Below are 72089 nucleotides of genomic sequence, written 5' to 3'. Positions count from 1 at the left end.
GTCTATCATAGATATCTATCAGTGTGTACAACCAAAATCTATCATAGATATCTATCAGTGTGTACACCCAATGTCTATCATATATATCTATCAGTGTGTACACCCAATATCTATCATATATATCTATCAGTGTGTACACCCAATGTCTATCATAGATATCTATCAGTGTGTACAACCAATGTCTATCATATATATCTATCAGTGTGTACAACCAAAATCTATCATATATATCTATCAGTGTGCACACCCAATGTCTATCATAGATATCTATCAGTGTGTACAACCAATGTCTATCATATATATCTATCAGTGTGCACAACCAAAATCTATCATAGATATCTATCAGTGTGCACAACCAAAATCTATCATAGATATCTATCAGTGTGTGCAACCAAAATCTATCATAGATATCTATCAGTGTGCGCAACCAAAATTTATCATAGATATCTATCAGTGTGCACACCCAAAATCTATCATAGATATCTATCAGTGTGCACACCCAATGTCTATCATAGATATCTATCAGTGTGTACAACCAATGTCTATCATATATATCTATCAGTGTGTACAACCAAAATCTATCATATATATCTATCAGTGTGTACACCCAATGTCTATCATATATATCTATCAGTGTTTACACCCAATGTCTATCATAGATATCTATCAGTGTGTACACCCAATGTCTATCATAGATATCTATCAGTGTGTACAACCAAAATCTATCATATATATCTATCAGTGTGTACACCCAATGTCTATCAGATATATCTATCAGTGTGTACAACCAAAATCTTATCTTATATATCTATCAGTGTGTACACCCAATGTCTATCATAGATATCTATAAGTGTGTACACCCAATGTCTATCATATATATCTATCAGTGTGTACACCCAATGTCTATCATAGATATCTATCAGTGTGTACAACCAAAATCTATCATAGATATCTATCAGTGTGTACAAACGATGTCCATCATATATATCTATCAGTGTGTACACCCGATGTCTATCATATATATCTATCAGTGTGTACACCCAATGTCTATCATATATATCTATCAGTGTGTACACCCAATGTCTATCATATATATCTATCAGTGTGTACACCCCATGTCTATCATATATATCTATCAGTGTGTACAACCAATGTCTATCATAGATATCTATCAGTGTGTACACCCAATGTCTATCATATATATCTATCAATGTTTTATACCCAATGTCTATCATAGATATCTATCAGTGTGTACAACCAAAATCTATCATATATATCTATCAGTGTGTACACCCAATGTCTATCATAGATATCTATCAGTGTGTACAACCAAAATCTATCATAGATATCTATCAGTGTGTACACCCAATGTCTATCATCGATATCTATCAGTGTGTACACCCGATGTCTCTCATATATATCTATCACTGTGTACAACCAAAATCTATCAAAGATATCTATCAGTGTGCACACCCAATGTCTATCATAGATATCTTATCTATCAGTGTGTACACCCAATGTCTATCATATATATCTATCAGTGTGTACACCCAATGTCTATCATATATATCTATCAGTGTGTACACCCAATGTCTATCATATATATCTATCAGTGTGTACAACCAAAATCTATCATAGATATCTATCAGTATGTACACCCAATGTCTATCAGATATATCTATCAGTGTGTACAACCAAAATCTATCATAGATATCTATCAGTGTGTACAACCAAAATCTATCATATCTATCAGTGTGTACAACCAAAATCTATCATAGATATCTATCAGTGTGTACAACCAAAATCTATCAGATATCTATCAGTGTGCACAACCAAAATCTATCATATCTATCTATCAGTGTGTACACCCAATGTCTATCATATATATCTATCAGTGTGTACAACCAAAATCTATCATAGATATCTATCAGTGTGTACAACCAAAATCTATCATATCTATCAGTGTGTACAACCAAAATCTATCATAGATATCTATCAGTGTGTACAACCAAAATCTATCATAGATATCTATCAGTGTGCACAACCAAAATCTATCATAGATATCTATCAGTGTGTACAACCAATGTCTATCATAGATATCTATCAGTGTGTATAACCAAAATCCATCATATATATCTATCAGTGTGTACACCCAATGTCTATTATATATCTATCAGTGTGTACAACCAAAATCTATCATAGATATCTATCAGTGTGTACAACCAAAATCTATCTTATATATCTATCAGTGTGTACACCCAATGTCTATCATATATATCTATCAGTGTGTACACCCAATATCTTTCATATATATCTATCAGTGTGCACAACCAAAATCTATCATATATATCTATCAGTGTGTACACCCAATGTCTATCATATATATCTATCAGTGTGTACACCCAATATCTATCATATATATCTATCAGTGTGTACACCCAATGTCTATCATAGATATCTATCAGTGTGTACAACCAATGTCTATCATATATATCTATCAGTGTGTACAACCAAAATCTATCATATATATCTATCAGTGTGCACACCCAATGTCTATCATAGATATCTATCAGTGTGTACAACCAATGTCTATCATATATATCTATCAGTGTGCACAACCAAAATCTATCATAGATATCTATCAGTGTGTACAACCAAAATCTATCATAGATATCTATCAGTGTGCACAACCAAAATCTATCATAGATATCTATCAGTGTGCAAACCAAAACTTATCATAGATATCTATCAGTGTGCACAACCAAAATCTATCATAGATATCTATCAGTGTGCACACCCAATGTCTATCATATATATCTATCAGTGTGTACAACCAATGTCTATCATAGATATCTATCAGTGTGTACAACCAAAATCTATCATATATATCTATCAGTGTGTACTCCCAATGTCTATCATATATATCTATCAGTGTTTACACCCAATGTCTATCATAGATATCTATCAGTGTGTATAACCAAAATCTATCTTATATATCTATCAGTGTGTACAAACAAAATCTATCATATATATCTATCAGTGTGTACACCCAATGTCTATCATATATATCTATCAGTGTGTACACCCATGTCTATCATATATATCTATCAGTGTGTACAACCAAAATCTATCATATATATCTATCAGTGTGTACACCCAATATCTATCATATATATCTATCAGTGTGCACAACCAAAATCTATCATATCTATCTGTGTGTACACTCAATGTCTATCATATATATCTATCAGTGTGTACAACCAAAATCTATCATAGATATCTATCAGTGTGTACAACCAAAATCTATCATATCTATCAGTGTGTACAACCAAAATCTATCATAGATATCTATCAGTGTGTACAACCAAAATCTATCATAGATATCTATCAGTGTGCACAACCAAAATCTATCATATCTATCTATCAGTGTGTACACCCAATGTCTATCATATATATCTATCAGTGTGTACAACCAAAATCTATCATAGATATCTATCAGTGTGTACAACCAAAATCTATCATATCTATCAGTGTGTACAACCAAAATCTATCATAGATATCTATCAGTGTGTACAACCAAAATCTATCATAGATATCTATCAGTGTGCACAACCAAAATCTATCATAGATATCTATCAGTGTGTACAACCAATGTCTATCATAGATATCTATCAGTGTGTATAACCAAAATCCATCATATATATCTATCAGTGTGTACACCCAATGTCTATCATATATATCTATCAGTGTGTACAACCAAAATCTATCATAGATATCTATCAGTGTGTACAACCAAAATCTATCATATATCTATCAGTGTGTACACCCAATGTCTATCATATATATCTATCAATTGTGTACACCCAATATCTTTCATATATATCTATCACTGTGTACAACCAAAATCTATCATAGATATCTATCAGTGTGCACACCCAATGTCTATCATAGATATCTTATCTATCAGTGTGTACACCCAATGTCTATCATATATATCTATCAGTGTGTACACCCAATGTCTATCATATATATCTATCAGTGTGTACACCCAATGTCTATCATATATATCTATCAGTGTGTACAACCAAAATCTATCATATATATCTATCAGTGTGCACACCCAATGTCTATCATAGATATCTATCAGTGTGTACAACCAATGTCTATCAGATATATCTATCAGTGTGCACAACCAAAATCTATCATAGATATCTATCAGTGTGCACAACCAAAATCTATCATAGATATCTATCAGTGTGTGCAACCAAAATCTATCATAGATATCTATCAGTGTGCGCAACCAAAATTTATCATAGATATCTATCAGTGTGCACACCCAAAATCTATCATAGATATCTATCAGTGTGCACACCCAATGTCTATCATAGATATCTATCAGTGTGTACAACCAATGTCTATCATATATATCTATCAGTGTGTACAACCAAAATCTATCATATATATCTATCAGTGTGTACACCCAATGTCTATCATATATATCTATCAGTGTTTACACCCAATGTCTATCATAGATATCTATCAGTGTGTACACCCAATGTCTATCATAGATATCTATCAGTGTGTACAACCAAAATCTATCATATATATCTATCAGTGTGTACACCCAATGTCTATCAGATATATCTATCAGTGTGTACAACCAAAATCTTATCTTATATATCTATCAGTGTGTACACCCAATGTCTATCATAGATATCTATAAGTGTGTACACCCAATGTCTATCATATATATCTATCGTTGTGTACACCCAATGTCTATCATAGATATCTATCAGTGTGTACAACCAAAATCTATCATAGATATCTATCAGTGTGTACAAACGATGTCCATCATATATATCTATCAGTGTGTACACCCGATGTCTATCATATATATCTATCAGTGTGTACACCCAATGTCTATCATATATATCTATCAGTGTGTACACCCAATGTCTATCATATATATCTATCAGTGTGTACACCCCATGTCTATCATATATATCTATCAGTGTGTACAACCAATGTCTATCATAGATATCTATCAGTGTGTACACCCAATGTCTATCATATATATCTATCAATGTTTTATACCCAATGTCTATCATAGATATCTATCAGTGTGTACAACCAAAATCTATCATATATATCTATCAGTGTGTACACCCAATGTCTATCATAGATATCTATCAGTGTGTACAACCAAAATCTATCATAGATATCTATCAGTGTGTACACCCAATGTCTATCATCGATATCTATCAGTGTGTACACCCGATGTCTCTCATATATATCTATCACTGTGTACAACCAAAATCTATCAAAGATATCTATCAGTGTGCACACCCAATGTCTATCATAGATATCTTATCTATCAGTGTGTACACCCAATGTCTATCATATATATCTATCAGTGTGTACACCCAATGTCTATCATATATATCTATCAGTGTGTACACCCAATGTCTATCATATATATCTATCAGTGTGTACAACCAAAATCTATCATAGATATCTATCAGTATGTACACCCAATGTCTATCAGATATATCTATCAGTGTGTACACCCAATGTCTATCAGATATATCTATCAGTGTGTACAACCAAAATCTATCATATATATCTATCAGTGTGTACACCCAATGTCTATCATATATATCTATCAGTGTGTACAACCAAAATCTATCATAGATATCTATCAGTGTGTACACCCAATGTCTATCATATATATCTATCAGTGTGTACAACCAAAATCTATCATAGATATCTATCAGTGTGTACACCCAAAATCTATCATATCTATCTATCAGTGTGTACACTCAATGTCTATCATATATATCTATCAGTGTGTACAACCAAAATCTATCATAGATATCTATCAGTGTGTACAACCAAAATCTATCATATCTATCAGTGTGTACAACCAAAATCTATCATAGATATCTATCAGTGTGTACAACCAAAATCTATCATAGATATCTATCAGTGTGCACAACCAAAATCTATCATATCTATCTATCAGTGTGTACACCCAATGTCTATCATATATATCTATCAGTGTGTACAACCAAAATCTATCATAGATATCTATCAGTGTGTACAACCAAAATCTATCATATCTATCAGTGTGTACAACCAAAATCTATCATAGATATCTATCAGTGTGTACAACCAAAATCTATCATAGATATCTATCAGTGTGCACAACCAAAATCTATCATAGATATCTATCAGTGTGTACAACCAATGTCTATCATAGATATCTATCAGTGTGTATAACCAAAATCCATCATATATATCTATCAGTGTGTACACCCAATGTCTATCATATATATCTATCAGTGTGTACAACCAAAATCTATCATAGATATCTATCAGTGTGTACAACCAAAATCTATCTTATATATCTATCAGTGTGTACACCCAATGTCTATCATATATATCTATCAATTGTGTACACCCAATATCTTTCATATATATCTATCACTGTGTACAACCAAAATCTATCTTAGATATCTATCAGTGTGCACACCCAATGTCTATCATAGATATCTTATCTATCAGTGTGTACACCCAATGTCTATCATATATATCTATCAGTGTGTACACCCAATGTCTATCATATATATCTATCAGTGTGTACACCCAATGTCTATCATATATATCTATCAGTGTGTACAACCAAAGTCTATCATAGATATCTATCAGTGTGTACACCCAATGTCTATCAGATATATCTATCAGTGTGTACACCCAATGTCTATCAGATATATCTATCAGTGTGTACAACCAAAATCTATCATATATATCTATCAGTGTGTACACCCAATGTCTATCATATATATCTATCAGTGTGTACAACCAAAATCTATCATAGATATCTATCAGTGTGTACACCCAATGTCTATCATATATATCTATCAGTGTGTACAACCAAAATCTATCATAGATATCTATCAGTGTGTACACCCAAAATCTATCATATCTATCTATCAGTGTGTACACTCAATGTCTATCATATATATCTATCAGTGTGTACAACCAAAATCTATCATAGATATCTATCAGTGTGTACAACCAAAATCTATCATATCTATCAGTGTGTACAACCAAAATCTATCATAGATATCTATCAGTGTGTACAACCAAAATCTATCAGATATCTATCAGTGTGCACAACCAAAATCTATCATATCTATCTATCAGTGTGTACACCCAATGTCTATCATATATATCTATCAGTGTGTACAACCAAAATCTATCATAGATATCTATCAGTGTGTACAACCAAAATCTATCATATCTATCAGTGTGTACAACCAAAATCTATCATAGATATCTATCAGTGTGTACAACCAAAATCTATCATAGATATCTATCAGTGTGCACAACCAAAATCTATCATAGATATCTATCAGTGTGTACAACCAATGTCTATCATAGATATCTATCAGTGTGTATAACCAAAATCCATCATATATATCTATCAGTGTGTACACCCAATGTCTATTATATATCTATCAGTGTGTACAACCAAAATCTATCATAGATATCTATCAGTGTGTACAACCAAAATCTATCTTATATATCTATCAGTGTGTACACCCAATGTCTATCATATATATCTATCAGTGTGTACACCCAATATCTTTCATATATATCTATCAGTGTGCACAACCAAAATCTATCATATATATCTATCAGTGTGTACACCCAATGTCTATCATATATATCTATCAGTGTGTACACCCAATATCTATCATATATATCTATCAGTGTGTACACCCAATGTCTATCATAGATATCTATCAGTGTGTACAACCAATGTCTATCATATATATCTATCAGTGTGTACAACCAAAATCTATCATATATATCTATCAGTGTGCACACCCAATGTCTATCATAGATATCTATCAGTGTGTACAACCAATGTCTATCATATATATCTATCAGTGTGCACAACCAAAATCTATCATAGATATCTATCAGTGTGTACAACCAAAATCTATCATAGATATCTATCAGTGTGCACAACCAAAATCTATCATAGATATCTATCAGTGTGCAAACCAAAACTTATCATAGATATCTATCAGTGTGCACAACCAAAATCTATCATAGATATCTATCAGTGTGCACACCCAATGTCTATCATATATATCTATCAGTGTGTACAACCAATGTCTATCATAGATATCTATCAGTGTGTACAACCAAAATCTATCATATATATCTATCAGTGTGTACTCCCAATGTCTATCATATATATCTATCAGTGTTTACACCCAATGTCTATCATAGATATCTATCAGTGTGTATAACCAAAATCTATCTTATATATCTATCAGTGTGTACAAACAAAATCTATCATATATATCTATCAGTGTGTACACCCAATGTCTATCATATATATCTATCAGTGTGTACACCCATGTCTATCATATATATCTATCAGTGTGTACAACCAAAATCTATCATATATATCTATCAGTGTGTACACCCAATATCTATCATATATATCTATCAGTGTGCACAACCAAAATCTATCATATCTATCTATCAGTGTGTACACTCAATGTCTATCATATATATCTATCAGTGTGTACAACCAAAATCTATCATAGATATCTATCAGTGTGTACAACCAAAATCTATCATATCTATCAGTGTGTACAACCAAAATCTATCATAGATATCTATCAGTGTGTACAACCAAAATCTATCATAGATATCTATCAGTGTGCACAACCAAAATCTATCATATCTATCTATCAGTGTGTACACCCAATGTCTATCATATATATCTATCAGTGTGTACAACCAAAATCTATCATAGATATCTATCAGTGTGTACAACCAAAATCTATCATATCTATCAGTGTGTACAACCAAAATCTATCATAGATATCTATCAGTGTGTACAACCAAAATCTATCATAGATATCTATCAGTGTGCACAACCAAAATCTATCATAGATATCTATCAGTGTGTACAACCAATGTCTATCATAGATATCTATCAGTGTGTATAACCAAAATCCATCATATATATCTATCAGTGTGTACACCCAATGTCTATCATATATATCTATCAGTGTGTACAACCAAAATCTATCATAGATATCTATCAGTGTGTACAACCAAAATCTATCTTATATATCTATCAGTGTGTACACCCAATGTCTATCATATATATCTATCAATTGTGTACACCCAATATCTTTCATATATATCTATCACTGTGTACAACCAAAATCTATCATAGATATCTATCAGTGTGCACACCCAATGTCTATCATAGATATCTTATCTATCAGTGTGTACACCCAATGTCTATCATATATATCTATCAGTGTGTACACCCAATGTCTATCATATATATCTATCAGTGTGTACACCCAATGTCTATCATATATATCTATCAGTGTGTACAACCAAAATCTATCATAGATATCTATCAGTGTGTACACCCAATGTCTATCAGATATATCTATCAGTGTGTACACCCAATGTCTATCAGATATATCTATCAGTGTGTACAACCAAAATCTATCATATATATCTATCAGTGTGTACACCCAATGTCTATCATATATATCTATCAGTGTGTACAACCAAAATCTATCATAGATATCTATCAGTGTGTACACCCAATGTCTATCATATATATCTATCAGTGTGTACAACCAAAATCTATCATAGATATCTATCAGTGTGTACACCCAAAATCTATCATATCTATCTATCAGTGTGTACACTCAATGTCTATCATATATATCTATCAGTGTGTACAACCAAAATCTATCATAGATATCTATCAGTGTGTACAACCAAAATCTATCATATCTATCAGTGTGTACAACCAAAATCTATCATAGATATCTATCAGTGTGTACAACCAAAATCTATCATAGATATCTATCAGTGTGCACAACCAAAATCTATCATATCTATCTATCAGTGTGTACACCCAATGTCTATCATATATATCTATCAGTGTGTACAACCAAAATCTATCATAGATATCTATCAGTGTGTACAACCAAAATCTATCATATCTATCAGTGTGTACAACCAAAATCTATCATAGATATCTATCAGTGTGTACAACCAAAATCTATCATAGATATCTATCAGTGTGCACAACCAAAATCTATCATAGATATCTATCAGTGTGTACAACCAATGTCTATCATAGATATCTATAAGTGTGTATAACCAAAATCCATCATATATATCTATCAGTGTGTACACCCAATGTCTATCATATATATCTATCAGTGTGTACAACCAAAATCTATCATAGATATCTATCAGTGTGTACAACCAAAATCTATCTTATATATCTATCAGTGTGTACACCCAATGTCTATCATATATATCTATCAGTGTGTACACCCAATATCTTTCATATATATCTATCAGTGTGCACAACCAAAATCTATCATATATATCTATCAGTGTGTACACCCAATGTCTATCATATATATCTATCAGTGTGTACACCCAATATCTATCATATATATCTATCAGTGTGTACACCCAATGTCTATCATAGATATCTATCAGTGTGTACAACCAATGTCTATCATATATATCTATCAGTGTGTACAACCAAAATCTATCATATATATCTATCAGTGTGCACACCCAATGTCTATCATAGATATCTATCAGTGTGTACAACCAATGTCTATCATATATATCTATCAGTGTGCACAACCAAAATCTATCATAGATATCTATCAGTGTGTACAACCAAAATCTATCATAGATATCTATCAGTGTGCACAACCAAAATCTATCATAGATATCTATCAGTGTGCAAACCAAAACTTATCATAGATATCTATCAGTGTGCACAACCAAAATCTATCATAGATATCTATCAGTGTGCACACCCAATGTCTATCATATATATCTATCAGTGTGTACAACCAATGTCTATCATAGATATCTATCAGTGTGTACAACCAAAATCTATCATATATATCTATCAGTGTGTACTCCCAATGTCTATCATATATATCTATCAGTGTTTACACCCAATGTCTATCATAGATATCTATCAGTGTGTACAACCAAAATCTATCTTATATATCTATCAGTGTGTACAAACAAAATCTATCATATATATCTATCAGTGTGTACACCCAATGTCTATCATAGATATCTATCAGTGTGTACACCCATGTCTATCATATATATCTATCAGTGTGTACAACCAAAATCTATCATATATATCTATCAGTGTGTACACCCAATATCTATCATATATATCTATCAGTGTGCACAACCAAAATCTATCTTATATATCTATCAGTGTGCACACCCAATGTCTATCATAGATATCTATCAGTGTGTACAACCAATGTCTATCATATATATCTATCAGTGTGCACAACCAAAATCTATCATAGATATCTATCAGTGTGCACAACGAAAATCTATCATATATATCTATCAGTGTGTACACCCAATGTCTATCATAGCTATCTATCAGTGTGTACACCCAATGTCTATCATAGCTATCTATCAGTGTGTACACCCAATGTCTATCATATATATCTATCAGTGTGTACACCCAATGTCTATCATATATATCTATCAGTGTGCACAACCAAAATCTATCATATATATCTATCAGTGTGTACACCCAATGTCTATCATATATATCTATCAGTGTGTACACCCAATGTCTATCATATATATCTATCAGTGTGTACAAGCAAAATCTATCATATATATCTATCAGTGTGCACAACCAAAATCCATTATATATATCTATCAGTGTGCACAACCAAAATCTATCATATATATCTATCAGTGTGTACACCCAATGTCTATCATATATATCTATCAGTGTGTACACCCAATGTCTATCATAGCTATCTATCAGTGTGTACACCCAATGTCTATCATAGCTATCTATCAGTGTGTACACCCAATGTCTATCATATATATCTATCAGTGTGTACACCCAATGTCTATCATATATATCTATCAGTGTGTACACCCAATGTCTATCATAGATATCTATCAGTGTGTACACCCAATGTCTATCATAGATATCTATCAGTGTGTACAACCAAAGTCTATCATATATATCTATCAGTGTGTACAACCAAAATCTATCATATATATCTATCAGTGTGTACACCCAATGTCTATCATATATATCTATCAGTGTGTACACCCAATGTCTATCATAGATATCTATCAGTGTGTACACCCAATGTCTATCATATATATCTATCAGTGTGCACAACCAAAATCTATCATATATATCTATCAGTGTGCACAACCAAAATCTATTATATATATCTATCAGTGTGCACACCCAATGTCTATCATATATATCTATCAGTGTGCACAACCAAAATCTATTATATATATCTATCTATCAGTGTGTACACTCAATGTCTATCATATATATCTATCAGTGTGTACACTCAATGTCTATCATAGATATCTATCAGTGTGTACACCCAATGTCTATCATATATATCTATCAGTGTGCACACCCAATGTCTATCATAGATATCTATCAGTGTGCACACCCAATGTCTATCATAGATATCTATCAGTGTGTACACCTAATGCCTATCATAGATCTCTATCAGTGTGTACACCCAATGTCTATCATATATATCTATCAGTGTGTACACCCAATGTCTATCATATATATCTATCAGTGTGTACACCCAATGTCTATCATAGATATCTATCAGTGTGTACACCCAATGTCTATCATAGATATCTATCAGTGTGCACAACCAAAATCTATTATATATATCTATCAGTGTGTACACTCAATGTCTATCATATATATCTATCAGTGTGTACACTCAATGTCTATCATAGATATCTATCAGTGTGTACACCCAATGTCTTTCATATATATCTATCAGTGTGTACACCCAATGTCTATCATATATATCTATCAGTGTGTACACTCAATGTCTATCATAGATATCTATCAGTGTTTACACCCAATGTCTATCATAGATATCTATCAGTGTGCACAACCAAAATCTATTATATATATCTATCAGTGTGTACACTCAATGTCTATCATATATATCTATCAGTGTGTACACTCAATGTCTATCATAGATATCTATCAGTGTGTACACCCAATGTCTATCATATATATCTATCAGTGTGCACAACCAAAATCTATTATATATATCTATCAGTGTGCACACTTAATGTCTATCATATATATCTATCAGTGTGCACAACCAAAATCTATTATATATATCTATCAGTGTGCACACCCAATGTCTATCATATATATCTATCAGTGTGTACACCCAATGTCTATCATAGATATCTATCAGTGTGCACACCCAATGTCTATCATATATATCTATCAGTGTGTACACCTAATGCCTATCATAGATCTCTATCAGTGTGTACACCCAATGTCTATCATATATATCTATCAGTGTGTACACCCAATGTCTATCATATATATCTATCAGTGTGCACAACCAAAATCTATTATATATATCTATCAGTGTGTACACTCAATGTCTATCATATATATCTATCAGTGTGTACACTCAATGTCTATCATAGATATCTATCAGTGTGTACACCCAATGTCTATCATATATATCTATCAGTGTGCACAACCAAAATCTATTATATATATCTATCAGTGTGCACACCCAATGTCTATCATATATATCTATCAGTGTGTACACCCGATGTCTATCATAGATATCTATCAGTGTGTACACCCAATGTCTATCATATATATCTATCAGTGTGTACACCTAATGCCTATCATAGATCTCTATCAGTGTGTACACCCAATGTCTATCATATATATCTATCAGTGTGTACACCCAATGTCTATCATATATATCTATCAGTGTGAACACTCAATGTCTATCATAGATATCTATCAGTGTGTACACCCAATGTCTATCATATATATCTATCAGTGTGCACAACCAAAATCTATTATATATATCTATCAGTGTGTACACTCAATGTCTATCATATATATCTATCAGTGTGTACACTCAATGTCTATCATAGATATCTATCAGTGTGTACACCCAATGTCTATCATATATATCTATCAGTGTGCACAACCAAAATCTATTATATATATCTATCAGTGTGAACACCCAATGTCTATCATATATATCTATCAGTGTGTACACCCAATGTCTATCATATATATCTATCAGTGTGTACACTCAATGTCTATCATAGATATCTATCAGTGTGTACACCCAATGTCTATCATATATATCTATCAGTGTGCACAACCAAAATCTATCATATATATCTATCAGTGTGTACACTCAATGTCTATCATATATATCTATCAGTGTGTACACTCAATGTCTATCATATATATCTATCAGTGTGTACACTCAATGTCTATCATAGATATCTATCAGTGTGCACACCCAATGTCTATCATATATATCTATCAGTGTGCACAACCAAAATCTATTATATATATCTATCAGTGTGCACACCCAATGTCTATCATATATATCTATCAGTGTGTACACCCAATGTCTATCATAGATATCTATCAGTGTGTACACCTAATGCCGATCATAGATCTCTATCAGTGTGTACACCCAATGTCTATCATATATATCTATCAGTGTGTACACCCAATGTCTATCATATATATCTATCAGTGTGTACACTCAATGTCTATCATAGATATCTATCAGTGTGTACACCCAATGTCTATCATATATATCTATCAGTGTGCACAACCAAAATCTATTATATATATCTATCAGTGTGCACACCCAATGTCTATCATATATATCTATCAGTGTGTACACCCAATGTCTATCATATATATCTATCAGTGTGTACACTCAATGTCTATCATAGATATCTATCAGTGTGTACACCCAATGTCTATCATATATATCTATCAGTGTGCACAACCAAAATCTATTATATATATCTATCAGTGTGTACACTCAATGTCTATCATATATATCTATCAGTGTGTACACTCAATGTCTATCATAGATATCTATCAGTGTGTACACCCAATGTCTATCATATATATCTATCAGTGTGCACAACCAAAATCTATTATATCTATCTATCAGTGTGCACACCCAATGTCTATCATATATATCTATCAGTGTGTACACCCGATATCTATCATAGATATCTATCAGTGTGTACACCCAATGTCTATCATATATATCTATCAGTGTGTACACCTAATGCCTATCATAGATCTCTATCAGTGTGTACACCCAATGTCTATCATATATATCTATCAGTGTGCACAACCAAAATCTATCATAGAGATCTATCAGTGTGTACACTCAATGTCTATCATATATATCTATCAGTGTGCACAACCAAAATCTATTATATATATCTATCAGTGTGTACACTTAATGTCTATCATATATATCTATCAGTGTGTACACTCAATGTCTATCATATATATCTATCAGTGTGTACACCCAATGTCTATCATATATATCTATCAGTGTGTACACCTAATGCCTATAATATATCTCTATCAGTGTGTACAACCAAAATCTATCATATATATCTATCAGTGTGTACACCCAATGCCTATCATATATATCTATCAGTGTGTACACCCAATGTCTATCATATATATCTATCAGTGTGTACACCCAATGTCTATCATAGATATCTATCAGTGTGTACAACCAATGTCTATCATAGATATCTATCAGTGTGTACAACCAAAATCGTTTGACCTGCACTACAGGAAGTTGGAGGGAAATCTATGGTTGTTCAAGTTGTTCTGTGTGTATGCAGCATGAAGCTGCAAACACACGTAAAGGTTTTCTGTCCAACCAATCAACTAGTTGGATGGTTGGACAGAAAATCTCTACGTGTGTACCCAGCTTAATGGAGCATACACACGGTCAGATCTGTCAGATGAACGATTTGAATGATTTTACCAACTATTTGAACGATTTCAGACAGTATTAAAATGACCAAAATCGTCCAAAACTGACTGCAAACACATCAGATGTCCGATATCGTTATCTGACATGCGGGAACGCGCATCGTTCATCGTTGCAGGGTCACATGTCAGATTTTCTTTCAGATATGAACGATTGAATGAATTTTAAAATCGTTATCGTTCAGATCTGACACAAAATCTGACCGTGTGTATGCACCATAACCAGGGCCGGATTAAGGGCAGGGCGACAGAGGCGGTCGTCTTTGGGCCCCCACACATAGGGGGCCCCCCCACACAACCCCCAGCCACATCCCTATAAAACATTTAAAAAAATGATTTATTAACAGTGCTGCGGCCCGCAATTAGGCCCCGCCCCTCACACGATTTGACTCCGCCCCCTTTTCAAACTGACCGGGCTACCTATCGGCTCCATTCTTCTCCGCCCACACACAAGGCGGTCGAGGCCCGGGACCTGCTTCCTCTGCTCAGGTCAGTGGGCACCATGGAGGGAGCACAAGCAGCACACTGCAGCCGGAAGGTAGGGGGGGGTGTCTGTGTATTTTAGTGTAGGGGGGGGGGTATCTGTGTGTTTTTAGTGCAGTATGTGACGGTGAGTGCTGATAGCTAATGATGAGGGTTGTGTCTGGACTGTGTGTTGGTGATGAACGTATGATTGGGTGCTGCTGGGGTGTCCTTGGTGCATTACAGAGGAGGGAAGTAATTGGTGAATGAGGGGAGTGTATATACAGTATGTGTGTTAAAAAATACATACATATACATGTGTTAAAAATGTGTGTGTGTGTGTGTGTGTATATATATATATATATATATAATATGCATGTGTGTGTAATAATTTTATATATATATATTGATATGTGTTGATTGGAATTTTAATTGCTGGCACCACTGTCTTTTAAACTCTCTCTAAGGGAGTGCCAACCTCATGGGACTTGTGATATCTATATATCTATTTTCAACTTTTATTGATAGGGGCCCCCACATGTTTGTTGCCCAGGGGCCCCCACAGACCTTAATCCGGCCCTGACCATAACACAGGTAGGTTGTTTGCAGTTTCCAAAATGATGTGGCCACTAGGGGTCACTGTGATTGCTGATGTCCTGATTTTCTCCCTTGCAGCATCACAGATCCAGCTAAGTGACAATCCCACTCATGTTATATGTGTGTTTCTTCCTGTGAAGACAGTGACTCATGGCCGTTACTTCCCTTTTCTAGAAAGATAGAGAAAAACAAGCAAAGCTCTAAATGTGGCATATGAGGATAAACGCCTTAAGTACTCACAGTCTGGATTTAAAGCTCACACTGTCTGCAAATCCCGGACGAGAGTAACACAATCGATGACGTTTCATGCGCCCATTGTTCACCCAAATACTCTCGGTGACTTTGTCGTAGCTTATTTTCCTGCCACAAACAAATGGTAAATTGGTGTCATTAATTTGCTAACTAACCAGTATAAATGGAAGAATAGGACATTAAGGGGTCTATTTACTAAGCAGTGTTATGAGAGAGAGAGAAAAGAGATAAGGTACCAGCCAATCAGCTCTTAACTGTCATTTTTCAAACACAGCCTGTGAGATGGTAGTTAGGAGCTAATTGGCTGGTACCTTATCACCATTCACTTTTATCTCCTAACACGGCTTAGTAAATAGACCCCTATTTGTGTTAATGACCAAGATCCTTGTTTATACAGCAGAACAGTTTTCTAAATACCCTTTGTTTTGTTATCCAAACAAAAGGTGAGTTGTATAGTGCAATATACTCTATATACACATATACAAATATATACTCCTATGATACCAAAAGTCAGATCACATTACATCAGCAGTGAAATGTTTAGGGCAGAACAATAGGAAAAGGTGAAGTATTGACGACTATTTCCTCTGTGCAATCCGGTTTCTAGGGGAGGTGCACTAAACCTCGGAGAGAGATTAAGGACCTGATTCAGAGCCGGTCGCTAGCAAGCAGCCGCTCGTTGCAGACGATGTTCGCTAATGTGCGCATGCGTGTAGTTCGCAGTGCGCAAACTAGTACGAGTGATCGGATTTTGGGCCTGATTCAGACCCCTGACGCTATTTACGGCTGCTCACTGGCTAAAGGGGGCCGGCTATTTAAATCATGTGCTTGCACTGTGTCACGTAAAGCCACCCACTAAGTAATAGCTAGCGGCCGCACTATGCGCTCGCACCTGTATAAAGACACCCCTTTGCCACACGCAACACACGTCATCTCCGGCAGTTGTAGGATTAATCGGGAACATGGAGCGCCATCGGAGCTGCCCGCAGCGCTTGTGGTAGCCTTTTCCCACCACAACATTGCGAGCAGTTCAGGCTAAAATACAACCCAGACACGAGTGTAATGACGCTACTTTGCTAATTATGCACGCCCATTAAACGCCGTTCTGAAGGTCGGGCATGCCTGCGTTCACACATCCACACCCCCCGTTTACAAGCACCTTCCCCTGTTACCACCCACAAACGACATTATCTGTCACTCAAAATAGCGGCCCGACTGCGGGCTACGGGCGAGCACTTTCCCATCGCAATGACTGGTTCGCACACGCGCATTGCGACTCATACGCATGCGCAGATTGCGAAAAATCGCTCAATGCGAGCGAGCGCAGCATGGCGTCCGGGTTTGAATCAGGCCCTTTGCTCGCTCGCCCTGCAAAGACAGCCCAGTGGAATGAGTGACAGGAGAGTCCGTTTGTGGGTGGTAACGGGGGCAGGGCAGTAGTAACGGGGGAGTGGAGTTGCGTTCGCAGGCGTGCCAGAATGTTTCCACGCCGTTTCTGGGGCGTGCATAATTAACAGGCAGCGTCATATGTATGAAAAATACACTGCAGTACTCGCAGTGCTCGCGGTAGGGTACAGTCAACCGCAAGCGCTGCGGTCAGATCCAATGTAACCCGATGTACCGATGGTTGTATATACTTCCTGGAGATGACGTGCGCTAGTGGGCGGCTAAAGACAGGCTGGTGGGCGTCTGTAAACACAAAGTGATCGCTCGCCAAGACATAGTGGGCGTGCTTACGCCTTGCCGTGTGATCGCCTGCCTTGACGTCACTTAGCTGAATTTCCATACGCTGGGAGCGAGCGGCCACATTTGGCGAACGGGTCTGAATCAGGCCCTAAGTAAAAAAACAGTCAGCTCCTAACTGTCACTTTACAGGCTGTGCTTGAAAAATGACAGGAGCTGATTGGTTGGTACTTTATCTCCACCTTATCTCTCTCCAAGGCTTTAGTACATCTGCCCCTCTGTAACCTCATCACCAGCACAGTTTGGTGAAATCAGCAAAAACTTTCATCAGAGCTTCAAATATTCCAAAATGATTCTACAATATTCTTGATCGATTCAATTAGGTGCGATTTAGCTTTCCGGAGCGCGAATCCTGAATCACACATACAATGCAGATTTTTGTTCACTCCCGCAGATGGAGCGTATGTTGCCGCAATGACGCATGCTTCGTAAATGGAAAATGTGGCAAATATTGCCGCACCGTCTGCTAATGGAATCAATAACCCAGGTTAAAGAAAAATAGAATATCAAATAGGTAATTACATATAAAACATTTTATTTCAAAGTAAATATCGTTGTTGAATGAGTTTATAATACAGAAATGGTAATTTATGCTAATGTATTGCTGTAAATAATAACTATATAAGTGGTGAATTGTGATGTCATTGCTGCTTCTAATAGGACAGTTGTGATGTCATTATGAAAACACTCGTGTACAGTATATGGGCATAGAACCCCTCCTTATAATTTACAGTCGGGTGGATATTATCCCATATATAATGCAAAAGTATTCGATGCCTGACCTCAGTCTTGCGCCATTGCATAGTAGGGGCAGGTCCACCATGTCACGGTCACAGCATCATAGCGCCACACCTTCCAGTGCACGACCATTTTTGTACATGTCCTTTTAACCCTGTCGACCTTTTGACCATGTCGACCATCTGGTGTCGACCTATTGACTGTTGATCTATTATATCACACCCAAACATACCAAATGCTTTTTCCCCTAAACCTCCTAAAAAGCACGAAAGACGATTTGTTCCATAAGAGACGTCGCATCACGAATCGGCGGATCTTTCCCCCCAATAATATAAACCTTATCAATTTCTTAAAGTTGAAACGCGCTGGTATCAGGGGCGTAACTAGACATTTGTGGGCTCCATAGCAAAACTTTGGTAAAGTCCCTCTCGTGTACCACCCATTGGTGAAAAACTGACATATATAGATGGGGGGCTTGAGAAGGGCAGGTGCCCCCCCCCCCCAGCTGCTGCTGCTGCACCTCCTGCTACCACGGTTGTTACACCTCACTAATAGAATTCTGCATTCATTCATAAGGTGTAAGGAGAGTTACAGCAGAATCCTGAATGGGAGGAGAGGGGGAGTGTGAGAATTGGGCAGTGCCTGTGTCCCTCTAGTAATCAGCTGAGCTGCCCCCTTCTCCTGAACCTCCTCCGCACCGTCACTTTAAGGCTGATGACAGGTATGGTGCCTGTGGTATAAAGGCAGCAGGTACATACCTCAGAGACTGACTCTCTGCTGACTGCCTGTCACCCAGTCCTCCCTGCAGCCTGTGACGATGACTGGCCAGCACTGCTGGGGATACGGGGATGAGGACGGTAATAATGACTGCTAATCTCTTCTCTCCATACCAGCACGGTCCTCACTGCTGCTATCTCATTCCTCACTGTATTAGTTGCAGACAGCTCTTCCCTCAGTTTCCATCTGTAGGAGCAGATCTGTGGGTTGCTGCCAGCCTGCTGTATCCTTGTGTGTATGTGCGTGTGCATCCCCTCGTTGTCCTCTATGCTGGCGTCTCAGAGCTAGGGACCCCTGGGCTGTCACCTGTCCTTACCCCCCTGCTGCACTCACTTTCCAATACTCTGATGCTCTCGTACTGATTACGTCTTAGCTGGATTTTTCATTTTTTTGCTGAATTAAATTTCCTCGGTTATCCCGGAACAGGTTTGATTTTTATTACTGGAGAATTGGGAATCTTATACTTTTGTGTGTTCAGGTTAATACATTTATGAGAATCGCACCCACCAGCATGTTCTGAAATGTTACATTTTAAATGTCATTCAATAATTCAACCCATATATAACTTTATTACCTACATCAGTGGTTCCCAAACTTTTTTGAATCGCGGCGCCCTAGTGTATCAGAATTGTTCTCACGGGAACCTCTAAGCCAAACGTTTGTTATTGAGAAATGCAGAACAAATGTAGTGGGGTGGTACAATGACATACATTGTGCTGACCGGTCATCCTTAGGGTCAGTTATATAGTGGGGGACAGGTGTGTGCTTCTGTTTGTCCACATATTTACATTACATTGACCATGAATAACTTGATTTGGTGCTGGACCACCAGCCTGAGGCACCCCTGCAAGTGTCCCGAGGCACCCCAGCAAGTGTCCCGAGGCACCCCAGCAAGTGCCCCGAGGCACCCCAGCAAGTGTCCCGAGGCACCCCAGGGTGCCACGGCGCGCAGTTTGGAAACCACTGACCTACATAATGCATTACAGTTATATGTGTACAATTGGCAGTTTTCTTAGATGAGTTATTAATAAATAATTGTTGTAATAATAATAAGTAGTGATGCTATTAGCGCACAGCTCTGAATCATGCCTAGAGTCCCCTGTACTAGACACAATGTAGGGGGTAATGCCGTCCATGGATGATGCATTACAAGAGTTATAGGATATGTGGGTGTTGTAATATATTTGGTCCTATTACTATGTATTAATGTTACAGGGACTACACTGATAAAGGTGGGAGTATTAAGCTGAAGCTATATAAATAGATTAGCATCAGAGAGAACATTTCCGTATTACTTAATAACTAATTACTGCTACTTGTGATATGCTTAATGATAAAAGTCATGTAATCGCCATCGCCCTGGGTAATAGCGCCAGGTAATCACAAACGGCGTTTCCAAACTGCACCTTCTCCTGTGTGTGACGGGGACAGAACGTTGTTAAACTGACCGGGATCTGGTTTCCATACCTAAAAGTCCTATATTCCTGGACCTGAAAAAGAAGTAAACTGTGCGACTCTGCAGCTGTACAGGATTTCCTCACATAGAGGGAGATATAACGTTACAACCAATCAGCTCCTAACTGCCATGTTACAGGCTTTGAGCCGTATTCAATTTGAGCGGACCACGATACTTCCCAGACTTTTTGTGTACATTGCGTGTTTTGTAGGCGGAAAAGTATCGCGCGCGTGCCCGCGTATAGCCGTATTCAATTTGAAAAAAGGCGAAAACGGGACCCGGCGAAACCTAAACAAGCGGAAAGTAATGTAAGATTTGGGGAAATCATCCTGAAACCCCCCAAAAGATGCTCTGACATGGGGGTTCCCTATGGTACCCCCCGATTTGGCTTGCTGAAGGTATTTGGTGTTTTTAAACGGGCTCAATAGCTGCTAAATAGCGTTTTTGTATAAATGGTGCAGAATAGTATTCAGGAGGTTTTTTTTGCAGAAAATAACTTATCCCAGCAAATTTGGGGTACGTGAAAATGGGGGTCAGCATATTTAAAAGTTGCTAAAGTGAAGTTTAAAAAACCATGGAAAATCTACCTGCTGCATGTCCCTGCAATGAAAAAAACACCTGGGGCGTACTTGGGGACCCCCCCCCCAGAGGCAAGTTCGCTAGTTGTCCCCCCCAATTTTTTTTTTTCAGGATTTTTTGGGGTGTTCTTAAGTGTTTTTTATTTTTTGACTCAGATTACCTTTGGGGGCCTGTCTGAAGGCTGCACGGGGGTTCCCGCAACGTTGCACCCCAAAACCCCAATTCTGCACTTTTTTCCGTCTGCTATTTATAGGCAAAACTTTTTTCGCCTATTACATTGCATTGACTTTCCGCCTAGGCAGAAAGTCTTTCAAATTGAATACGGCGATACTTTTCCGCCTGGCGAAATGACTTCATCGGTGAAAAGATTCCGCCAAAAACACGCGAAATCGGCTTTTCGCCTCAAATTGAATACGGTCTTTGTTTGAAAACTGTCAGCAGCTGATTGGTTTGTACTTTATCTCCACTTTATCACTTTGCAGAGCTTAGTACATCTCCCCCATGAACTGTGGCACAGGCACATTTGCTGGGACTTGTAGTTCTACAGTAGCAGGGGAATAACCTGTAGCATATCATCTATGACCTATAGTGAAACACTCTTACATTTTCAGTACAATGTGTTTCTATCACTAGGACACATACATTGGGAATGTAATGTGATGGGCAGAATCCCCTTCCTGGCAATCATTTCCCTGCCCCAGGGCTGCCCCTGTGGTATAGTGACAGAGAATACATTATCTCTGCCCACGGTTCCTCTGGAAAGAGTGACAGCGGGTATCTGTAAAAGTACACACATCTGGCTCCGAGCTGAGGTCTTTGTACCTCACACCTGACGGTCTTACCAGAGGCATTCAGCTTCCCACAGCTGGAGAGATTAGCGGTGGGTATATCAGTAATTTAGTACAGTTTGTTTTTGTTCATAGGTTCCTGAGTAGCACATGACGCGGTCACAATTACATCTGCTTTCAGTGATGGCAAAGCCGTGCGAACACCTGTCTTATTCCATGTCAGACACGTCAGTGCGACGCCCCCAGCCCCCCGCTTGTGACATCATCTCTACCATCAGCATGTGCACCAGCCCCATCCTTGGTGCAGGATACCTGGACATATATCAGCATACGCACAGCACAGAGTAGGCCGCACCTCCACGACGCACCCTCAGGGCACTTCTATGCACAGGCCACATTGCCCCATTGCCACCCTGTATGTCCATACAGCCCTATGTGAGAAGCAACCGAGATACAGACACTCAGAATTGTTCATAATTACGTTGTGTATATACAGGGCCCGATTCATTACAGATCGACATGTTTAAAGCCTACGCAGACGGCCGACTGTGGCGTACTGCGCATGCAATGCGATCGCGGAGAACACGCAGATCCATCGCAGAGTGATTGACAGGCAGTGAGCGTTTGGAAATGGTGACGGGGGATGGTCGAAGAAACGCAGGCGCGCCTGACCGTTTGAACGTCTGGGCGTGCATAAATTAGCCATTGCGATGGCATATACAGCGTGAGAACTCACTGCGTACGATAAGGTTAGCAATTTCTAAGTAAGGTCAGGGCTGCTGTAATTCTGCATGAGGGGCAAATGGCACTCGATGTTACCGATGTATACGCAGGACTGCAAGGTATTACGGATGTGAGATACTGGTAGTGGGAGGCAGTGGGCATCTCTATGCTGGCAGTGCGATGGCATTGCGATTGCAATCATTAACATATTTTGCGATTACGGAGCTGCGATCGCAATAGCGATCCTTAATGCATCAGGCCCATAGGCCGCAACACGTGCGCAGTTCGCTAACAAACATAAGAGGCGTCCACATTGGGAATAGTGTGCATCTGTGAATGAGGCCCATAGCCATAGATGTTATATTTAGGCTACGTAGTAAGAGCGAGTTAATGTTTGTGTACCTGGGTTGACCTTTAATACTGGTTGGTGATATTCAGAGCGGTTAAAAAGTTCGTCCACTTTAGTAAACTTTCCCCCGACTTTAGCCCCCTCCCGCCCCTCTTCAGGTCAATTAGCAGCCACTTAGGTGGGTGTCACTTCAGTACATACAGTGTCGGTGTGCCCCAGCATCAGTGTGCCCAGAAGCTGGTACTCCACACTGCCAAGGCTCCTTCCTGGCCAGCACACACATATAAAACACGTGTAAGGTTTTTGGAGTAAGAACTTTTAGATAAAGCAGATGAAACCTTACACTGCTTCTGTTACACCCCTTTAGTATAATGACACTAGGAACTGACTGGTATATAAGCAAATATGTATGGTGCCCACATAGTCCGTCATGTCCTCTATGCTTCCAAAAGACCATACCAGTGGCAAACTGTACATATTCCTGAGCCAGCTGTCTGTGCCAACAGGGTCCCAAGTGTCCATAAGCTGCAGCTTTGTGACCCCACAAGAGGGGGTTCCCAAAAAGAATATGTATCTGACAGGAGATCCCAAAAACAGATTTAGCCAACAAGGGGTCCCGTCTCACAGATTACGCACCTAGGGTCTAGGAAACAAATCACAATACTATGCATGGCACATCGAGGTCCAACAGTGCAACACAGAGCAGTGACATCACCATGGGCATAACTACCACAGGTGCCAGGGGGCAGCTGCTATGGGGCCCAGAGCTGAGGGGGGTCCATCTTCCTTCTTAGAATTACATGTGTTATATACAATTTTCATGACCGGCTATCCCCGATCTCATCCTTTCCAAACAGATCAGACCTGTATCACATATCACACATAGCCATCACTATGGCATCACGGGCAGCGGGTCAAATGATCTAATCAAAATGTCACCTGGCGTGAGGGCAGCACATATCGTTCATTAGAACTATAGGCCTGATTCGGGGGGCTGTCGATGGTGAGTGACAGCTCGCCCCATTTTGTGGGCGGGTAGGGGGGTTGGCTGGACAAACGCAGACGTTCCCTTAGGAACGCCTGGCGTTTGTTGGGCGTGCAAACTGACATCACTACTGATGTCAGTAGTGGACTTCCTGCTCTATTAGAGCAGGAAGTCCACTCGTCCTTGCGGAAGCCTAGACCCTACCGCAGGGTCTCGTCGCAAGGCCGATGGTCGCGATTATCGCGATGGTCTTCTGGCCGCTCACACAAGCTGTGAGAAAAAATACGCTGACGGACCCAGCGAGCGGCCAGCGGATGCGAGCGGGTCTGAATCAGGGCCAGTGTGTACGCTGTATATTGTATGTTCTGGGATGAATGGAAATTGGAACGTCCTTTGCATGGTTTTGACATTGGTCTGATGTGTTCCCAGCCTTTGCTAAGAAGAGCATAACATTGCGGTGCCCATATACTGTACTAGGTATATAGATTATATGGGAGACACGCATGTCACTCCCTGGGTGATATATGATACATAGGGTCATGACTAAATACTGTAGGTTTTCCTTTACACTTATTTCCATTTGCACAGTAGGGGATTATATTGCATGTAAATGCCCCGGCTCCCTCTGTACAATACAATGGTAAAAATGACAATTTATTGTATAAAAGTGTCTCATGCAGTGGAATGCAGCCCAAGCTGTACTGTGATCGGAGCGGGTGATTTATCAGGTCACGCTATCCCACATACGTGTCATGTGCTGAGTCAGGTTATGTAACAGGCACATGTAAATTCAACTGCGTTCCAGATATATCTCTCCTGTCCCTCATCTGTTGTCCAGTAGGACATTGTCCCCAATGTATTTGTTTTACAGTTAGTTCACAAACACAGACACACAAACACACACAGACAGACACACACACAGACATACACACAGACAGACATACACACAGATGTAAGCACACAGACACACATACACAAACACAGACATACATGCACACAGACAGACACACACACAGGCACACACACAGATGTAAGCACACATACAGACACACATACACAAACACAGACATACATGCACACAGACACACATACATACAGATGTAAGCACACAGACACACATACACAAACACAGACATACACACACACAGACAGACATACACACAGATGTAAGCACACATACACACACACACACACACACACACACACACACACACACATACACACACACACACACACAGACACACACAGATGTAAGCACACAGATGTAAGCACACAGACACACATACACAAACACAGACATACATACACACATACACAAACACAGACATACATGCACACAGATGTAAGCACACAAACACACAGACACACATACATAAACACAGACAGACAGACACACAGATGTAAGCACACAAACACACAGACACACATACATAAACACAGACATACATGCACACAGACAGACAGACACACAAACACAGGCAGACATACACACAGACACACACACACAGATGTAAGCACACATACAGACACACATACACAAACACAGACATACATGCACACAGACACAAGCACACACACACACACACACATGGGAGAATATCGCAATATTGAAGAAACACAAAATATGGCCTACATTTATTGGTCAAAATCTATAATTTATTAAAATTACAGAAACAACTTGAGCGATGCAGGTTATCACCAACAGTAAGATCAAAATTTAACAAAATGTACAAAGAATCAAATATTAAATCTTTGCAAAGAAAAAGGCATTTAGGAATACAAAAGTAAAAGGAGGAGTGACCCATTTCCTGCTCGCCCAGGGGCTTTATATACAGTCAGGTGCATAAATATTGGGACATTGACAGAATTTTCATATTTTGGCCTCTATTCACCACCACAATGGCTTTGAAATGAAACAAATGAAACAAACAAGATGTGCTTTACCTGCAGACTTTCAGATTTAATTTGAGCGTAATTACATCCAAATCAGGTGAACGGTGTAGGAATTACAACGGTTTCTATATGTGCCTCCCACTGTTTAAGGGGCCAAAAGTAATGGGACTATCAACTCAAAAGCTATTTCATGGACAGGTGTGGGCTATTCCCTCGTTATTTCATTATCAATTAAGCAGGTAAAAGGTCGAGTTGATTCTAGGTGTGACATTTGCATTTGGAATCAAATGCTGTCGACTCTCAATATGAGATCCAAAGAGCTGTCACTATCAGTGAAGCAAGCCATCATTAGGCTGAAAAATCAAAACAAACCCATCAGAGAGATAGCAAAAACATTAGGTGTGGCCAAATCAACTGTTTGGAACATTCTTAAAAAGAAAGAATGCATCGGAGAGCTCAGCAACACCAAAAGACCTGGAAGACCACGGAAAACAACTGTGGTGGATGACAGAAGAATTATTTCCCTGGTGAAGAAAAACCCCTTCACAACAGTTGGCCAAATCAAGAACACTCTCCAGGAGGTAGGTGTATATGTGTCAAAGTCAACAATCAAGAGAAGACTTCACAAGAGTGAATATAGAGGGTTCACCACAAGATGTAAACCATTGGTGAGCCTCAAAAACAGGAAGACCAGATTAGAGTTTGCCAAACAACATCTAAAAAAGCCATTACAGTTCTGGAACAACATCCTATGGACAGATGAGACAAAGATCAACTTGTACCAGAGTGATGGGAAGAGAAGAGTATGGAGAAGGAAAGGAACTGCTCATGATTCAAAACATACCACCTCTTCAGTGAAGCATGGTGGTGGTAGTGTCATGGTGTGGGCATGTATGGCTGCCAATGGAACTGGTTCCTTTGTATTTATTGATGATGTGATTGCTGACAAAGCAGCAGAATGAATTCTGAAGTGTTTTGGGCAATATTATATGCTCATATTCAGTCAAATGCTTCAGAACTCATTGGACGGCGCTTCACAGTGCAGATGGGCAAAGACCCGAAGCATACTACAAAAGCAACCAAAGAGTTTTTTAAGGCTAAAAAGTGGAATGTTATGCAATGGCCAAGTCAATCCCCTGACCTGAATCCGATTGAGCATGCATTTCACTTGATGAAGACAAAACTGAAGGGAAAATGCCCCAAAAACAAGCAGGAACTGAAGACATTTGCAGTAGAGGCCTGGCAGAGCATCACCAGGGATGAAACCCAGTGTCTGGTGATGTCTATGCGTTCCAGACTTCAGGCTGTAATTGCCTGCAAAGGATTTGCAACAAAGTATTAAAAAGTGAAAGTTAGGATTGTTTAGTTTGTCCCATTACTTTTGGCCCCTTAAAAAATGGGAGGCATATATAGAAACCGTGTAATTCCTACACCGTTCACCTGATTTGGATGTAATTACCCTCAAATTAAATCTGAAAGTCTGCAGTTAAAGCTCATCTTGTTTGTTTCATTTCAAAACCATAGTGGTGGTGAATAGAGGTCAAAATATGAAAATTCTGTCAGTGTCCCAATATTTATGCACCTGACTGTATTAGTGTCATTTCTGTAGTGAGAGCAGTTGGGTGCAGGACTACTGTACGACCAGCAGGTGGAGAAATAGCCAGCCACTTCACTGTTTTGCTATTGCTGTGCACAGATTGGGCATAGGGCCTGATTCAGACCCGGTCGCTAGATGCGTACGCTCGCTCCCAGCATATGCAAATTCGTAACACACCCAGCAAGGCAGGCGATCGAATGGCAAGGCATAAGTACGCCCACTATGTCTTGGCGTGCGATCACTTTGTGTATGCAGACGCTCACCAACCTGTCTTAAGACGCCCACTTGCGCACGTCATCTCCAGGAAGTGTATGTAACCATCAGTACATCAGGTACCATCGGGAGCATTCGCAGCGCTTGCGGTTGCCTCTACCCTACCGCAAGCAGTGCGAGCACTTCAGTGTAAGAACCAGCCAGGTAACGTGTACTATGATGCTGCTGGTTAATTATGCACGCCTCTGAAATGGCGTTGAAACATTCAGGCACGCAGGTGTTCGCACCTCCACTCCCCCGTTACTTCTGGCCTGCCCATGTTACCACCCACAAACGGCCTTTCCTGTCACTCATTCAACTGAGCTGTCTTTGCTGGGCAAGCGAGCACTTCCCGATCGCTTGGACTACGCACATTTGCAAACATCGCCAGCAACGAGTGAACGCTTGCTAGCGCCCGGGTCTGAATCAGGCCCATAGTATCAGAATGTCAACATAGTTAAAATGTCAACATGTTTTTAAAGTCAACAGTTAACATGTCAGCACCAGAATGTTGATGACCATTTTTTATTATTTTAGTCTAAACCTAAACCTAAAAATAACACAAAAATGTACTGTCATATAAAATTGTGACATTCTGAGCACAACCCCACAGTTCCCACCCTCTGTAGCTCACAATGGTCCTAACCCTACATGTAAAAGTAAATAATGATGAAATAAAAACCAAACTAAATCCAGTAATGGGCAGACAAGGGAGAATGCTGCTCGTGCAGACTTACCGCCCCTCCCTATGTGGGTAATCTTGCCGTGTATCGTGGATTGCGTCACTGCAGGTTAGACACGTTATGTCACTCTTAGGGGTATATGTACTAAGGTTCGGGTTTGCAAAACTGGAGAAGTTGCCCATAGCAACCAATCAGATTCTTCTTTACCATTTATCTAGTACCTTCTAGGAAATGATAGCTAGAATCTGATTGGTGGGGGGGTAACTACAAATATTTAGTATACCCCGAATGTATGACAGAGGGACCACAGCCTATATCTCCGATACCTGCTGTGATCCCTCCATTCCCGCCGTCAGCCGCAGCCTCCATAGGTTTCTAGGGGGGGTGCGATGCTGACAGATTTAAAAACTTCCGAAATGCGATTGGTAACCCGCTGCAGCCTATGGCTACACATCGCAAAAGTAGCCAGGAGAGGGTTCTATAGGAGTTCTCTGGCAATGCCCACGGCGCAAGCCAGGGGCGATTCTAGAGAGGAGGGGGCCCGTGTGCAGTCTCCGACACGGGCCCCCTCCTCTCCGTCCGGCAGCGCACTGAGCTGTGCGTGGCCAGCGCCGGAGTTATAGACTCTCGGCACTAGAGTATTACTTACCTCTCCGGAGTCCCACATCGGCACGGGGGTCCAGCGCTGTAAAAATGACTGGAAAATAGCCGCCTCGGCCATTTTCCCGTTGTTTGCGCATCCACAGTACAGGGAAAATGGCCGCAGCGGCCATTTTGCCAATTCTGGCCCCGCCCCCTGTTTCACAATGCCTGTAATCTCGGCATTGTGTAGCGGGACGGGGCCAAAATGACACGATTGTGTGGCTCCGCCCCCAATGCCGACAACGCCCCCCTGCTTTGGCAATCTGGCTGCCCCCTCCCAGAATGTCGTCAACCCTGCTCTATTCCCAAAACAATATTGGGCTCACTGTCCACTGCGGGTGCACACAAGAGATCCATCTAGCTGAGTGTGGTTGGAGGGCGTTGTAGCTAGAGTTCCGTGCGATCCTAAATCGCCCATACTGAGAAGGGAGATATTACTGAGTAAACGTTCGCCAACAAATCATGTACTCTGTTGAACCTAACTGTGTTTTTTAATAATGGTGCAAAGATCAATCATGTACTTCAACCAATTAGATGCCTACTTTTAGCACTCTAGTGGAGTCAGAGTAATGAAAACTGGCATCTGATTGGTTCCTCATGTATTCACCATGTACTATGTCAAGAAATAATCACGATGGTTCCTGAAAACATGCAGCAAGATGCCGATTAGCCCTGTAGCTGAGATGCTGTTATCCCCATTTTCGTACTTGTCTGAAATGGGAGCAAACGTTGTTACATACAGAACTTACTCCGTCCCTTGTGCTTACACCCTTAGGTCCCTCTGAGTGGTATCGCTATTTCCCCATCGCCCAGGGGAATCGCCAGTCGCCCATTGATATTGTCGCCAATCAGGCTGTTTTCAATCCCAATCTGAAGCCCCTGGTTGTGTCATACGACCAGTGCACGTCAATCAACCTGTCCAATAGCGGCCACTCGGTCATGGTGGAGTTCGCCGACAACGATGAAAAAACAGGTAAGATTCACAGGCTGCGCATTTTATGTCATATCATGTAATATGGGCGAGAGCGGCCCCTGTCAATAAATAAATGTGAAATATATGTACTGTATGCAGAACAGATTGCGGGTGGGAAGAGATCTGAAAAATGACAGTCAGTTGCTGCTATCCCCCATACCCACCCAGTTCTGCCGCACGAGGCTCACACCTATGTGCCCCTGTCCCATATCAGGCCCAGAGTATGAGGGGGTGTAAAGGTTACAAGTGCAGTAACTCAGAATATACCTGATACATTGTGGCTGTTATCTGTTACACCTGGGCACACAGTTTCCACTCAGCAGCGAGATCTGATCACACGTCTGTAGGATATTCCACACCACTGACACAGATTCCATTCACCGTGGAAATGGGACGGACAAATATTTGCTGAGCGGGTGGATTCTGAGAAATAAACTGATTATCGAGCTGGTCTAGAAGGGGCAGATAAAGGTGCAGCTGATTTACATTCGCTAAAGGGATTCAGATAATGTCTCTGTGTGTTAATGGAGTATTCTCACTGCCCCCCGGAGACCAGGTACACAGCACAGCAGATTACCTGACATTGTGGCATTTACTGAGTGTCGCTCTGTTTGTCCCATTTCAGACGGCAAAAGTCACTTCTACAAACCTCATTCTCGCAATGCGTTCCAGGGCATGATTCAGGGGTGCACGAAATGCCGCTGTTTATTTGTTACTGCGCATGTGCAAAAAGTCCAGAAAACATCTACGGCGCATGAGTTCCCCTGAGTGTACCGTACGCAGAGTCCTCTATTGCGTACAGAGGCGCTGGCATTAGAGCCGGCGAGGTGAAACCATGGGCGTTTCTGGGGTGGTGACTGTGAGGTGGCCTGAGGTGAGTGCAAAGAAAGGCCGTCTCGTGGGCGCTATGGGAGTGTCACGGTCGTGTCAGTATAAGGGTCGGCCGTTTGCAGGAGCAGAATCGCAGCCACAGAGGCCACGTTTAGTTCAGAAGGAGATACTGCGTCTTCCATAAGCCGGTGTAAGTGCCAATGGTGTATGTGAAGGTGCAGCGATGGTGGGGTGTACAGAACCACCGGCGCTGTTGTAGCGTGCACAGGCACGGGAAGTGAGAGTCTCAGGGCTTGCACATTCTGGCGCATGCTAGTACACAAGGGGACGGCTGAAACTAGCATTTGCATATTATCGCCGCTGCGGCTCCACAAAAAGACGCAGGCGCGGCAGGACTCTGGGCTGGGTCGATGTTGGCCCAGTGCGCATGCGCACGACGGAGGCGGCTCCGTCGTGCGCATGCACGAGACCCGGATAGCGGCGGGCAAGCCGTCGCTCCGGGTCTTGCTACAATGGGGGCGTGCTGTCGATGTTGAGTGACAGCACGCCCCCTTTGGTGAGCGGGGTGGGTCGGGGGCGTGGCTGCCCAGACGGAGGCGTTCCCATGGGAACGCCTACCGTCTAGGGCCGGCCCCACTGACATCACAAGTGATGTCAGTGGGTGGACTTCTTGCTCTGTACTTGCGGCAACGAGACCCTACCACAAGGGTCTCGTCGCAAGTCCTGACCATCGCGACCATCATCCTGGCCGCTCGCACTAGCTGTGGGTGGTCACCCACAGCTATGCGAGCGGCCAGGAGGCCGCTCTATAAATACAATAGGCGGGCACTGATTCAGAGCGAGCACTCTGAAAGAGCGTCCCGCTCTGAATCAGGCCCTCTGTGCACCTGTGAATGAGGCCCCAAATGTGTTGATTTTCATTTGAATAAAACCAGGATAATCCCGTCTTCTTTTTTCGTGTATTGTTCAGAAAGTATTGTCCAGTAACAGCCAACTTTACCTAGCTTTACCGCGTCAGAGAAAGGTATGTCTTATTAGCATTACAGATCAGCCCTATATTGCTCACTAAATATCTATAGAGAAGAAGGGGATGTAGTCAGGAAGCCGGCAGTCTAAATGCCGACCACCGGTTTCCCAACCGTGAAATCCCACCATGGGACTAATGATAGGCGTCTAAATACCGACGCCTATCAATAGCCCCACGCCGAAATTACGAAGCCCGGCATACTGAACGTAGGTGAGCCGGGCGTTGGGAGGTGACAGCCTCAGGGAGAGGGTTAAGTTTAGGGACTCCTGGGGGGGTCTTAGGGTTAGGCTCCCCCACGGGAGGGTAAGGGTCAGGCTAGGGGAAAGGGGGGGTTAGCATCAGGCACCCCCAGGGGGGGTTAGGTTTAAGCACCCCCCTCCGGGAGGGTTAGGTTTAGGGTGCGGGGAAGGGGGGGTTAAGCTTAGGCACCCCTGGGGGGAGGATAGGGTTAGGCACTAGGGGGAAGGTTAGAGTTAGGGGGTGGAGAGGGGAGGGTTTAGGGGTCTTACTTACCTCTGTCGTGATGTTCATGTGACGGCCTTCCAGCGTCGATGATTCATCCGCCAGGCTTAGGTGCGGCGGTAATTCATATCGATTCCAGAAGAAGTGTAAGCTCTTTTTGCTAGCAGGGTTATTTATTGTCACATATATTGTGGCCATACAGCTCTGTTCTGTATTATTGGGGCCTTATATTTCCTTTCGCCAGCTATGGTGCTCACCGGTTGCTTGTTCATTATATGCATGGGTGCGAATTTGGATATTTAGCTCCACCCATGTCATTCTATAGGGGGGAGCCACACAGAGAGGCCTCATTCTGTATAAGAGTAAAACCCTGTTATGAGGAGAAACAAGGGAGCAAAGAAAATCCCTGATACCAAAATTGTCATTAGGAGCCTCTCTCCTTATGTCCGTGTGCTTTGGGGCTTACTGACTATACATTCCTTCATAGAACCCTCTCATAGGACACAAGTGGGCAGCGCCTGTTTCGTTAGTATGTACAAAGGGCCGACGGGTCACGGATGACCAGAAAGTCAGTTTTTGTCTAAAAAGTAGCATCTTCAGGCATTGTATACATGTATCTAAGTCTAAGATATTTACTCATTAAAACCTCAGATTATAAATTAGTATCAATCATCATAAATGGGTCTTTCCGTAATTGCAGTGATCAGCGGGGGGCCACTACACGAATCGTACCGCCTCAAGCAGTTCCACTTTCACTGGGGAAACCAGTGCCACGAAGGGTCAGAGCACACCGTGGATGGGAAATCCTACCCCTGCGAGGTATGTTGTGGTCTATAGCTGTGAGGTAGAGATGGGCAACACCCGGCCATGGGGTCCCTTCCCCCGAGGCTCCTAGCGCCTTCCTGCCCTACTGTCAGATGTGTTGGTTATAGGGTGTGACACTTGTATAAAATGCTGCTGATATGTTATTTATAAGACACCATACGAGGGGGATAAAGCTGACAACAAGTTACAGAAGTACAGACTAACACAGACAGTATTATACATTCACACAGAGCCATATTACAGTGAGCAGTTAGCATATATGTAGAGAACACAATGGGGAGTGGGCCCTGCTTATACAAGCTTCCAATCTATAGGGGGTATGGGGGCACTCAATGGATAGCCCTAATCCTCTCCCCCGGCTCCAGCAGCAGGATGTACTGATAGCCCTAATCCTGTCCCCCGGCTCCAGCAGCAGGATGTACTGATAGCCCTAATCCTCTCCCCTGGCTCCAGCTGCAGGATGTACTGATAGCCCTAATCCTCTCCCCCGGCTCCAGCAGCAGGATGTACTGATAGCCCTAATCCTCTCCCCCGGCTCAAGCAGCAGGATGTACTGATAGCCCTAATCCTGTCCCCCGACTCCAGCAGCAGGATGTACTGATAGCCCTAATCCTCTCCCCTGGCTCCAGCTGCAGGATGTACTGATAGCCCTAATCCTCTCCCCCGGCTCCAGCAGCAGGATGTACTGATAGCCCTAATCCTCTCCCCCGGCTCCAGCAGCAGGATGTACTGACAGTCCTAATCCTCTCCCCCGGCTCCAGCAGCAGGATGTACTGATAGCCCTAATCCTATCCCCCGGCTCCAGCAGCAAGATGTAATGATAGCCCTAATCCTCTCCCCCGGCTCCAGCAACAGGATCTACTGAGCCCTAATCCTATCCACCCGCTCCAGCAGCAGGATGTACTGATAGCCCGAATCCTGTCCCCCGGGTCCAGCAACAGGATCTACTGAGCCCTAATCCTATCCACCCGCTCCAGCAGCAGGATCTACTGATAGCCCTAATCCTGTCCCCTGGCTCAAGCAGCAGGATCAACTGATATCCCTAATCCTCTCCCCTGGCTCCAGCAGCAGGATGTACTGATAGCCCTAATCCTCTCCCCCGGCTCCAGCAGCAGGATGTACTGATAGCCCTAATCATCTCCCCTGGCTCCAGCAGCAGGATGTACTGATAGCCCTAATCCTCCCCCCCGGCTCCAGCAGCAGGATGTACTGATAGCCCTAATCCTCTCCCCCGGCTCCAGCAGCAGGATGTACTGATAGCCCTAATCCTCTCCCCCGGCTCCAGCATCAGGATGTACTGATAGCCCTAATCCTCTCCCCCGGCTCCAGCAGCAGGATGTACTGAGCCCTAATCCTGTCCCCTGGCTCCAGCAGCAGGGTCTACTGATAGCCCTAATCCTCTCCCCTGGCTCCAGCAGCAGGATGTACTGATAGCCCTAATCCTGTCCCCCAGCTCCAGCAGCAGGATCAACTGATATCCCTAATCCTGTCCCCTGGCTCCAGCAGCAGGATGTACTGATAGCCCTAATCCTGTCCCCCGACTCCAGCAGCAGGATGTACTGATAGCCCTAATCCTGTCCCCCGGCTCCAGCAACAGGATCTACTGAGCCCTAATCCTATCCACCCGCTCCAGCAGCAGGATCTACTGATAGCCCTAATCCTGTCCACTGGCTCAAGCAGCAGGATCAACTGATAACCCTAATCCTGTCCCCTGGCTCCAGCAGCAGGATGTACTAATAGACCTAATCCTGCCCCCTGGCTCCAGCAGCAGGATCAACTGATAACCCTAATCCTGTCCCCTGGCTCCAGCAGCAGGATGTACTGATAACCCTAATCCTGTCCCCCGACTCCAGCAGCAGGATGTACTGATAACCCTAATCCTCTCCCCAGGCTCCAGCAGCACGATGTACTGATAGCCCTAATCCTGTCCCCCGGCTCCAGCAACAGGATCTACTGGGCCCTAATCCTATCCCCCGGCTCCAGCAGCAGGATGTACTGGTAGCCCTAATCCTGTCCCCCAGCTCCAGCAGCAGGATCAACTGATAACCCTAATCCTGTCCCCTGGCTCCAGCAGCAGGATGTACTAATAGCCCTAATCCTGTCCCCTGGCTCCAGCAGCAGGATGTACTGATAGCCCTAATCCTGTCCCCTGGCTCCAGCAGCAGGATGTACTGATAGCCCTAATCCTGTCCCCCAGCTCCAGCAGCAGGATCAACTGATAGCCCTAATTCTATCCCCCGGCTCCAGGAGCAGGATGTACTGATAGCCCTAATTCTCTCCCCCGGCTCCAGCAGCAGCCTGTACTGATAGCCCTAATCCTATTCCCCGGCTCCAGCAGCAGGATGTACTGATAGCCCTAATCCGGTCCCCAGGCTCCAGCAGCAGGATGTACTGATAGCCCTAATCCTATCCCTCGGCTCCAGCAGCAACATCTACTGATGACCTAATCCTGTCCCTTGGCTCCAGCAGCAGGATGTACTGATAGCCCTAATCCTGTCCCCTGGCTCCAGCAGCAGGATGTACTGATAGCCCTAATCCTGTCCCCCGGCTCCAGCAGCAGGATGTACTGATATCCCTAATCCTGTCCCCCGGCTCCAGCAGCAGGATCAACTGATAACCCTAATCCTCTCCCCAGTCTCCAGCAGCAGGATGTACTGATAGCCCTAATCCTGTCCCCTGGCTCCAGCAGCAGGATGTACTGATAGCCCTAATCCTGTCCCCCGACTCCAGCAGCAGGATGTACTGATAGCCCTAATCCTGTCCCCCGGCTCCAGCAACAGGATCTACTGAGCCCTAATCCTATCCACCCGCTCCAGCAGCAGGATCTACTGATAGCCCTAATCCTGTCCCCTGGCTCAAGCAGCAGGATCAACTGATAACCCTAATCCTGTCCCCTGGCTCCAGCAGCAGGATGTACTGATAACCCTAACCCTATCTCCCGGCTCCAGCAGCAGGATGTACTGATAGCCCTAATCCTGTCCCCCGACTCCAGCAGCAGGATGTACTGATAACCCTAATACTCTCCCCAGGCTCCAGCAGCACGATGTACTGATAGCCCTAATCCTGTCCCCCGGCTCCAGCAACAGGATCTTCTGAGCCCTAATCCTATCCCCCGGCTCCAGCAGCAGGATGTACAGGTAGCCCTAATCCTGTCCCCCAGCTCCAGCAGCAGGATCAACTGATAACCCTAATCCTGTCCCCTGGCTCCAGCAGCAGGATGTACTAATAGCCCTAATCCTGTCCCCTGGCTCCAGCAGCAGGATGTACTGATAGCACTAATCCTGTCCCCTGGCTCCAGCAGCAGGATGTACTGATAGCCCTAATCCTGTCCCCCAGCTCCAGCAGCAGGATCATCTGATAGCCCTAATCCTGTCCCCCGGCTCCAGCAGCAGGATGTACTGATAGCCCTAATTCTCTTCCCCGGCTCCAGCAGCAGCCTGTACTGATAGCCCTAATCCTATCCCCCGGCTCCAGCAGCAGGATGTACTGATAGCCCTAATCCTGTCCCCAGGCTCCAGCAGCAGGATGTACTGATAGCCCTAATCCTATCCCCCGGCTCCAGCAGCAAGATCTACTGATGACCCTAATCCTGTCCCCCGGCTCCAGCAGCAGGATGTACTGATAACCCTAATCCTGTCCCCCGGCTCCAGCAGCAGGATGTACTGATAGCCCTAATCCTGTCCCCCGGCTCCAGCAGCAGGATGTACTGATAACCCTAATCCTGTCCCCCGGCTCCAGCAGCAGGATCAACTGATAACCCTAATCCTCTCCCCAGTCTCCAGCAGCAGGATGTACTGATAGCCCTAATCCTGTCCCCTGGCTCCAGCAGCAGGATGTACTGATAGCCCTAATCCTGTCCCCCGGCTCCAGCAGCAGGATGTACTGATAACCCTAATCCTGTCCCCCGGCTCCAGCAGCAGGATCAACTGATAACCCTAATCCTCTCCCCAGTCTCCAGCAGCAGGATGTACTGATAGCCCAAATCCTGTCCCCTGGCTCCAGCAGCAGGATGTACTGATAGCCCTAATCTTGTCCCCTGGCTCAGGCAGCAGAATGTACTGATAGCCCTAATCCTGTCCCCTGGCTCCAGCAGCAGAATCAACTGATAGCCCTAATCCTGTCCCCCGGCTCCAGCAGCAGGATCTACTGATCACCCTAATCCTGTCCCCTGGCTCCAGCAGCAGGATGTACTGATAGCCCTAATCCTGTCCCCAGGCTCCAGCAGCAGGATGTACTGATAGCCCTAATCCTGTCCCCTGGCTCCAGCAGCAGGATGTACTGATAACCCTAATCCTGTCCCCCGGCTCCAGTAGCAGGATGTACTGATAGCCCTAATCCTGTCCCCCGGCTCCAGCAGCAGGATCAACTGATAACCCTAATCCTCTCCCCAGTCTCCAGCAGCAGGATGTACTGATAGCCCTAATCCTGTCCCCTGGCTCCAGCAGCAGGATGTACTGATAGCCCTAATCCTGTCCCCCGACTCCAGCAGCAGGATGTACTGATAGCCCTAATCCTGTCCCCCGGCTCCAGCAACAGGATCTACTGAGCCCTAATCCTATCCACCCGCTCCAGCAGCAGGATCTACTGATAGCCCTAATCCTGTCCCCTGGCTCAAGCAGCAGGATCAACTGATAACCCTAATCCTGTCCCCTGGCTCCAGCAGCAGGATGTACTGATAACCCTAACCCTATCTCCCGGCTCCAGCAGCAGGATGTACTGATAGCCCTAATCCTGTCCCCCGACTCCAGCAGCAGGATGTACTGATAACCCTAATCCTCTCCCCAGGCTCCAGCAGCACGATGTACTGATAGCCCTAATCCTGTCCCCCGGCTCCAGCAACAGGATCTACTGAGCCCTAATCCTATCCCCCGGCTCCAGCAGCAGGATGTACAGGTAGCCCTAATCCTGTCCCCCAGCTCCAGCAGCAGGATCAACTGATAACCCTAATCCTGTCCCCTGGCTCCAGCAGCAGGATGTACTGATAGCACTAATCCTGTCCCCTGGCTCCAGCAGCAGGATGTACTGATAGCCCTAATCCTGTCCCCCAGCTCCAGCAGCAGGATCATCTGATAGCCCTAATCCTGTCCCCCGGCTCCAGCAGCAGGATGTACTGATAGCCCTAATTCTCTTCCCCGGCTCCAGCAGCAGCCTGTACTGATAGTTCTAATCCTATCCCCCGGCTCCAGCAGCAGGATGTACTGATAGCCCTAATCCTGTCCCCAGGCTCCAGCAGCAGGATGTACTGATAGCCCTAATCCTATCCCCCGGCTCCAGCAGCAAGATCTACTGATGACCCTAATCCTGTCCCCTGGCTCCAGCAGCAGGATGTACTGATAGCCCTAATCCTGTCCCCTGGCTCCAGCAGCAGGATGTACTGATAGCCCTAATCCTGTCCCCCGGCTCCAGCAGCAGGATGTACTGATAACCCTAATCCTGTCCCCCGGCTCCAGCAGCAGGATCAACTGATAACCCTAATCCTCTCCCCAGTCTCCAGCAGCAGGATGTACTGATAGCCCTAATCCTGTCCCCTGGCTCCAGCAGCAGGATGTACTGATAGCCCTAATCCTGTCCCCCGGCTCCAGCAGCAGGATGTACTGATAACCCTAATCCTGTCCCCCGGCTCCAGCAGCAGGATCAACTGATAACCCTAATCCTCTCCCCAGTCTCCAGCAGCAGGATGTACTGATAGCCCAAATCCTGTCCCCTGGCTCCAGCAGCAGGATGTACTGATAGCCCTAATCTTGTCCCCTGGCTCCAGCAGCAGAATGTACTGATAGCCCTAATCCTGTCCCCTGGCTCCAGCAGCAGAATCAACTGATAGCCCTAATCCTGTCCCCCGGCTCCAGCAGCAGGATCTACTGATCACCCTAATCCTGTCCCCTGGCTCCAGCAGCAGGATGTACTGATAGCCCTAATCCTGTCCCCAGGCTCCAGCAGCAGGATGTACTGATAGCCCTAATCCTGTCCCCTGGCTCCAGCAGCAGGATGTACTGATAACCCTAATCCTGTCCCCCGGCTCCAGTAGCAGGATGTACTGATAGCCCTAATCCTGTCCCCCGGCTCCAGCAGCAGGATCAACTGATAACCCTAATCCTCTCCCCAGGCTCCAGCAGCAGGATGTACTGATAGCCCTATTCCTGTCCCCTGGCTCCAGCAGCAGGATCAACTGATATCCCTAATCCTGTCCCACGGCTCCAGCAGCAGGATCTACTTATGACCCCAATCCTGTCCCCTGGCTTCAGCAGCAGTATGTACTGATAACCCTAATCCTGTCCCCTGGCTCCAGCAGCAGGATCAACTGATAGCCCTAATTCTGTCCCCTGGATCCAGCAGCAGGATGTACTGATAACTCTAATCCTGTCCCGCAGTCCAGCAGCAGGATGTACTGATAACCCTAATCCTGTCCCGCAGTCCAGCAGCAGGAAGTACTGATAGCCCTAATCCTGTCCTGCAGTCCAGCAGCAGGATGTACTGATAACCCTAATGCTGTCCCGCAGTCCAGCAGCAGGATGTACTGATAACCCTAATCCTGTCCAGCAGCAGGATGTACTGATAACCCTAATCCTGTCCCGCAGTCCAGCAGCAGGAAGTACTGATAGCCCTAATCCTGTCCTGCAGTCCAGCAGCAGGATGTACTGATAACCCTAATGCTGTCCCGCAGTCCAGCAGCAGGATGTACTGATAACCCTAATCCTGTCCAGCAGCAGGCAGTACTGATAGCCCTAATCCTGTCCTGCAGTCCAGCAGCAGGAAGTACTGATAACCCTAATCCTGTCCCGCAGTCCAGTAGCAGGAAGTACTGATAGCCCTAATCCTGTCCTGCAGTCCAGCAGCAGGATGTACTGATAGCCCTAATCCTGTCCAGCAGCAGGCAGTACTGATAGCCCTAATCCTGTCCCGCAGTCCAGCAGCAGGAAGTACTGATAGCCCTAATCCTGTCCTGCAGTCCTGCAGCAGGAAGTACTGATAGCCCTAATCCTGTCCCGCAGTCCTGCAGCAGGATGTACTGATAACCCTAATGCTGTCCCGCAGTCCAGCAGCAGGATGTACTGATAACCCTAATCCTGTCCAGCAGCAGGCAGTACTGATAGCCCTAATCCTGTCCTGCAGTCCAGCAGCAGGAAGTACTGATAACCCTAATCCTGTCCCGCAGTCCAGTAGCAGGAAGTACTGATAGCCCTAATCCTGTCCTGCAGTCCAGCAGCAGGATGTACTGATAGCCCTAATCCTGTCCAGCAGCAGGCAGTACTGATAGCCCTAATCCTGTCCCGCAGTCCAGCAGCAGGAAGTACTGATAGCCCTAATCCTGTCCTGCAGTCCTGCAGCAGGAAGTACTGATAGCCCTAATCCTGTCCCGCAGTCCTGCAGCAGGAAGTACTGATAGCCCTAATCCTGTCCTGCAGTCCAGCAGCAGGAAGTACTGATAACCCTAATCCTGTCCCGCAGTCCAGTAGCAGGAAGTACTGATAGCCCTAATCCTGTCCTGCAGTCCAGCAGCAGGATGTACTGATAGCCCTAATCCTGTCCAGCAGCAGGCAGTACTGATAGCCCTAATCCTGTCCCGCAGTCCAGCAGCAGGAAGTACTGATAGCCCTAATCCTGTCCTGCAGTCCTGCAGCAGGAAGTACTGATAGCCCTAATCCTGTCCCGCAGTCCTGCAGCAGGAAGTACTGATAACCCTAATCCTGTCCCGCAGTCCAGTAGCAGGAAGTACTGATAGCCCTAATCCTGTCCTGCAGTCCAGCAGCAGGATGTACTGATAGCCCTAATCCTGTCCAGCAGCAGGCAGTACTGATAGCCCTAATCCTGTCCTGCAGTCCAGCAGCAGGAAGTACTGATAGCCCTAATCCTGTCCTGCAGTCCTGCAGCAGGAAGTACTGATAGCCCTAATCCTGTCCCGCAGTCCTGCAGCAGGAAGTACTGATAGCCCTAATCCTGTCCTGCAGTCCAGCAGCAGGAAGTACTGATAACCCTAATCCTGTCCCGCAGTCCAGTAGCAGGAAGTACTGATAGCCCTAATCCTGTCCTGCAGTCCAGCAGCAGGATGTACTGATAGCCCTAATCCTGTCCAGCAGCAGGCAGTACTGATAGCCCTAATCCTGTCCCGCAGTCCAGCAGCTGGAAGTACTGATAGCCCTAATCCTGTCCTGCAGTCCTGCAGCAGGAAGTACTGATAGCCCTAATCCTGTCCTGCAGCAGGAAGTACTGATAGCCCTAATCCTGTCCTGCAGTCCAGCAGCAGGAAGTACTGATAACCCTAATCCTGTCCCGCAGTCCAGTAGCAGGAAGTACTGATAGCCCTAATCCTGTCCTGCAGTCCAGCAGCAGGATGTACTGATAGCCCTAATCCTGTCCAGCAGCAGGCAGTACTGATAGCCCTAATCCTGTCCCGCAGTCCAGCAGCAGGAAGTACTGATAGCCCTAATCCTGTCCTGCAGTCCTGCAGCAGGAAGTACTGATAGCCCTAATCCTGTCCCGCAGTCCTGCAGCAGGAAGTACTGATAACCCTAATCCTGTCCCGCAGTCCAGTAGCAGGAAGTACTGATAGCCCTAATCCTGTCCTGCAGTCCAGCAGCAGGATGTACTGATAGCCCTAATCCTGTCCAGCAGCAGGCAGTACTGATAGCCCTAATCCTGTCCCGCAGTCCAGCAGCAGGAAGTACTGATAGCCCTAATCCTGTCCTGCAGTCCTGCAGCAGGAAGTACTGATAGCCCTAATCCTGTCCCGCAGTCCTGCAGCAGGAAGTACTGATAGCCCTAATCCTGTCCTGCAGTCCAGCAGCAGGAAGTACTGATAACCCTAATCCTGTCCCGCAGTCCAGTAGCAGGAAGTACTGATAGCCCTAATCCTGTCCTGCAGTCCAGCAGCAGGATGTACTGATAGCCCTAATCCTGTCCAGCAGCAGGCAGTACTGATAGCCCTAATCCTGTCCCGCAGTCCAGCAGCTGGAAGTACTGATAGCCCTAATCCTGTCCTGCAGTCCTGCAGCAGGAAGTACTGATAGCCCTAATCCTGTCCTGCAGCAGGAAGTACTGATAGCCCTAATCCTGTCCTGCAGTCCAGCAGCAGGAAGTACTGATAACCCTAATCCTGTCCCGCAGTCCAGTAGCAGGAAGTACTGATAGCCCTAATCCTGTCCTGCAGTCCAGCAGCAGGATGTACTGATAGCCCTAATCCTGTCCAGCAGCAGGCAGTACTGATAGCCCTAATCCTGTCCCGCAGTCCAGCAGCAGGAAGTACTGATAGCCCTAATCCTGTCCTGCAGTCCTGCAGCAGGAAGTACTGATAGCCCTAATCCTGTCCCGCAGTCCTGCAGCAGGAAGTACTGATAACCCTAATCCTGTCCCGCAGTCCAGTAGCAGGAAGTACTGATAGCCCTAATCCTGTCCTGCAGTCCAGCAGCAGGATGTACTGATAGCCCTAATCCTGTCCAGCAGCAGGCAGTACTGATAGCCCTAATCCTGTCCTGCAGTCCAGCAGCAGGAAGTACTGATAGCCCTAATCCTGTCCTGCAGTCCTGCAGCAGGAAGTACTGATAGCCCTAATCCTGTCCCGCAGTCCTGCAGCAGGAAGTACTGATAGCCCTAATCCTGTCCTGCAGTCCAGCAGCAGGAAGTACTGATAACCCTAATCCTGTCCCGCAGTCCAGTAGCAGGAAGTACTGATAGCCCTAATCCTGTCCTGCAGTCCAGCAGCAGGATGTACTGATAGCCCTAATCCTGTCCAGCAGCAGGCAGTACTGATAGCCCTAATCCTGTCCCGCAGTCCAGCAGCAGGAAGTACTGATAGCCCTAATCCTGTCCTGCAGTCCTGCAGCAGGAAGTACTGATAGCCCTAATCCTGTCCTGCAGCAGGAAGTACTGATAGCCCTAATCCTGTCCTGCAGCAGGCAGTACTGATAGCCCTAATCCTGTCCAGCAGCAGGAAGTACTGATAGCCCTAATCCTGTCCTGCAGCAGGAAGTACTGATAGCCCTAATCCTGTCCTGCAGCAGGCAGTACTGATAGCCCTAATCCTGTCCAGCAGCAGGCAGTACTGATAGCCCTAATCCTGTCCAGCAGCAGGAAGTACTGATAGCCCTAATCCTGTCCTGCAGCAGGAAGTACTGATAGCCCTAATCCTGTCCTGCAGCAGGCAGTACTGATAGCCCTAATCCTGTCCAGCAGCAGGCAGTACTGATAGCCCTAATCCTGTCCAGCAGCAGGAAGTACTGATAGCCCTAATCCTGTCCTGCAGCAGGCAGTACTGATAGCCCTAATCCTGTCCTGCAGCAGGCAGTACTGATAGCCCTAATCCTGTCCAGCAGCAGGAAGTACTGATAGCCCTAATCCTGTCCTGCAGTCCTGCAGCAGGAAGTACTGATAGCCCTAATCCTGTCCCGCAGTCCTGCAGCAGGAAGTACTGATAGCCCTAATCCTGTCCTGCAGTCCAGCAGCAGGAAGTACTGATAACCCTAATCCTGTCCCGCAGTCCAGTAGCAGGAAGTACTGATAGCCCTAATCCTGTCCTGCAGTCCAGCAGCAGGATGTACTGATAGCCCTAATCCTGTCCAGCAGCAGGCAGTACTGATAGCCCTAATCCTGTCCCGCAGTCCAGCAGCTGGAAGTACTGATAGCCCTAATCCTGTCCTGCAGTCCTGCAGCAGGAAGTACTGATAGCCCTAATCCTGTCCTGCAGCAGGAAGTACTGATAGCCCTAATCCTGTCCTGCAGTCCAGCAGCAGGAAGTACTGATAACCCTAATCCTGTCCCGCAGTCCAGTAGCAGGAAGTACTGATAGCCCTAATCCTGTCCTGCAGTCCAGCAGCAGGATGTACTGATAGCCCTAATCCTGTCCAGCAGCAGGCAGTACTGATAGCCCTAATCCTGTCCCGCAGTCCAGCAGCAGGAAGTACTGATAGCCCTAATCCTGTCCTGCAGTCCTGCAGCAGGAAGTACTGATAGCCCTAATCCTGTCCCGCAGTCCTGCAGCAGGAAGTACTGATAACCCTAATCCTGTCCCGCAGTCCAGTAGCAGGAAGTACTGATAGCCCTAATCCTGTCCTGCAGTCCAGCAGCAGGATGTACTGATAGCCCTAATCCTGTCCAGCAGCAGGCAGTACTGATAGCCCTAATCCTGTCCTGCAGTCCAGCAGCAGGAAGTACTGATAGCCCTAATCCTGTCCTGCAGTCCTGCAGCAGGAAGTACTGATAGCCCTAATCCTGTCCCGCAGTCCTGCAGCAGGAAGTACTGATAGCCCTAATCCTGTCCTGCAGTCCAGCAGCAGGAAGTACTGATAACCCTAATCCTGTCCCGCAGTCCAGTAGCAGGAAGTACTGATAGCCCTAATCCTGTCCTGCAGTCCAGCAGCAGGATGTACTGATAGCCCTAATCCTGTCCAGCAGCAGGCAGTACTGATAGCCCTAATCCTGTCCCGCAGTCCAGCAGCAGGAAGTACTGATAGCCCTAATCCTGTCCTGCAGTCCTGCAGCAGGAAGTACTGATAGCCCTAATCCTGTCCTGCAGCAGGAAGTACTGATAGCCCTAATCCTGTCCTGCAGCAGGCAGTACTGATAGCCCTAATCCTGTCCAGCAGCAGGAAGTACTGATAGCCCTAATCCTGTCCTGCAGCAGGAAGTACTGATAGCCCTAATCCTGTCCTGCAGCAGGCAGTACTGATAGCCCTAATCCTGTCCAGCAGCAGGCAGTACTGATAGCCCTAATCCTGTCCAGCAGCAGGAAGTACTGATAGCCCTAATCCTGTCCTGCAGCAGGAAGTACTGATAGCCCTAATCCTGTCCTGCAGCAGGCAGTACTGATAGCCCTAATCCTGTCCAGCAGCAGGCAGTACTGATAGCCCTAATCCTGTCCAGCAGCAGGAAGTACTGATAGCCCTAATCCTGTCCTGCAGCAGGCAGTACTGATAGCCCTAATCCTGTCCTGCAGCAGGCAGTACTGATAGCCCTAATCCTGTCCAGCAGCAGGAAGTACTGATAGCCCTAATCCTGTCCTGCAGCAGGCAGTACTGATAGCCCTAATCCTGTCCTGCAGTCCTGCAGCAGGAAGTACTGATAGCCCTAATCCTGTCCTGCAGTCCTGCAGCAGGAAGTACTGATAGCCCTAATCCTGTCCCGCAGTCCTGCAGCAGGAAGTACTGATAGCCCTAATCCTGTCCTGCAGTCCAGTAGCAGGAAGTACTGATAGCCCTAATCCTGTCCAGCAGCAGGCAGTACTGATAGCCCTAATCCTGTCCAGCAGCAGGATGTACTGATAACCCTAATCCTGTCCTGCAGCAGGATCTGTTAATGGCCCATTTTGATAGAAATAGTATAACCAATGATGCTATAGTGTAAAGCAGACCCAGATGATATCCCCTCCTGGATTAATGTTATTGTAAGGAGGGAGTTTAGTTATTAAGGCACCTGGAGGACAGGGTGGGACTGATATTTAATACTTTCTTTTACTGAAACCACACAATGATTACAAATATAGTAGCACAATTTATACTGGTTTCAGAAACTCTATCCCTGAGGGTGCGGGATTCACCTTACTATTCATGCTATAAATAAACTGGTATAAAAATATTATTATTACAGTACGTCATCGCTTCATGTCACCCAGTCTGGCTTTTAACTCAAAGAATATTACTGTTACTATTACAGCTGCACTTGGTGCATTGGAACGCAAAGGTGTACCCTACCTTCGCAGAGGCAGCGGCCGCCGCTGACGGGCTGGTGGTGATCGGGGTCTTCTTGGAAGTGAGTACATTGCTTGCAAAGGAAATATGCAGATTATTGCAGGACACGTTATAGCAGAGCCGTAACTAGACGTTTTTGGTGCCCTGTGCCAGAGAGCGCATTGGTGCCCCCTCCCCATTTTTTAAATAGGGACATAAAATAGTGCACCTGAAAAAGGGCTGGTAGGGCCAGGGAAGAGATGGGGGAGGCCAGGAGATGCTGGGGATAAATAGGGACATAATATAGTGCACCTGAGAGAGGTCCATGGCCTCATGGGGAAGGGCCAGGGAAGAGATAGGGGAGGCCAGGAGATGCTGGGGATAAATAGGGACATAATATAGCGCACCTGAGAGAGGGTCATGGCCTCATGGGGAAGGACCAGGGAAGAGATAGGGGAGGCCAGGAGATGCTGGGGATAGATTGGGACATAATATAGTGCACATGAGAGAGGGTCATGGTCTCATGGGGAAGGGCCAGAGAAGAGATAGGGGAGGCCAGGAGATGCTGGGGATAAATAGGGGCATAATATAGCGCACCTGAGAGAGGGTCATGGTCTCATGGGGAAGGGCCAGGGAAGAGATAGGGGAGGCCAGGAGATGCTGGGGATAAATAGGGAAATAATATAGTGCACCTGAGAGAGGACCATGGCCTCATGGGGAAGGGCCAGGGAAGAGATAGGGGAGGCCAGGAGATGCTGGGGATAAATAGGGACATAATATAGTGCACCTGAGAGAGGACCATGGCTTCATGAGGAAGGGCCAGGGAAGAGATAGGGGAGGCCAGAAGATGCTGGGGATAAATAGGGACATAATATAGTGCACCTGAGAGAGGACCATGGCCTCATGGGGAAGGGCCAGGGAAGAGATAGGGGAGACCAGGAGATGCTGGGGATAAAAGAAGAGGAAGCTACAAGTGAGAATGATAATAAACAGGAAAAGTGACAGGCCCAAACAGCGCCCCCTGCCCTGTGCCATGGCACTGGTCGCACTACTCTAGTTACAGCCATGCGTTATAGACCCATAAATATATGCAATTAGTGTATTCTAATTTCTAACATAAGACATAAACTGTTTATAGAGAAACTCAGCACTTGGACAGGAAATAATGTCCCTGAAGGTCACAGTGTTACTATGTATTACAGCAGGAAGACAGATGAGTGTTTTAATGCACCAGGTGATCGAGGTATAGAGAACAGTAACTCGTAGTACTAGATACTTCCACTGTCACACGGTATTAATACAACCTTCTTGTCTTTGAAGTTTGAAAAGCAAATAGAGATGTTGTACGGTGCAGAGAGTGTTCCTGAGCCAGGTAGAACTAGTACTAGAAGAACTAGTACTGTCAGACCGTCTGTGGACACATGGTTTATGGGAAGATGCACAGATAAGGTGCCTGCAGTGTAACAAACTGCTATAGACCAGGGTCCTGTTACCATTCTGCAAAGTGTATCACCGCCCAAATCTCCCAACATCCTGAACCCAACATGAAACAGAGGCCCTGATTCAGAGCCGGACGCTCTGACAGAGCGCTCGCTCTGAATCAGGGCCGTCCTTAATTTTTAGAGCGTCCTCCTGGCTGCTCGTATAGCTGTGGGTGACCACCCACAGCTATAGCGAGCGGCCAGGAAGATGGTCGCGATGGTAAAGACCATCACAACCATCGGGCTTGCGACGAGACCCTTGTGGTAGGGTCTCGTTGCCGCAAGCCCTGGAGTGCTTTCGACTCTATCAGAGCCTGCAAAAGAAATGGTAGTTGCTCAGATCAGCTTAATTGCATAACACAGGTGCGTGTAAAGGGCGGGGTTTACTGTGAACACAGAAAAAAAAGAGATTTGCCCCCCAGCACACTGCAGCAAAAATAATACTTAAATCCTACATGATAATAGCGATTCAGAGGTATTAGTTGCATACATTTGCAAATATATGAATAAGCGCCAGGCCAATCGTCAAGGCTCCTCTATACTGGCGTCCCTAGCATTAAGGGGTTCACGTCCGAGAAGCAAGGCACCCCAAAAAAATTCCTATCAGAGCCGAAGGCACTCCCTCTGACATCACTTGTGATGTCAGTGGGGCCGGCCCCAGACGCCTCCGTCTGGGCAGCCACGCCCCCGGCACGCCCACCAAAAGGGGCTTGCTGTCACTCACCATCGACAGCACGCCCCCTTTGGTACGAGACCTGGAGCGACGGCTTGCCCGTCGCTATCCGGGTCTCGCACATGCGCACGAAGGAGCCGGCTCCATCGTGCGCGAATGCGCACTGGGCCAACATCGACCCGCTTGCGAGCGCCCAGCGCTCGCGAGCGGGTCTGAATCAGGCCCAGAGAACATTATATAACTGTTCAGTGCTTGTTACACTCTAGCAGGCCACCATTTACATCGTGGACCTCCATTGCCAATCTACTCGTGGCATAGAGCCATCAAATGTTGGTCAGGAAGGGTGGTAGAGGCATATGTATATAAATGTAGTCAGAGCCTTCAGAATCGCCTTTATAGGTACATGTGTGGCCAAATCTAACAGAGATCCAGCCTCCTGATATTAAGGCTAAGAGGCTGAATCTCCCAGTGCATGTGGACACAGTGGAATTCCTGTGTATATAAATGCAATGAGCAGTAAGGTGATGATGAGCAACCACTGATGGTGATGGTAACTTGTTTTACCGTCAATGGGAGGCCACCGATGGTGTATCAGCCTTCAAGCATCAAAGCTAAGAGTCTGGATCTTCCAGTGTTCGTGGGCAGCATAGAATTCCTGTGTATATGAATGCACTGAGCAGTAAGTTTGACCATCAACCATCGATGATTAGCAACCACTGATGGGCTGATGGTGATGGTAACTAGTTGTGCCCTCAATGGGAGGCTACAGCCTTCGGGCATCAAAGCTAAGAGTCCGGATCTTCCAGTGCACGTGGGCAGCATAGAATTCCTGTGTATATGAATGCACTGAGCAGTAAGGTTGGCCATCAACCATCGATGATTAGCAACCACTGATGGGCTGATGGTGATGGTAACTAGTTGTGCCACAGCCTTCGGGCATCAAAGCTAAGAGTCTGGATCTTCCAGTGCACGTGGGCAGCATAGAATTCCTGTGTATATGAATGCACTGAGCAGTAAGGTTGACCATCATCAACCATCGATGATGAGCAACCACTGATGGTGATGGTAACTAGTTTTACCATTGATGGGAGGACATCAATGGTGTACATCAGTGGCAGTGTCCCGATGGCTAATGTCAGCTGCGATCTGTGCACATTTTTCGATGGTGAATCCTACCGATCAGGGCCGGTATTACTATTAGGCAGGGTGGTGCCTAAAACGTTGAATGAGTGACATGAGAGAGAAGGCCTACTATAAAGCTGCCGGCTTCTGCTCCTCCATGTTCCTGTGTGAATGTTGCGCTTGTCGACAGGAAGCCTCCTCATCTCTAGCCTGCTACGGTGAGCGGCAGAGACTGACACAGGTATATAACGTATATAACGTGAGCAAGGGCTCGTCCAGATTTACTACTAGAGCAACCAGTTTGTATACTCTGATGCCTCTCATGTATCTTATCTCAGGCTCCCCGGGCTATACAGGGACTATTTAGCTTGCTCACGGTGTCAATGGATTTAATGAAATATTTTATAAGATGCCATTGATCATTGATTTTTACTCTTATTTACCGTCAGACTGGAGAGAAACACTCGGGGCTGGACAGACTGACAGATGCTCTGTATATGGTGAGGTTTAAAGTAAGCGACATTTTCTCATTTTCCGTATTATTCTTTGTGATTCCATGGCTCGCCTACATTTGGGTAGGGGTCTGATCACATGACTTTATCGTGTTGTGTTGTTTTTTTTTTTTTTAAATACATCCAGCGATTATTACACATATCTATAAATATTAAAGAGCTTCTCATAGAAATCACAGACAAACAATCAAGCTAATCACTGTCCCAATATATCCTGACCTTCCTTATTACAGGACCATGTATAAGGATATATCGCATGTCCTTTATGATAGAACCATTACTAACATACACAGATGTATGTGCAAAGCTTTCAGGGACGTTTTACAACTTAGTAATATGTCCGTTACTGTAAGTGACGCTGTGGTTTTATTTTCTCGTGTTCATACTGTACCTGTTTATTTACGTTGTAAGGCGCTGCGGACACCTTATGGCGCCAGATAAATAAAGAAGGATAATAATAATTACTGACAGCAGAAACAGCCAGAATCCCACGTCGCTCGTAATAGGATGAAAAGTAATAATTATACTGTATATATCAGCTCCTACTCACTAACCATATCTATATATAGTTACCTACCCTTTGTCATCGTACAGTCATTTCCAATTCTGCAAGGAAAGGGGTTCCATAGATAATACTGGATATAGTAGCCGGATATTGTGCATTTTCTATAGCTGGATATTGTGCATTTTCTATAGCTGGTATTGTGCGTTTTCTATAGCTGGTTGTGGTCCGCCGATCAGGTTCCTCAGTAAGGAGATCACTTACTAATGTTACCTTCTCTATATTCAATGCTAAAAACAGCCCATTCATAGCAAAAGCTTTTGTGACGCAGAACATTGTGTTTTCCAGTATTTATATTGTCAGAAAAACCTGCCTTTGTGCTTCTATTAGTACATGCTATTCTACGTCCCCTGTCTTATATGGTATCATTTATCCGACTTTCTAAAACTCATTGTTAACTAAACCATCAGTCATTTAAAAGAGAAATGTACATATTCTGGGAGGGCTCAGGGCGATCGCCCACGCATTCGCTAGCAGCGACCCTTCTGATGCCGGCAGTTATCACCCAGGGCACGTGGGACAGTGGTTCACGGCGAATCTACGCCTCAGCGCAGCGTTAGAAAATGAGTCACTTTCCCCTTTCATCATTTAGCTCTGGATGTCACTTTGTGGACGAGGCTGTAATACTTTACAGGCAGTCCGGGATTTATCCAAGGTTAGTTTAGCAAAATCCTAGACCGTCAGGCTTTAGAATCAGTAGGGACTACAACACACCCACGCAGTTATACACAGAAACTGAGCGTTACACGAGTGTTTATAGGTTGAAAAAATATATATAAAATTAACCGGCATGCTTTAACTTTTTTCTTTTTAATACACTTTTGACAGTTCCTGTTTCTTTTTGCAATATTGTTAGGGATATGCTGCAATTAGACTAATGCTGGCCATACACGCTACAGTTAACAGGGCGATCTCCCCGATATCCGCGGATCGCCCCGATAATTGTAGCCTGTGTGCGGGCTACCGAGGGTTAAATATCGCTCGGTCGGGCATGCCGGATTGTCCAACATGCCCTTCTAATACGATATTTATGAATTAAAATGTCGGCCGCATAGGGCAGTGTATGCCGAGCCGTGGCCGACAGACCGACATTTCCTGCGTTTCTTCCCATGAAAGGAAAAGGGAAATGTCCCCTCCCCCGGGATATATCTCACAGTGTATTTCCCGCGGACATCTGCGGGCTGGTAGGCATTTTATCTGGACGTGTATGCCCAGCTTTAGGGTTATGCTGCAATTAGGGTTATTGTTATGCTGCAATTAGAGTTAGGGTTATGCTATAATTAGAGTTATGGTAATGCCGCAATTAGAGTCAGGGTTGTATTAGGGTTAGGCTGCAGTCAGGGTTATTGTTATGCTGTAATTAGAGTTATTGTTATGCTGCAGTCAGGGTTATTGTTATGCTGTAATTAGAGTTATTGTTATGCTGCAGTCAGGGTTATTGTTATGCTGCAATTAGAGTAAGGGTTATTGTTATGTTGCAGTCAGGGTTATTGTTATGCTACAATTAGAGTAAGGGTTATTGTTATGCTGCAATTAGAGTTATTGTTATGTTGCAATTAGAGTTATTGTTATGCTGCAATTAGAGTAAGGGTTATTGTTATGCTGCAATTAGAGTAAGGGTTATTGTTATGCTGCAATTAGAGTAAGGGTTATTGTTATGCTGCAGACAGGGTTATTGTTATGCTGCAATTAGAGTCAGGGTTATATTAGGGTTAGGCTGCAGTCAGGGTTATTGTTATGCTGCAATTAGAGTTATTGTTATGCTGCAATTAGAGTAAGGGTTATTGTTAGGCTGCAGTTAGGGTTATTGTTATGCTGCAATTAGAGTCAGGGTTATATTAGGGTTAGGCTGCAGTTAGGTTTATTGTTATGCTGCAATTAGAGTAAAGGTTATTGTTATGATGCAATTAGAGTTATTGTTATGCTGCAATTAGAGTTATTGTTATGCTGCAATTAGAGTAAGGGTTATTGTTATGCTGCAATTAGAGTAAGGGTTATTGTTATGCTGCAATTAGAGTAAGGGTTATTGTTATGCTGCAGTCAGGGTTATTGTTATGCTGCAATTAGAGTTATTGTTATGCTGCAGTCAAGGTTATTGTTATGCTGCAATTAGAGTAAGGGTTATTGTTATGCTGCAATTAGAGTAAGGGTTATTGTTATGCTGCAATTAGAGTAAGGGTTATTGTTATGCTGCAGTCAGGGTTATTGTTATGATGCAATTAGAGTCAGGGTTATATTAGGGTTAGGCTGCAGTCAGGGTTATTGTTATGCTGCAATTAGAGTTATTGTTATGCTGCAATTAGAGTAAAGGTTATTGTTAGGCTGCAGTTAGAGTTATTGTTATGCTGCAATTAGAGTAAGGGTTATTGTTATGCTGTAATTAGAGTAAAGGTTATTGTTATGATGCAATTAGAGTTATTGTTATGCTGCAATTAGAGTTATTGTTATGCTGCAGTCAAGGTTATTGTTATGCTGCAATTAGAGTAAGGGTTATTGTTATGCTGCAATTAGAGTAAGGGTTATTGTTATGCTGCAATTAGAGTAAGGGTTATTGTTATGCTGCAGTCAGGGTTATTGTTATGCTGCAATTAGAGTCAGGGTTATATTAGGGTTAGGCTGCAGTCAGGGTTATTGTTCTGCTGCAATTAGAGTTATTGTTATGCTGCAATTAGAGTAAAGGTTATTGTTAGGCTGCAGTTAGGGTTATTGTTATGCTGCAATTAGAGTCAGGGTTATATTAGGGTTAGGCTGCAGTTAGGGTTATTGTTATGCTGCAATTAGAGTTATTGTTATGATGCAATTAGTTATTGTTATGCTGCAATTAGAGTAAGGGTTATTGTTATGCTGCAATTAGAGTAAGGGTTATTGTTATGCTGCAATTAGAGTAAGGGTTATTGTTATGCTGCAGTCAGGGTTATTGTTATGCTGCAATTAGAGTTATTGTTATGCTGCAATTAGAGTAAAGGTTATTGTTATGCTGCAATTAGAGTAAGGGTTATTGTTATGCTGCAATTAGAGTAAGGGTTATTGTTATGCTGCAATTAGAGTAAGGGTTATTGTTATGCTGCAGTCAGGGTTATTGTTATGCTGCAATTAGAGTCAGGGTTATATTAGGGTTAGGCTGCAGTCAGGGTTATTGTTATGCTGCAATTAGAGTTATTGTTATGCTGCAATTAGAGTAAGGGTTATTGTTAGGCTGCAGTTAGGGTTATTGTTATGCTGCAATTAGAGTCAGGGTTATATTAGGGTTAGGCTGCAGTTAGGGTTATTGTTATGCTGCAATTAGAGTTATTGTTATGCTGCAATTAGAGTTATTATTATGCTGCAGTCAAGGTTATTGTTATGCTGCAATTAGAGTTATTATTATGCTGCAGTCAGGGTTATTGTTATGCTGCAGTTAGGGTTATTGTTATGCTGCAATTAGAGTAAGGGTTATATTAGGGTTAGGCTGCAGTCAGGGTTATTGTTATGCTGCAATTAGAGTTATTGTTATGCTGCAATTAGAGTAATGGTTATTGTTAGGCTGCAGTTAGGGTTATTGTTATGCTGCAATTAGAGTAAGGGTTATATTAGGGTAAGGCTGCAGTCAGGGTTATTGTTATACTGCAATTAGAGTAAGGGTTATTGTTAGGCTGCAGTTAGGGTTATTGCTATGTTATGCTGCACTTAGAGTCAGGGTTATATTAGGGTTAGGCTGCAGTCAGGGTTATTGCTATGCTGCAATTAGAGTTATTGTTATGCTGCAATTAGAGTTATTATTATGCTGCATTCAGGGTTATTGTTATGCTGCAATTAGAGTAAGGGTTATTGTTATGCTGCAATTAGAGTAAGGGTTATTGCTATGCTGCAAATAGAGTCAGAGTCAGCATTATATTAGGGTTAGGCTGCAGTATGGGTTATTGTTATGCTGTAATTAGAGTTATTGTTATGCTGCAATTAGAGTAAGGGTTATTGTTAGGCTGCAGTCAGGGTTATTGTTATGCTGCAGTTAGAGTCAGGGTTATATTAGGGTTAGGCTGCAGTAAGGGTTATTGTTATGCTGCAATTAGAGTTATCGTTATGCTGCAATTAGAGTTATTGTTATGCTGCAATTAGAGTTATTGTTATGCTGCAATTAGAGTTATTGTTATGCTGCTATTAGAGTAAGGGTTATTGTTAGGCTGCAATTAGGGTTATTGTTATGCTGCAGTTAGAGTCAGGGTTATATTAGGGTCAGGCTGCAGTGAGTGTTATTGTTATGCTGCAATTAGAGTTATTGTTATGCTGCAATTAGAGTAAGGGTTATTGTTAGGCTGCAGTCAGGGTTATTGTTATGCTGCAATTAGAGTCAGGGTTATATTAGGGTCAGGCTGCAGTGAGTGTTATTGTTATGCTGCAATTAGAGTTATTGTTATGCTGCAATTAGAGTAAGGGTTATTGTTATGCTGCAATTAGAGTAAGGGTTATTGTTAGGCTGCAGTTAGGGTTATTGTTATGCTGCAATTAGAGTCAGGGTTATATTAGGGTCAGGCTGCAGTGAGTGTTATTGTTATGCTGCAATTAGAGTTATTGTTATGCTGCAATTAGAGTAAGGGTTATGCTACAATTAGGGTAAGTGTTAGACTGTGATTAGGGTAAAAGTGAATGGGAAATACCATTATAAACATGCCGACCTGTTGACTATCGCAACATGGGAAAGGGGTCCTAGACTGCACACCCTGAATATATATAATGGGAGGTGCTACCTGTTGAGACTGTTAATGCAGATCAAGAAAACAAATCACAGATGCACAACTCCAATTATTATATATATAAATATATTTTGCAATGGAATTTTGCAATAAATAGAGGTATTTAGCATAATCATGGCCAAGGTTATGGGCCTACCCACCATATCCAGGTAACCTCTGTAGGGTAGGTCCCTAACATACAGGGGTTCAAATCCAGGGCGAGGACACTCCCAAACCAGCTCAGCCGAGCCGCCCCAGGGCATCGCCGTAATAAGAAAGTTGAAGTGTAAAGTAAGATAGATAAGAGCAGCTACAGCTGCATGTATAGAGCTGCATTAACAGTTTCATCAGGTAGCACCTCCCATTATATATATTCAGGGTGTGCAGTCTAGGACCCCTTTCCCATATATTCCATTTAGTGTGCTTCTTTGCACACCTGACGGCACGAGACGACTCAGCCTGGACTAGCACCCCGTCCCCATTGGTTCAGAGCATGGAGTCTGGCATTGTGAATACATCCTTGTATTAAGCACATTATAGGTAAGTCCTACAATTTATATACTGTAGTGCAGCTTTGGGTTGTTTTTTGGGGCGTGAGTCCCCTGGATTGCTTTGGTTGGTCTGCTTCAGGGCATCGCATTATAACACGTCCCTTTTTTGCAATTTTAACACTTTTACTGTTTGTTTATATATATGTATATATATATATATATATATATATATATATATATATATATATTGTATATGTAATTTCACCTTTCTACTCTATACATGCAGCTGTAGCTGCTCCTATCTATCTTACTTTTCACTTCACCTTTCTTATTAGAGCGATGCCCTGGGGTGGCTCGGCTGAGCTGGATTTGGGGTGTCCTGCGCCCTGGATTTGAACCCCTGTATGTTAGGGACCTACCCTACAGAGGTTACCTGGATATGGTGGGTAGGCCCATAACCTTGGCCATGATTATGCTAAAAACCTCTATTTATTGCAAAATTTCATTGCAAAGTGTATATATATATATATATTTATATTAGGGATTAGCGGGTTCGGAATTACTCGGATTTACTCGGTTCTCAAAACGGCATTTTATTGGCTATCGGCTATCACGGCTATAGCTGGAGCAGTCTCCTATGGCTGTGGGGGGGGGAGCGATCACACTGATCGCGCCCCCCCCCCCTGCTTAGCGCCGGGCTGGGGGCTTACAGCGCCCCCTCCCCGGCACGCAGCGCCACTTTTTCTGCTTTTTTTTTTACGGGGGCGTGTCCACGCCCCCTCCTTTACCCGGGCCCGGCCAGGCTCTCTACAGTCCTGACCAGAGCCCAATAAATGGTTTTCGCAGCCGTGCCTGATCCCAATTGGTGAGATGCTAAATGATATGTAGACAGTTAGATCCAATCATACAGTGTCTCTGTGTCATCCGGATCTGTACAAATGGATGTTTAGGATCCAACTGAAGCAAAGCCGTGTGAAAAATAGCCACGCGCCGAGTCTCACACATTGCAAAATGCGCGCAGGTCTGCACTAGTAGCGTGCGGTTACACCCGACAGATATCACATACACTGACTGCCGCGGTTTTTAGCCATTTGTTTGGTAAAAATGTGCATTATCTATTAGATTTACTTAAAACCAAAAGCGCCTAATATAGCAGGTACAATTCTACATCTCATGTAGGATAAATTAAAAGCTAAAGCACACACACAAACGTAACATGAATAACAAGCAGCTATTAGAGGCGAGTTCACATCCAGCCAATCAGACGTTGTTGCTAGGTACTGCTGCCGTCCACCACCATCATCACCAGCTCTCAGGCATCAGGCGGCCGGCGTGTCGGTCTCTGTGTCACTTTATACAATCTGCTTACACACATATACATGTGGCCACTTCAAAGAGCAAATCTGCGTATATTACGCTATGCAAATTGACGTAACTGTAAATGCAACGCAGCGTTAACCCCTGAATGTATAGAAATCCACAATTCAGACCCAGACTATCATATCAATTACCTTATTACCTAAAACAATAACAACTCAATCCAGTTTTTTATCTAACACTATAATGCAATACACAAAGTGACTTGTCTCATTGCTATAAATCTTATCACTACCAGCTACCGCTCACAAGAGTGCTGCCTAATTACCCAGACCTTGCCGTAATCACAAATGAATTGGTAACATAATGTGTTTTTCCAGATTACGGTGTAGGCGGATGTGTTATCGCCTGTGTCTGACATACAGTGCAGGGAGCAATTTTCAGTGCCCTGATACCGGTCTTACATTGATCAGATAAAATTATCTTCCAGGGAACCAAAGCGCAGTTCGATTACTTCAATCCAAAATGCCTACTGCCAGCAAGTTTGGACTACTGGACGTACCCCGGTTCCCTGACCACGCCGCCCCTCAACGAGAGCGTGACATGGATTGTTCTTAAGGAGACTATTAAGGTTTCTGAAAAACAGGTCAGTGAGACATATGGTAATTACTGGATCTGTCTATAGCACAGGTTCTCAAACTCTGTCCTCAGGACGCCAAACCGTGCATGTTTTCCAGGTTTCCTCACAGAATCACAAGTGAAATAATTAGCTCCACCTGTGCATCTTTTAAAATGTGTCAGTGAGTAATGAGTACACTTGTGCACCTACATTTATCTGAGCATAATAACAGCATGAAATTATGAAGGAAGCAATATATACTGAGGTCCACCTGTTCTATATACCCCTTTTGGAGCATTTTGGGGTGCTCTCGTATATCCCCAAGGCTGCAGTCTATTACACCTCCTCTAGATGGCATCAGACAGAAATAATACTTTCTACACTCTGGCCCTGATTCAGAGCCGGACGCTCTGACAGATCGCTCGCTCTGAACCAGGGCCGGGCTATTTTTTTTTTACAACGGCCTCCTGGCCGCTCGCATAGCTGTGGGTGACCACCCGCAGCTATAGCGAGCGGCCAGGAAGATGGTCGCGATGGTCAAGACCATCGCGACCATCCGGCTTGCGCCGAGACCCTTGTGGTAGGGTCTTGTTGCCGCAAGCCGCAGAGAGATTTCGGCTCTAACGGAGCCAAAATCTCTCCCACTGACATCACTCATGATGTCAGTGGGGACGGCCCCAACCGGAGGCGTTCACATGGGAACGCCTCCGGTTGGGCAGCCACTCCCCTGGCCCGCCCACCAAAGGGGGCGTGCTGCACTCAACATTGTCAGCATGCCCCCTTTGGTACGAGACCCGGAGCGATGGATTGCCTGTCGCTATCCGGGTCTCGCGCATGCGCACGACGGAGCCGGGTCCGTCGTGCGCATGCTCTCTGGGCCACCATCGACCCGGTTGCGAGCGCTTAGCGCTTGCGAGCGGGTCTGAATCAGGCCCTGTGGTCACTAATAGCCTTGGGCACCACTTTCCTGCATCACAATTGATTTGCCGTGTTTGCCCGATGCCAGTTTGTGAGTCTGTGTTTGGTCAGCATGTGGCACCCGGGCAGTGACTGACCGTCCTACGCGCCCTCATATTTTCCACTCTGAGTTATATTAAGATTGACTGACAGACAATATTACTGCAGACACTGTTTCATGTTATTCTTCTATGAGTGAGAAGGTGAGAGTGGAATTACAGTTCTCCTGCGTTATTATTATACAGCATTTTATTATACAGCATATTATTATACAGCATATTATTATACAGCAGCACTTCTCAGAATTAACAGCTCTGGAAAGTGAGGATTAAACTTTGTACCCGGTTGCTGTCTGATTAATGAATTAAAGTGCAATCTCGTGTTTGCCTTCAGATTGTAACGGGATGAGGTGAGAGGAACAAACTCTTACTGAGGCCGCTGTGCTAAGGACCGTAGTCACCGTGTACATTAGGGGTAGGTTGTGTACAGTGACTTCTACTCAGCGAAACCTCTGTCACAGGAAATGTGGGGCGTGCCGCTATGAGCGCACCCTGGCACCCGCTCCGTATTCCGCTTCATTCCTGATCACATTCTGCACAGAGGGAGAGGAGAGCAAGGGAGCAATGACAAACATCTCACAGCAGTATCACAGGAAAAGAGGGGCACTCCCAGTGCAAGGAGCAATGACAAACATCTCACAGCAGTATCACAGGAAAACAGGGGCACTCCCAGTGCAGGGAGCAAGGACAAACATCTCACAGCAGTATCACAGGAAAAGAGGGGCACTCCCAGTGCAGGGAGCAATGACAAACATCTCACAGCAGTATCACAGGAAAAGAGGGGCACTCCCAGTGCAGGGAGCAATGACAAACATCTCACAGCAGTATCACAGGAAAAGAGGGGCACTCCCAGTGCAGGGAGCAATGACAAACATCTCACAGCAGTATCACAGGAAAAGAGGGGCACTCCCAGTGCAGGGAGCAATGACAAACATCTCACAGCAGTATCACAGGAAAACAGGGGCACTCCCAGTGCAGGGAGAAGCCGCGTCATAATGTTTGCAAGTGGTGAGGACAAAGTATAATTTACTTTTTAGGATAGAGGCAGGTCATCTCTTGCTCTCCAGCTGTTCCAGCAAGGCAGGCTGGAACTTGTAGTTCAACAGCAGCTGGGGAGTCACATGTTGCCAACGTGTGTATATATATATATATATATATATATATATATATAGGTCCAATCGGTCCGGCACTCCCGTATACACAAATGCAGACGCCTGCGTGCCCTCCTCAGTATAAAGTATAAAGAAGCGAAGGAAGGCGGCACTGCAGGTTGATTGATTAAGACCTGCAGTGCCGCCTTCCTTCGCTTCTTTATATATATATATATATATATATATATATATATTATATATATATATATATATAGCTAAAGTTAAATTGGGAGTATTAAAATTGGTGTAAGTATATTTTTGTGTCATAAAAGTGCATTTTTAAAAATTCTAAAAATACACCTGTCACTTGCACCTGCAATCCCCAAAACATCTGTCCTATACATACAGCCTCCCAGGAACACCTGTCCTATACATACAGCCCCCCAGAGCACCTGTTCTATACATACAGCCCCCAGCGCACCTGTCCTATACATACAGCCCCCCAGAACACCTGTCCTATACATACAGCCCCCCAGAACACCTGTTCTATACATACAGCCCCCCAGAGCACCTGTTCTATACATACAGCCCCCAGAGCACCTGTCCTATACATACAGCCCCCCAGAACACCTGTCCTATACATACAGCCCCCCAGGAACACCTGTCCTATACATACAGCCTCCCAGAGCACCTGTTCTATACATACAGCCCCCAGAGCACCTGTCCTATACATACAGCCCCCCAGAACACCTGTCCTATACATACAGCCCCCCAGAGCACCTGTCCTATACATACAGCCCCCCAGAGCACCTGTCCTATACATACAGCCCCCCAGAACACCTGTTCTATACATACAGCCCCCCAGAGCACCTGTTCTATACATACAGCCCCCAGAGCACCTGTCCTATACATACAGCCCCCCAGAACACCTGTCCTATACATACAGCCCCCCAGGAACACCTGTCCTATACATACAGCCTCCCAGAGCACCTGTTCTATACATACAGCCCCCAGAGCACCTGTCCTATACATACAGCCCCCCAGAACACCTGTCCTATACATACAGCCCCCCAGAGCACCTGTCCTATACATACAGCCCCCCAGAGCACCTGTCCTATACATACAGCCCCCCAGAGCACCCACTAGCGCACGGAGGGGGGGTTTCTAAGTACCCAGAACCCCCCCCCTGACCAACCAATATTTTTTTTTATTCAGAGATGGAGACAGCCTTGTCTCCATCTCTGCACCATCCCCGGGCCACCCATGATCGCCTGCGCGGCGCTGTCCGGCCAGGCCCCTGCCAGTTCTAATGTCAGCGCTTCCGCGTCAGGTGGCTTTCATACCACCTGACGCGGAAGTGCTGGCAGCTGAATCGGCAGTGGACGGGCTGTGCGCCATGCACACAACCCGCCCAGAGGGAGCTAGACAGAGGGAAGCATTGCCGGAGCCGGGCTGCACCTTCCGGCTCACGGACTGAGGCAGGCACTGGAGCGGGGATACAGGTAAGTGGTTTTTTTTTTGTGTATTTTGCGTTGTATATGTAGGGGGCACTGCTGGGAGAGGCACTACTGGAGGGCACTATATTGGGGACACTTCAAGGGGGGACCACTAGTGGAGGCACTGTCACTGCTGGGGGTCACTGCTGGGGGGAGACACTTCTGGGGGCACTGGCACTGCTGGGGGGAGGCACTACTGGGGGCACTGGCACTGCTGGGGGGAGGCACTACTAGGGGCACTGGCACTGCTGGGGGGTACTATCTAATGGGCACTACTGGGGGCATTAAATAGGGGGGACTACTACTGGGGGCTCTGGCACTGCTGGGGGGGGCATTACTGGGGCACTATATAAGGGGCAGTACTGGGGGCACTGTATAGGGGGGACCACCACATAAGGCACTGCATAGGTGGGTCTTCTACTCGGGGCATTATATAAGTGGCACTACATAGGGAGGACTACTACTGGGGGCAATACATAAGGGGCACTGCATAGGGGGAGGACTACTGGTGGCAGTATATAAGGGGCACTGCATAGGGACAGGACTACTACCGGGGGCACTATATAAGGGGCACTACATAGGGAGAACTACTATTGGGGGCCTCTGTCGCGCGCAACTACATATATATATATATATATATATATATATATATGTGTGTGTGTGTAGACATATATATTGGAAACCCCTCCCTGAGAATCCTGCGTTTGCCCCTGGCACCTGTTCTATACATACAGCCCCCCAGAGCACCTGTCCTATACATACTGCCCCCCAGAACACCTGTTCTATACATACAGCCCCCCAGAATTCCTGTCCTATACATACAGCCCCCCAGAGCACCTGTCCTATACATACAGCTCCCCAGAACACCTGTCCTATACATACAGCCCCCCAGAACACCTGTTCTATACATACAGCCCCCCAGAATTCTTGTCCTATACATACAGCTCCCCAGAACACCTGTCCTATACATACAGCCCCCCAGAACACCTGACCTATACATACAGCCCCCCAGAACACCTGTCCTATACATACAGCCCCCTCAGAACACCTGTCCTATACATACAGCCCCCCAGAACACCTGTCCTTTACATACAGCCCCCCAGAACACCTGTCCTATACATACAGCCCCCCAGAACACCTGACCTATACATACAGCCCCCTCAGAACACCTGTCCTATACATACAGCCCCCTCAGAACACCTGTCCTATACATACAGCCCCCCAGAACACCTGTCCTATACATACAGCCCCCCAGAACACCTGTCCTATACATACAGCCCCCTCAGAACACCTGTCCTATACATACAGCCCCCTCAAAACACCTACACCACTACTTTAAACCCAATTTCCAACACTTTACTTTTTCACCCCAAAAATTACGTAATTATTGGCCGAAATAAGATAATTTAAAAATATATATTTTTGCCTAATTAGTCATTAAGGGGGTGTCCAAGGGGTCCTGACATGTTTAGATAAAAATAGGGATTTTGTAGAACTTATCACCTGCTCTGAGATGGTGGATTTTGCCTATGGAGATTTCGCACCTCTTATTATTTATCTTATTATTAGCTGCGGCTGATAGGATTGTCCGATATACATGATAAGCCGTATTTGTGCGAAAACTCCTCACTTATCGCGGCTAGTTGAATTCGGCCCTTAGTCTATAAATACACAACCACACACATATATACAGCCATGGCCACAAGTTTTGAATATGACACAAGTGTTGGTTTTCACATAGTTTGCTGCTTCAGTGTTTTTAGACCTTTTTGTCAGATGTTACTATGGTATACTGAGGTAACATTACAGCATTACATAAGTGTCAGATGTTACTATGGTATACCGAGGTAACATTACAGCATTACATAAGTGTCAGATGTTACTATGGTATACCGAGGTAACATTACAGCATTACATAAGTGTCAGATGTTACTATGGTATACCGAGGTAACATTACAGCATTACATAAGTGTCAGATGTTACTATGGTATACCGAGGTAACATTACAGCATTACATAAGTGTCAGATGTTACTATGGTATACTGAGGTAACATTACAGCATTACATAAGTGTCAGATGTTACTATGGTATACTGAGGTAAAATTACAGCATAACATAAGTGTCAGATGTTACAATGGTATACTGAGGTAACATTACAGTATTACATAAGTGTCAGATGTTACTATGGTATACTGAGGTAACATTACAGCATTACATAAGTGTCAGATGTTACTATGGTATACTGAGGTAACATTACAGCATTACATAAGTGTCAGATGTTACTATGGTATACTGAGGTAACATTACAGCATTACATAAGTGTCAGAAGTTACTGTGGTATACTGAGGTAACATTACAGCATTACATAAGTGTCAGATGTTACTATGGTATACTGAGGTAACGTTACAGCATTACATAAGTGTCAGATGTTACTATGGTATACTGAGGTAACGTTACAGCATTACATAAGTGTCAGATGTTACTATGGTATACTGAGGTAACATTACAGCATTACATAAGTGTCAGATGTTACTATGGTATACTGAGGTAACATTACAGCATTACATAAGTGTCAGATGTTACTATGGTATACTTAGGTAACATTACAGCATTTCATAAGTGTCAGATGTTACTATGGTATACTGAGGTAACATTACAGCATTTCATAAGTGTCAGATGTTACTATGGTATACTGAGGTAACATTACAGTATTACATAAGTGTCAGATGTTACTATGGTATACTGAGGTAACATTACAGCATTTCATAAGTGTCAGATGTTACTATGGTATGCTATGGTATACTGAGGTAACATTACAGCATTACATAAGTGTCAGATGTTACTATGGTATACTATGGTATACTGAGGTAACATTACAGCATTACATAAGTGTCAGATGTTACTATGGTATACTGAGGTAACATTACAGCATTACATAAGTGTCAGATGTTACTATGGTATACTGAGGTAACATTACAGCATTACATGTGTCAGATGTTACTATGGTATACTGAGGTAACATTACAGCATTACATAAGTGTCAGATGTTACTATGGTATACTTAGGTAACATTACAGCATTTCATAAGTGTCAGATGTTACTATGGTATACTGAGGTAACATTACAGCATTTCAGAAGTGTCAGATGTTACTATGGTATACTGAGGTAACATTACAGTATTACATAAGTGTCAGATGTTACTATGGTATACTGAGGTAACATTACAGCATTTCATAAGTGTCAGATGTTACTATGGTTTACTGAGGTAACATTACAGCATTACATAAGTGTCAGATGTTACTATGGTATACTGACGTAACATTACAGCATTTCATAAGTGTCAGATGTTACTATGGTATACTGAGGTAACATTACAGCATTACATAAGTGTCAGATGTTACTATGGTATACTGAGGTAACATTACAGCATTACATAAGTGTCAGATGTTACTATGGTATACTGAGGTAATATTACAACATTACATAAGTGTCAGATGTTACTATGGTATACTGAGGTAACATTACAGCATTACATAAGTGTCAGATGTTACTATGGTTTACTGAGGTAACATTACAGCATTACATAAGTGTCAGATGTTACTATGGTATACTGAGGTAATATTACAGCATTAGATAAGTGTCAGATGTTACTATGGTATACTGAGGTAACATTACAGAATTACATAAGTGTCAGATGTTACTATGGTTTACTGAGGTAATATTACAACATTACATAATTGTCAGATGTTACTATGGTATACTGAGGTAACATTACAGCATTACATAAGTGTCAGATGTTACTATGGTTTACTGAGGTAACATTACAGCATTTCATAAGTGTCAGATGTTACTATGGTATACTGAGGTAACATTACAGCATTACATAAGTGTCAGATGTTACTATGGTATACTGAGGTAATATTACAGCATTACATAAGTGTCATATGTTACTATGGTATACTGAGGTAACATTACAGCATTACATAAGTGTCAGATGTTACTATGGTATACTGACGTAGCATTACAGCATTTCATAAGTGTCAGATGTTACTATCGTATACTGAGGTAACATTACAGCATTACATAAGTGTCAGATGTTACTATGGTATACTGAGGTAACATTACAGCATTACATAAGTGTCAGATGTTACTATGGTATACTGACGTAACATTACAGCATTTCATAAGTGTCAGATGTTACTATGGTATACTGAGGTAACATTACAGCATTACATAAGTGTCATATGTTACTATGGTATACTGAAGTAACATTACAAGCATTTCATAAGTCTCAGAGTCAGATGTTACTATGGTATACTGAGGTAACATTAGAGCATTTCATAAGTGTCAGAGGCTTTTATTGACAATTACATTAAGTTTATGCAGAGTCAATATTTGCAGTGTTGACCCTTCTTTTTCAAGACCTCTGCAATTCGCTCCGGCATGCTGTCATTCACCTTCTGGGCCACATACTGACTGATGGCCGCCCATTCTTGCCTAATCAATGCTTGGAGTTTGTCATAATTTGTGGGTTTTTGTTTGTCCACCCACCTCTTGAGGATTGACCACAAGTTCTCAATGGGATTAAGGCCTGGGGAATTTCCTGGCCATGAACCCAAAATTACAATGTTTTGTTCCCCAAGCCGCTTAGTTATCACTTTTGCCTTATGGCAAGGTGCTCCATCATGCTGGAAAAGCAATTGTTCCTCACCAAACTGTTCTTGGATGGTTGGGAGAAGTTGCTATTGGAGGATGTTTTGGTACCATTCTTTATTCATGGCTGTGTTCTTAGTCTAAATTGTGAGTGATCCCACTCCCTTGGCTGAGAAGCAGTCCCACACATGAATGGTCTCAGGATGCTTTACTGTTGGCAAACATTGTGAAAAACAATACTGGAGTCCTTCTCAAAACTTTTGGCCATGGCTGTACATAGGACACAGGTTCTCAAACTCGGTCCTCAAGTAAAATAATTGCCTCCACCTATGGATCTTTTAAAATGTGTCACTGAGTAATGACTACACCTGCTAGGTGACCTGCAAAACGTTAACTGTGTGGGGTCCTGAGGACCGAGTTTGAGAACCACTGACATAGGACATAGGACTAAACTGACTTAACCCACTCCCTCTGCTCTACCCTCTATTACATAGGGCATGACCATTCTTACTATTATGACCACTAAAATATAAAGTGGTAAAGTACGTACATAACATCTGAGTGACTTAGAATAGAATTTCCCCTAGTAGTAACTCATGTAGGAATCTAACACTAGAAAAGTCAGATTCTGCCAGAGGCTCCGAGTGGCTCCCTGGATTTTCCGTCATTAGATTTACAATCAGCAAGTCCGGGATTTTTTGTTTTCTAGAAACTTCCTCTTATGATCAGAGGTTTCAAGTCCAAAATCTTCGCTGACATCTTTGACTATTGTTAGAGAAGTTTCACTTTTACATTTACATTGAAGGTTTCTATTGTTTGAAAGTGACACGTTGGTCTTCAAGGTACATCTGTTCTCTACGTAGGGTTTCATGAGTTGGCTAAGGCCTCCCTCAACTTGTTGCAGCCATTTAGAGGATACATTCTTTGTCACTTAATGACTCCCTGTGACCCTGTTTCCCCAGATGGAGCGGTTCAGGAAGACCCTTCTATTCTCCGGGGAGGAGGAAGAGGAGAGGATCCATATGGTGAACAACTTCCGACCTCCGCAGCCGCTCAAGGGCAGGAAAGTGGAAGCATCTTTTAAGTGCTAATGTCACCCTGGACCACGAACTATCTCACCACCCAGAGACTGACCACCACGGGGCTCCTCCTCGGACCACATCCTGCCTTACTCCATACTGCCCTCCACTGCTAGCCTCCCACTGATTTCTATTATTCTACTATTCTTTAATTTATTCATTGAAATATCCCGTTTTATATAGATGGAAATGCTGTAATCCCACGTGCTCCCCTAAATATTGCACAAAGTTGTTGTGGCCTAGAATCAATGGGTTTTTAACCATCAGCTGTAATCGGTCACCCCAAGTAGCTGTTCCGTACTGACCACAGAACCCCACCTGTAACACCTGCCCACCCGCCATCCACCTGTAATATAGTAACGCTGCTTGGTTAGGCCAATCAATGAGACCGTTACTGTTATAGCGACCATAGGCTGCTTCCATAACTTACACCTGTCGCACACACCCAGCTACGTTGTCAGCTGAGCCAATGGTCATGGCCTCTGCATTACCAGGATGATGCTCCCACCACGTCTAAGCCATAGGTACACTTTAATGTGAAGCTATATACCTAAAAAAAAAAAAATATATATATTTTTATATGTTACAATAAAGGATTCATTGTTCACCCATCCTAATGCTGATTGTCAGCAACAGCTGTGTTTATTCAGGAAATCATGCTACACTTTCTCACTGTACGCTGCCATATTTCTGAGAAAGTCTATCCCCTGCCACCCTGGAAATGCTTACCTTAAATATTAACTAACGTGTGCCTACACCGAGCCGGACCCATGAAGGCTGCCCTGTACCAATTCTGTAATACGTTCACCACGTAATACGGCAGCAGAAGGGCAGGGGTGGGGACAAGCCAGAGGAACAACCACTGCAACAAAGGTGATTGGTCCCCTCGCTCACAACCCCGCCTTCCTAGGTTTATTGGCCGAGGCTGTGAGAGGAAGGGAGGAGCAGTTCCTGGTGGGAGGGGCCGAGCAGCCCGCCAGTAACGTTTGTAGTAGGGGACAGTGCGGATTTTAGGTAATCATTGATTCTATCTGAGTTACTTGCGTTGGACAGTCGTGCTCCTCGTTACAGGCTGCTTGTTCTGCAGAACATACGTTACCATATAGAGTAAATATCCTGATATTACTTGCGTGGTAAGGAGTAACTGCCACCACATAGGAGTCTAAGTCATTAACATTTTAATCAGTTATTTTTTACTCTTTACATAACATTTGTGTTTCTAGGACAAATTGCCGTGTTCCTGTCACCACCCGCGGTGAAAAGGAATAAACGTCACCCGATTGTACATACTGCCTTTTATTCATCTGTAGGAAAATGCTGAATTGTAGACGCAATGTTTGTGCAAGACACGGGCCAAATAAACTGTGTTTTTTTATTTAAATGTAATATACCAGCTGATTTGTTCATTCATATATATTCTTATATATTTATTTATTTTCATTCCTATATGTATCAGATCGACATCATTTTCCATGGTGTGATATTATCCTGTAACTTGTGTTGAAATACAGCATCACCACTGGGTATTTACAGCTGTAATATAAGGAACAACACCACAATCTATCACATGATCATGGGGACTAGTAATATCCGTGTCATGTATGGTATTGCCCTGTGTAATCTTTACCCCCATATATGTTGGTGTTCATACATATTCTAGAATAGCCATGTATATTATGTAGCCAGGTTATAGCAGCCAGACTATAGAGTATTACATATAATGCAGATTTGTGAAGCAGTTGTCATGGGGACCACAGGTGGATCGCTCTCACCATGAGAGCTGGACAGATGTAGTGAAACGCGTGGGAGAGGAATGTGCAGTTATTATACTGTTTATTCATCAGCCTATAAAGCTTTGATGACTGTAATACTTCATTGAAGCTTTTATATATAATTTCCAGCCATATTCCTTTAATTGTGACAGGCAAGCTGACGTTTAACGCGGTTTCCAGATGAATTATTGGCAAGTAAAACGAGAACTAAGTAACTTTTATGTGTCAGACGCTGTTAATCATTAATTCCCCTGAGAGGTTCTCATAATAGAAAACAGAGGCAGTCACCTGTATCAGATCCTTGCTGGATAGTACACATGGTACATAACTGCATGCAGCTCCTGCAAATAACTTTCTGCAGGATTGGTCTTCCTGCTAACTTAGGGGTTGATTCAGCGAGGATCGCTATTCTGTCAATACGCACGAAACGCTGTTGCTAATATTAGCGATGATATGCAAATAATTGCATTCGCATTGTGATCGCAGCCTAACATTAGGACGCCCACTTCCCCTTACATCGGTATACTTTGGCAACATAGGGAAATAATCGGTAACATCGAGTAACATCGGACCCATACGCACAGTTAAGGCAGGTCAGACCTCACTCAGGAATTGCTAACTTCAGCGCACGCTATGAGGCCTCAGGCTGTGTATGGTATCGCAGTGGATAATTTATGCACGCCCATGCAACGCCATCCCAACGCACTGGCACGCTTGCGTTCGGCCGACTACCCCCATCACCGCCCACAAATGGTGCTTCCTGTCAATCACTCTGCCATGGGTTTGCGTAGTCTCTGTGATTGCAGTCCCGATCGCAATAGCTAGTTTGCGCGAGTGCACTGCGATCCTTGTTGAATCAGGCCCTTATACCAATCCTCATTTATTGCCCCTATCCCCCCTAAAAACCGCAGCTGTATATGAAAACATTTTCTAATAATCTCTATTTGTGAATTTTATTACGGGCTCTTTTACATAGAGCGAATTGTATTTTATCTTTTTATTAACCCTATAAATAGTGCTATAAATCACTTTGCTTATAGAAAGATAAAATACTTCAGTCGATTAATTATCATTCATTGCGCCGATTCCTTCTACATCACACATAATTTATTGGCTGAGAAGTTCAATCAGTCTTGCTAATTGTTCCTCTTTGCTAATGAGTAACTGGATGCGGGCTGTTAGATTTCATTAGCCGTCGTGCTGTTCCTGCCAGCGTGGGCTGTGAAATCTGCGTCTGAGCTCTTCATTCAGGAGGTAACAACCATCGTGGTTGTTACCTGTTGCGTCAGTCAGGTTTACTCATATTTTTATTTTACGAAGACCATGGATGCCTACAGGGAGAAGCGGACCGGTCCAGGTAATGTAGGTGAGTATGTGTGAGTGTGTATGTATGTATTAAACCTATACTGTGACGGTGTGTGTATTGTGTTTATTTAAATGTTTCTTTATAGGTGAACTACATGTACCAGCGGGCCCTTAATGCCCCGCATGCTGGTACTTGTGGTTCTCCAAGTACAAGCATGTGGGGAAGACTTGCTGGGAGACTTGCTGGTACCTGCAGTTCTACTCATAAAGACAATGTTTACACTTATCTTTTTTTACACTACACTTACACTATCAACCCACCGCATACGAGTGGCGGTGATAGCCCCGGTCTATTAGCCTAGGCCTGGGGTGCCCTTGCGAGGGGGACCCCTTTATTGGGGGGTCCCCAACTCCCCAGGGATCCTCGGCCTGGGCTGACTAGCGGTCCGGAGTAATGTTTCGGCTGGGGAACCCAGTGATAGGGTTTTCCTGTCTGTGACATTACCCCCCCCCCCCCCGCTTGAAAGAGTCTGGTTGTTGGAATTACAGGGGAACCCTACGCTTTTTTTCCCCTGTAATTCCAGAACCAGGACCGAATCTGACCCCAGTGCTGGTTGTGCTAAGTACAGGGGAACCCTATGCAATTTTTCCCCTGTACACACACAACCAGGACTGGCTATGCATAGTCCGGGGCTGGTTGTGTATTTAGGGGGGGGACCCTACGTCATTTTTTTTTTAAAACATTAACTCTTTCCAAGCTTGTTACAGTAAGATACATGCATGCATCTCACTGATGTATGCATGTACAGTGCATCCGGAAAGTATTCACAACACTTCACTTTTTCCACATTTTATAATGTTACAGCCTTATTCCAAAATAGAATAAATTCATTTTTGTCCTCAAAATTCTACACTCAATACCCCATAATGACAACGTGTAAAA

At 44.0% G+C, this 72089-nt stretch overlaps 1 protein-coding gene across 2 annotated transcripts; it reads left to right on the top strand.

The window, feature by feature from the left end:
* Nucleotides 1–20512: 20512 nt before the first annotated feature.
* Nucleotides 20513–69430, top strand: CA7 (carbonic anhydrase 7). Of its 2 annotated transcripts, none has more exons than XM_088448003.1 (7): nt 20513–20607; nt 31250–31447; nt 34468–34586; nt 47235–47330; nt 50974–51024; nt 58606–58761; nt 67953–69430. In XM_088448003.1, the coding sequence occupies exons 1-7, from the start codon at nt 20568–20570 to the stop codon at nt 68079–68081; spliced, it is 789 nt and encodes a 262-aa protein (XP_088304129.1). In that variant the 5' UTR covers nt 20513–20567; the 3' UTR covers nt 68082–69430. The 2 variants fall into 2 exon arrangements, with proteins under 2 accessions (XP_088304129.1, XP_088304128.1); XM_088448002.1 differs by having other exon boundaries at nt 50974–51036.
* The last annotated feature ends 2659 nt before the right edge of the window (nt 69431–72089 follow it).

This window comes from Taudactylus pleione, unplaced genomic scaffold (assembly GCF_031769625.1).
Source record: "Taudactylus pleione unplaced genomic scaffold, aTauple2 ptg000447l, whole genome shotgun sequence".
NCBI lineage: Eukaryota > Metazoa > Chordata > Amphibia > Anura > Myobatrachidae > Taudactylus > Taudactylus pleione.
Note: the sequence above shows the minus strand (reverse complement) of the source record. Positions and strands in the feature narration are given on the sequence as shown.

What these genes read in the sequence shown, in the direction of transcription:
- CA7 (XM_088448002.1), top strand. Translation starts at nt 20,568, where the DNA reads ATGACTGGCCAGCACTGCTGGGGATACGGGGATGAGGACG. An exon ending in TGTATATGGTGAGGTTTAAA is followed by an intron (nt 51,037 to 58,605) that starts GTAAGCGACATT and finishes ATTATCTTCCAG; the next exon opens with GGAACCAAAGCGCAGTTCGA. An exon ending in TTAAGGTTTCTGAAAAACAG is followed by an intron (nt 58,762 to 67,952) that starts GTCAGTGAGACA and finishes CTGTTTCCCCAG; the next exon opens with ATGGAGCGGTTCAGGAAGAC.